Below are 60,948 nucleotides of genomic sequence, written 5' to 3' on the forward strand. Positions count from 1 at the left end.
CTGTCATACATTTCATTGAATTTCTCAAGAAAGGACATCACCACATTTAAGGTATACTGGTTCCTTGTTAGCTGAGCAACTGATATATTGGAAAATGTCCCCAAAGTCTCCCAACCTCATTCCACTGAATTTTTTCTCCAGAGAAGTTGTCAAGACAAAATTTCTTTCTATATAGCAAGTGTAATAATGGTAGGTGATATTACAAGTATGCATGTACTAGTTGCTGGTAGATGGATCTGCTGACAACAGGTTCTACGTTGCCAGCTGTTGTCATTTTCATGAAAAATGCTTATTTGAAGAGATTCTTAGGCCTGTATTTCATTTTTTTTTCAATCTTTGATGTTATACCTAAAGTGTGAATATGTAAGGCAACATCCCCAGTGTATATAAAAGATCGTAACGTTGAAGAATTATATCACAAAATGTGTGCACACTTCTTGTTTTCTCTTTAACCCAAACTTTTATCTTTAAAATAATTAAATTAAAAAAAGCTGAAGTTTTATTGCAGCATACATAAATTAATTATGCAAAGATGGTTTAACAAAGGGCAGAACCCCCCACAGATGGGTTATACAAGGTATGGTGTTCACTATTATTTGACAATGGTCTTGTCAAATCATTCTATAACAATTAACTAGTGTGATGGACCAGAATGAATAAAATTAAATGTGTTGTTCACATTATACACTGTTTAGTGAACACATCGTATGGCTAGGGAAATCTGGTAAATATTTAGAAAATTTCCAGATATCCCTGTCCACTGTTATCTTCTCTTTGAATTAATGTAATGTGAATGACATATCTATATTCACTCTGTACATTCTTGTACCCTTGCTCTGTGAACTTCTGTATCTTCCTCACCTATCATATTTAGTATAAAATCAAGTGAATAAAATGTAAAATATTTATCAACGTGAGGTGTATAGTTACAAACACTGAAGAAATGATGAAGCTTACAACAATCACAGGGGGCAAGACCAGTACAATCAATTAACTACTTAATTTTCTCTATTTAAAACCTGTTCTCACATAAATTTTAATTCCATGATTAAAGTCCAAGAACCTCAGTATTAAATTTCCACCAGATCAAGTTGTGATGGACTTCAATATAATGCAGACAAACATCAGATGACAATTTCACCTTCTGCTTAAGCTACAATAAGAAAAACACAGCCACAAACAAAGCCAACAGAATTAAAAGAGTCTAATGCTGAAAGAGATTTAACACATATGTAAGATTTGAGGTTTTCACAGCGGTGACTATGAAGAGAGAAGTCTTCTGGGATGTGGTGCCGTGCAGATATTGTGTTAACCGACGTTTCGGAGGAACGTATCGCCTCCATCTTCAGGGGAGAAGAAAAAAGAAGAAAATTCGCAAGCGAAGAACCGGCGTGAGCAGGTGTAAATAGACCAAAGTACTCAAATCTTACATCAAGGCAAGTTGCTTGTTAAAATACAAATTAATACACGATCAGAACAAAACCACTTACTTGCAGGATTATTTTGTAATTTCAGTCTACACAAAGAAATGCCAGAAAAAGTACTGTATGTTTATGAAATCAAATACATCATAGAGTAAACACACTAGTTATAAACTGCGAAGTTTCATATAAAACATATATAACTGTGAAATATAAATATACTTTAGAAACATGTGAAGAACTGGTCCAGTTACAATATTTTTTAATCTAATTATCACCAGATGACTTCATTAGCGTTAAATTCATGCTTTTCATTCAAGATGTCCTACCCTCTGCTCTGTAGTGAAGAGTCTACTAGGTCTCTTTAAACTTCGGGACACATTAATTCTAACAAGTACAGGTTTCTACCATTTTCAAAGATTTTCTTCTGTATACTCAGCTAGATTTACTTACTTTACAGATCCTATACTGATTACACACATCTCAGAATTGCGGTGACAAGTGGTTACGATTAGGAGTGGAGTGAAAGGTAAAAGGGATGTCTTCTGGGAACAAGCTGTTTCCTAGTGCATGACCTGATACTATAGTGAATTTAGAGAAAAACATTTATTTTGTATTTAATGCATATGGCAGAATTTGTAGGAATATCATAAAATAGGGGTGTAACTTAGATGTAAGTAAATATGGTGATAGCAGAGAAACTTACCGATAGGAGCCTTCCTGATGTGGGCCTTTCGTTGGGGTTCTTTTGAAGACAAGATTCAACAAAATGCCTAAACACATCAGTCCATTCAGGGGAACTCAACGAGGGCGTCTCATTCTGAGCTATGTGATAGAGGGCACTCATTGCATTCATGTTGAAATAGGGTGGCTTACGTTCAGCTGCAACAAATATAAATTATGTCTACTAAAACATTTACAGCCACTACAAATAAGACACTTTATTAATGGCTCTTTATGACAGGACATCTTCTTCCCAATTAACCCTTCAGAATAAACATACTCATATTGTCTATACTAAGACAACAGAGAGAAGTTCCATGGATGGTGGGAATAAGAGAGCCAGAGGCTTCCCCCCTTCTGCCCACTATTATATTAGTCTCCAACTACCTCTGTTCCACATCAACCACCCCAAAGCACCTATCATTGACAAAGACTATCACTATGAACATTTCTGTAAACAGAATGGCTAAACAACTATATGAAGTATGCTCAAGAGGAAAGTGTAACACACTAGTGTCAGTATAAACATAAGCTAATGTTGTTCTGAGGGGATACATTGTACCTGTAGGATGGATTATAAAAAAATAGATATTTATCAATAAAACAGAACATTGCTTTTAATCCAAGTGGTCACACAATGTAACCACACTGAGCATGCAATTAGGTTGTCAACATCACTGCCAAGTAAACAGTGCTTAAAATTCAGTCACTAAAAGTTCGCCTCACTGAATAAATATTGCATACAAGCATGGAGTCATACTAGTTCCCTAATTTTGTTAAGTTATTTACTGGAAAATTACCAAAATATTTAATAAGCATTTTTTGTTTTCTTTGACAAGTTTCACTTCCTTTCTTGAAAAGGAAAGTATTAATACATATTCTTGAGAATGGAAGGTTACTCTTCCGGGTCACACAAATTCAACTACTAGGCTGCAAGTCTGACAGCTCTGTTCTGTTGCATGCCTATGGTACAGCTTTATTAATTTTATGTTTCTTTTCTAATGAATTATTGATTTCATTCTGAACACTGTACTTCTCTGTTATTTCACTTCCCTTGACACTGAGTCTCTCTGCATGTTAGTAAATATGTAGATACAGTAAATTTCATATCTACAAAATTCTAAAATGAATCTCACCCAACTCTATACATGTGATTCCCAAAGACCATACATCCACCTTGCCATCATACTGTCCCTCATCCATGGCCAGTATTACTTCAGGTGCCATCCAGTATGGTGTTCCCACAAAGCTGTTTGCAGGACATTTGATGCTTGCTGAACCAAAATCCGCTGCAACATGAAATACATGTCAAAATATACATCAATTACAAAAATATGAATGACACATACACGTCCTGCGTGCTCAATGTGATCTTCAGAATGGTGACTTTGGTTCATATCGTATACTGAAAACAGAACCTAGTACTGTTAGTTCCTCGGAAATCTAGCTGTAGTAGAGGGGTCATACCATCTCTCAAGGGCTGGGGGAGCTGTCTTATCAGCTTACATCAGTGTGGGTACTACCAGTTTGGAATGTAGTGTCTTGGAGTGTGGTCAGGTGTATAGTACGTTGTGTTGCTTGTTAGTTAGTACCTGTCATAGCAATTGTATTATGTGGTGTTCGTGTCACTATCATGGCACACTGACAATCGCACAGAACAATTCATAGCGAGGCCAGAGAAGTTATAGCTAATGTTTTCCGCTCATGGAGTAGCTCTGAATGTCACCACAGCAAGCGTACAGCAAGCGTGCTCCACAACAGTGTTTAACTTTCCCTGCAGCTAAAGTTATGGGGCACTAACTATAATGTTCTCATGGTAGCAGAACAAGACATTTCACTATTTGACGATGACACCCCCTCAAATATGCTTCAGAAACTCTATGGCATAGAATAATTTTCCACTATACAGCCAAAATTTTTCACTAATTACACGTGTGTGTACTTGAGGTGTACTCATTCCAGAAACCAATGTCTTGAAATCTGTGTTTTAGTTTCTTCAATCCAAATGAGGTATGACTGCACCAAAACTACACTATTTTTAAAAACCCAATACCATGCAACCCAATCAATACTTTAAAAAATCCAAACCTTCTAATATGAATAAAAAAACAGTACGGTACTAGTGCAGAAATTAAATGCATAATAGATCAAGATCAAGCACCCACAGATCTAAAGTTATGTATACACAAAAATGGAAAAGTGAATATGTAAAAAGAACAATTGTTTAGAACAAATCTTTCTCCCAGACCATACATGACACTGGCATTCTACAACAAAAAAACAGGACATCTCTTTTTTACATAAACTAGCAATGATGATCTTGAAGTGGAATCACAGTATTCTACATTCGGAGACACAGCAACGCAGGACACAAAAAATTAGTGTTTAGTACTTCTGGAAGTATAAGGACTATTACAAAAATAAGTGTCTGAAGAGTTCTCTCTTACCCAGTTTGACAGTACCATTTTCTGTAAGCAGAATATTGCCTGCCTTTACATCACGGTGTATCCGCCCCAGAGCATGAAGGTAACTCAAGCCACGTAGTACACCATCACATATGGCCGCTATCTCCTCCTCTTTCAATGGCCTCTTGTGCACCTCAATGATGTCTGATGCAGATCCAAGACAATACTCCATCACAAGCTGTAGGACATGAAACATAAGTAGCTAACTCCATGGTACATGGGTCCTGCTTGGAACCTGACAGGTTTTCAAACGAAAGAAATTCCTTGCTGATATGGAACCTAAAGGTTCATCACTGTGATTACAGAAGCTTGTCACTGGATACTATCCTAAACCAGTTCATTCCAGGTCACATCTTCCAAACCCATTTCCATAAGACCTATTTTAATAAATTTATTTATATAAACTGCTTCTATCAAATTCTGTATGTAAATCCATTACAACATGAACAGTCACAGAATTTATTTCAAGATCTGTGCTGTGATATACGGTGGATGCAGTGCCTCATGAGAAGCAAGGTTTACTGAGCTATGCATGTTTTATCAGTGTTGAACCTACAGAAAAATATTTTTTCCTGTTTATACACAGGACCCTGTAACTGATACAGGGCACATTCCCTGGTTGGCAGATGGAAAATTCATGCTAAGTGCACGACACAATAAACGTAATTAAAAACCAGACCAGAAGATGGCACACATCATGTGCTGAAACACGTGTCAAAAAGCAACTCCATCTGCTGGAAACAGTGTTGTCTTGACAGGAATATAATAAATATTATCTGTATTTTATAAGTAAGCTTACACCTTCTGATAAGAAAGGAAGACCACAGAGATAGTGCATTGTTTGTCAGAGGCATGGAAAAAGGAAAGTCACTGTGTACTGGTCTAATGCACATGATGAACTATGCATGGAATGTTCTCAATCTCTAAGGTAATAAAATAAAATTTTCCTTATTTGTATAAGTTTAGTGTGCCAAAAGTAATTTTAAAACAATATGTATCAATATTTAAATTCTGTATAGTTTTCTCAAATGAGTGAAAATTGGAAATTACCATATTTTCCATATTTATTATAGTTTGAATGAAACAGTGCATATTCATGTTCTATGATTTAAATATCCTCCAGGAATTAAATTTTCTGCAGAGGTTAGGAGATAATATCACTTCAGAGGAACCTGCTACCTCTATTTTAATATTCTTCCCAAAGCAGCAAGCATCTCTGAATCACTGGTAACTGCCTACAGAAGTATGTGGGTGTCACAACCCAGAATTCCACAATCTCAAAAGCCTAACTTTCTCCCACTAACAAGAAGGGCAGTCATCTATACAGTTGCCACACTTGGCTCTATGCATAAATGAACGAACTCTTGAGTGCAGTAAGGGTATATTTAACAAGACATAAAAATACCTTTAAACAATTAAGTTAATAATAGGTTCATGAAATCTGACTTACCCATGCCGTGTGATCTCGAAGGAAGCAACCCTTATATTCAATTGTATTGGGGTGGTTCAGTTGTCTCAGGAATCGAATTTCTTTCAGGATATCTTGCCACTTCTCCAAACTCTGTTTCCCAAGGTAGGACATCTTTTTGATGGCAACAATTTCCTTGGTGACCAAGCAACGTGCATAGTACACAGCTCCAAAACTTCCATGTCCAATCTCACGCAAATCCTCAAATCTCTTCTCAGGATCATCTTTGTCAAAAAGCTCAGCTATCTCTGGGTCCTTCAAGCTACCAGGTCTGTTAACAAAGGGAATGTTAACTTCTGTGGAGATAGTTGGGGCAGTTCAGTAAAATAACTGGCTATGAGATGGAATGGGCAGGATTTCTTCTTTACATCATTATGTAAAGTAGATGAACCAAGTTACTGACCACTCACCTCAATGGCATGCTAAGGTCAAGAATGTGGAGCGATACCTCCACAACCCCATATGTTCCAGGTGCAGTGTCATTTTAAGCATAGGGACAATTTACCTTTCTAGAATCTATGATATATGATCTAAGATCGTGCCAAGTATGTGACTATGGGAGAGAAAAGTCATGGCAGTAGAAGACATACAATTACCAGTTTCTACTCCTGCCCCATCCCACAACCCCCACCCAAATCCACACACAATTTTTTGAAATAGTTGTACAAGACTGCTCTCAAAACTGAATAAAGAAAAGATTATTTCTCCATACATAGCTTACAGTAAAGAATTTGCACCTTCTGCTGCAGAACTTAATGACAGACAATTTGGTCAAAAAGGTACAAAGATGAGAAAATTATTATTTTAGCTTTCACACTGGAGGAAAAAACCTGCATCTTTTACCTTTCCATGTCATCCGATAACTTATCTATATATTGTGTTCCATTAAGGTAACAACATAGGCAAGAAGAGCAAATACTTCATTAGGGAAGCACCCAGTTTGAGTCATAAGTGATACAGCACATGCTTCTCTGGTTACCATGACTCTCTCCAGATATACGCAATTCTACACATTTGTAATAATGGTTCAGTATCATTATGACACAACTTTCTATGGATATTGTCCACTGTATGACAAATATATAGAGTGGAGAAAAAAATTTCCAAAATATTGCAAAAATGCACATCTATGATTTAAATAACACTCATACAAATTGTGTGGAACACACTAAGTATGTGTACAGAAAGATTAAATCAATTCAGCTGAACTATTACATAGAAGAATACTGTGAACTTTGAATACCAGAAATTGGCACTTATGATCATATTTCACTTACAATTTCTTTATCAGAATCAATGCTTAATTGGACCCCTCAATTTATTATGGTCTAAACCCATCTATCCCATTGGTCGGTGAATGATTCAATATTACCTTACAATGTAAGTGTGTAAGTTCATTCAAAATATGATATTAAATGGATACAAACCTAGAGAACTTGGGTCATTCTACAGATCTCATAAATTCAACAGTAGCTTCGTCAAACACTTTCAATAAGTGAATAACACAAATGTATATGCCCATTTTTAATGTTCAAAATGGAAAATACTTTTCTGTGCAACAAATCAACCAAATCAAATGCATTCTGTTACATGTACACTTCAGCTCATTCTACATAACTTTTGTGGGTTTCATTCATATCTGATGGGCAGTTCATTTTCATCATCAAAAAATCCATTATATACATCTGTATTGTAACATGGCACCCAAAGGCAGGAACAGTGAAGTCAGAGGAGATGTCCACTGCAAGGCAACTGCTCAGTAAACATATTCCCACAGCAACAAACACGCAAGCAACAATCAAATAACTTCCATTGCTATGCAACAGCGCTGTAAACATGCATTCTCAACAATAGAGAGGCTTCGTTTTCTGTGTGGTACATGCCAAGGTGTTATAAAAAGGAAAAAGATTGTTTGAGTCAGCTCACCCATGTGGAGTTGTGGTCGAATACCTCCACTGTGACCCTGCGAGTTGTAGTAGGCGACAAAAAGGGAAGTCTCGAATCTGAGACAGTAAGATATGGTCGCGAGTCCCAAAGGACTAGGACCTGAAACAGACTGTGTTGGCAAGGGCCAGCAGCATGTACAGAAGACAGACCCATCCTCTCATCAGAGAGGGGGCCCCAGAAGAACAAGACTATAACCGTCAAACAGTAATAAATATCTGGTCATGAGCCCCAGGAGGGTGCTCGACACCAAGACTCACTGACTGACTGGTAGTCAGCTGCAATTCGACTTTGACTTGAGTCAGTTAATATGTAAATTAGGCATGATCTGCTCTGTAAAGCCTGTACTGACAGAGGACTTGTGTGTAGTGCAAAATGAAGCATTTTCAATAACATGTTATATGTGCAAAATATACACTTGATGAAAGGCCTAGTGTATTCATAACAGACAAACCCATCTTCTTGTCAGAGAGGATGTTACATTAGGACTATTACCGCAAGAGTTCAGTTGGGAAAAAAAAACCTCTGGTCATGGGGTTCAAGGGGCCTGATGCCAAGACGAACTGACTGGTGGTAAACCTCCAGTCGTAAAGTGACTTTGACTTTTGAGTCACTTGAGTTTCGAGACACTGTCCTGCCAGGATATGAGCTTGGGAGCAGAACAATTGAGTTGAGTGTTTGGAGTTTGCAGTTGGCAGAATAATTGTGAAGAAATGGGAAGAAAGGAATTAGCCTGTGAAACGAACACTTAAATGTGTGATTTGAAGTGACAGACTTATGAATCTGTTGCCAAGATATGACTAGTGAAAACTGAGGACCCTAGTGGGTGTAACAGTGAACTGTACAGTGTGGAAATAGCAATAGACACAACTTTACCTTACCACATGCACCCACGCATTCACACTTTTGGATGACTGTGTAAGTTACAATCAATTTATAAAAGCGGCATTCAAAGATGTGACAAAATAGTCACAGTCCACAGCAGTAAATGAATCTTACATTCATTATGTCATGAAATGTTCATAACAAATTAATACACAGTGATATAAATTCATAACACATAACCCCAACTGTTTCTGTCATTGAAAGAAAATGTCTCTTCTGTGCAAATCAACAGATGAACAGAATTTGTAATACGTTAATTACCACTATAGTCATTAACAGTAATCACTTTTCAACTGCATAATCAATTACTGCCCACATTATACAGAAAACAAATCCCAGTCTTTTGAAATAGCAATTACCACTAAAGAATGAGGGGCAAATGTGGAGTTCAGTAATCTTCAAAATTAAAAGTGGGTGTAGACACTCAAAAAATGAAAATAAAGATTTAAAACGCCACTTAAAACCAGAATCTCACTTCACTCACCCCATAACCCCACCACCTTATATTTGCCATTTCATTCTTCATGTATAAATAACAATGGTAATTACACTAATACTATCAAAACTGGTTATTTGCCAAGGTCATTCATAAAATAATCTAATTAATATGACAAAGTCAAGAATATTTCTATGGAGCAGTATTATTATTATTAGAGGGGGTGGGTTTCCCCATGCACTGAGACCAGTTATTGGTCCATTGTGCGTCCCCCTTTAATTTCTACTGTCCCCATACCCTACCGGTACCGGTGCGTGCTATCAGCCCCGTTCAGCCAACGAGGTCGGCCGTCAGTACCTGATATTTCCCCCTTCTACCAGAGGCATTGGAAACTACTTGGGCGGGAAATTGTTGCCTAATTTAGCTCAGAGGTCTCCTAGAGACATGAGGATCTCCCTTCCCACATCACGTGCATGAGCAGTGACGAGAAGAACAGAGCCTTGTGTTAGCAGGCAGTCTAATGTAATGTTGTCATGATGTTTTCAAAACAGGAACAATGGAGTTGGATAAAGATTGAATGTGCCAGAGGCTGTACAGCATGACAGTGTTGTCAAGGTCTTCAAGATGCTCTACCTACCCTCTACCAGAAGCATTGGAAACTACTTCGGCAGGAAATTGTTGCCTAATTTAGCTCAGAGATCTCCTAGAGACATGAGGATCTCCCTTCCCACATCACGTGCATGAGCAGTAACGAGAACAGAGCCTTGTGTTAGCTGGCAGTCTAATGTAATGTTGTCATGATGTTTTCGAAACAGGAACAATGGAGTTGGATAAAGATTGAATGTGCCAGAGGCCGTACAGCACAACAGTGTCATCAAGGTCTTCAAGATGCTTGTGGGGAATCTGCATTGCCTTACAGAACAGTGGCAAGGTGGGTAAAAGCCTTCAACGAGGGACACCAAAATGTTGCAGATATGCGTCGGCCAGGTCGTCCAAGTGTCAGCGAAGAAGTGTACACTCTTTCCGCGTTACTGGACAGTGATCAACGCCATATTTTGCGTGAGCTGGCATGAGAGACAGGATCAGAGGATATGACTGTGCTTCACATTCTGGAGGAATGCCTGGACATGAGAAAAATTGCATCACAATGGGTTCCGCATGATTTGACGGAAATGCAGAAATGGCAAGCTGTGACTGATTTGTTTGATCGATGGGGCTGGGAAGTGCTGTACCATCCACCATACTCCCCGGACTTAAGCCCTTGTGACTTTGACTTGATTCCTAAGATGAAGGAACCACTTTGTGGCATTCGCTTCAGAACTGTTCCAGAGATTCTTCAGGCAGTAGACCACTCCATCTGAACTATCAACACAAGAGGCACTGCTAAGGGTATCCTACGACTCCCACATCGCTGGCAACGGGTTGTACACAATGCTGGTGACTACCCCGAAGGACAGTAAAACTTCGAAACATGCATCTATTTTGTATCACTTGTAAATAAACAGTTGCCACTATTAAAGTTCCAACTCTCGTACATTTCACTGGAAATGAATACCAGATGTCACATTCCAGTATATGTGGTCAATTCACTGTCACTATAAATAAGACTGCGAGTTCCACTGTTGAATGGGGAAGGTGTTGGAAATATATGACCAGTAGTCATCCACATCATCCACTCTAAACTCAGTTTCCTTTAAAAGTGTCCCTAGGACATATTATTTCTGTAACCACAGTTCTAATCTTACTGCTGTCGGGACATCGTTGAATGGCTTCACTTCATTACTGAAGCATTTTTGGGCCCATGTTTATACAAACTATTCTCACTAATTGGGGCCAAAATACTCACCCTCCAACTTTCTGTACTTATTTCTGGAACAACCTGTATATTCAAACTGACACCCACACAACCATCAAGTTACTTAGATGTTATTAATATAAATTATCACTGAACAAAAATGACTGAAATATTATGCACATAATTACATTCCTGCAGACCAAAACAACAGATTTTGCAACCAAACACTGCTGAGCCACTTCAACTTTCACTTACATCACACAACTTTAATGCCCACTTTATATAAACACCTATATGCATTTCTGCATATAACTCAATAAATATTTAGCACAGCAGACAATTTTTCAAACAAAGGAGAAATGTGAAACATGTTCTATATTAAATACACTTTTACATTAAGTATTAAAATTCTCAATTAAATACCCTGGATTCTATGCACAGATTTCTTGATTTATTACATTAATATTAAAGACATCTCTGTAACAGGCTGTGGAGGCCCATAGGGCTGTAAGATGTTGAGGCTCCCACATTTTCTTTTCTAGACAATCGGCTTACAGATGGCAGTGAGGTTGTCAGCCTTACGTGCTGCCCGCCCTTTATCCCCAGGAATATTCCTGGTACTCATTTCTGTTAGAGGCTGAGTCGGCCCCAGGGGCATAGTGCAGCTGGAAGGATTAGGTAAACTGAAAAATCCACCTCATTTGGGACTCAAACCCCGCCTGTAGCATAGTGCCTCAACCAACTATGCTACCGCGTACCGCCACATTAATATTATAATATTACAATACTCAATAATCACCATCATACCCTAACTGTGCCAAGAGATTACTGCTGGATTACCCATATTTTTCTATTATTAGTACATCTTTCCCCCTTCCTTAGTACAGCTAATTGAAAGTACACTGTACATTCAGTGCACACAGCAATCTCAGAGCTACACAAAAACACTTCAGCTGCTCATGAAGGGAAGAGAGATGCCCCTTACAGCAATTCAGGCCAACTAGTACCAGATTCAATAGATAAAATGCATATACAAATTACAATCTCTTCAGTATCTCCACAGTAAATAATGAAGCAAGCTTATACATTATATGTGAATTTCTAAGGGGGGGGGGGACTTCCCATAAAGTAATTAATGGGAAATCTACTGGGTCATTTCTGGATGACAATCCTGTTACAAGATGTGTGCGTACTGAAGAAATATTCAATGAAATAGAAAATAGGCAAGGACAGAATCTTTGCCTGAATTTGTCCAATGTGACTTTTATTTGTGGGGTACTCTGAGAATAAAGTGACAAAACAACCCAGCCCCCACCCACAATACAGAAGAAGTGAAGAAAATCCCCTTAAAGTACACATTACAGACTACTCATAAACTTCGTCCAATCAATCTCAATATCTTTAATTGATATAGTGCTGAATGCAGCTAAGACACACGATTTCAGTACCTTGAATGAATGATTGTATAAGGGGTGGACCTTCTTGGCCCTTGCACCATGACCACAGTGATCTATTGTGCCTATTTCAGTACCGTAATAATTTTTGTAAACTGCTTTTACAGTTCTAATGGTCAGATTCTTGACTTACATTAATTAATTGGTTGTATTTTGCCAAAGATAGGCCATCATCCAGTCGTGGGGACTAAGAACTGAGCTGAGTAAGAAAGTGCACCGCACTACAAAGGGCCAAAATTCGTTACTTTGTAATGCACATCTACAACCAACATGTATGCACATGTACTATTATCAGAGCACAATGATAATATCCTAATCAATACTACTTCTAGGGCTGTCATTCATCTATCAATAATCAAATAATAAAACTTAACACGATCTGAAATTTGAAGCAAGATTAACAAAATAATAATATACAAACATTAAGAAAATATGTAAGATTTGAGGCTTTCACGGCGGTGACTATGAAGAAAGCAGTCTTCTGGGCTTTGGCGCCGTGTATATGTGGTGTTAACCGANAGAAAATATGTTTATATTAGTAGATTCTAAAGGGTTCTGATGATGGTATAGGACGCTCGGGATTACTGGATTTTTGGGCTTTGTCCATCATCAAGTATTCTACGGAACACTGAATAACATGTTTTGGAAACTGGATGTTTCCATCCTTACATGAGAGCCATGCCATAGCGAAAGCAGTTAGTCACTGGCTTCCCACCGTGGCGGCCCAGGTTCGATCCCGGGTCTGGTCAAGTGGGATTTGTGGTGGACAAAGTGGCACTGGGGCGGGTTTTCTCTGAGTACTTCAGTTTCCCCTGCCAATCTTCTTTCCACCAAATTCTCCATCATCATCATCACACAGGGCAGGCTACAATAGGCCAATCAGTGGCCGCCGTGCCAAGTGGACCCAGTTGGACTCCACCCCCCACTAAGTGAAATCCTCACATGAGAGGGATGGGAGATACCTACTCCGTTGGGTTCATTAACACATTCAGGACTGGATGGGCCAATTGACCCTCTATGTTTCTATAGCGTTGTGGACCGGGCAGGCCAATTGGCCCTTTTCTGACGCGTTATGTTGCAACCGACTATATCTCACTGTGTGGCCACGTTGCATCATAACTACTGCGTAGTTGACCTCGGGAATGTTTGCTAGCTTAGGCAGTAACATGATCACACTCATTTCCTGTCACACTGGCGGCAGTACCTGTGTCAGACACAGACGTAGTGCAGCCAGGGCCATCTGTTCGCACACGCCAGAGACCTCATGTGGACCCCCCTGGACGACTCTCGGGTGATATGCGGAAACATACCCTCGTGAGAATTGTGAAGAGTAAACATTGCAAGAAGCAGTACCCTTCTAGGCAGTGCCGTGTGTGCGCAGTCCACAAGAAGAAGAGTAGGACTGCGTACACCTGCAACTTCTGCGTGATGCCTCTTCACAAAAGGGAATGTTTCCAGAGATATCACATGCACAAGCACTTCTAGGAGCTCTGGTAAGTGTTCTCCAAAAATTTTAGTTCATAAAATTGATTAGGAGATTTTATATTAATTTTTAAAGTGAACGGTGCACAAGTTAGGGTGCTAGGCTTAAAAACCCCGGTCCCCAGGGTGATTTAAATATTTAAACAACCGGTCTGCAATGTGTTAAAAAGAGCCAACCCCAATTACTTGATCAGTTCGGTCACCCACTCCCTCACCTGAGGACAGAAATAGAACCAGTTTCTAAAACATCACATTCTTTAGAATACCATGCGATGGACAAAGTGAAAAAATCCAGTAATCATTCATGTTTATACAAATATACTTACAATTAATTTGAAATAATGTTTTAGCACAAACTGAAAACTTTTAACTTGCATAAGTGTACTGAACTGCTTAGCCCAACTACAGCATTCAATAGTAACTACCAAACCTGGCAGAACAACCCACAGTTTACATAAAAAAAAAGAGTTTTAAGATTTTGTTAAGGCTGGGTAATCAAAGCAAAAGACAAAACAAGAAACACAGCTATTAAAATAAAATTTATATAACAGCAAAATACACTTGATGGATCATAAATGAAATCAAGACATATTAGAAGAATCAGAAATGGAATTAATATCAGACAAAATTTTGATACATAAAATGGACTGCATTCAACATGCCAAGAGAATAAACTTCTAAAACTATTAATAATTACAAACCAAATTCGGGGTTCAAGGCTCTCACAGAGGTGACTATCTTCGGATTGTAATACCATGTAGGTCAAAGAGAGTTTGATGTTTCAGAGAATGTTATCACCTCCACCTTCAAGTTCAAAAAGTAAGCCAATCAAGAAACTAGAGGTATCAGGCTGCAAGTCAAACGTTTTTCAAGCTCATCTTCCTTTCCATCTGTTTTTACTTTCCCGCCTGCCCTACACTTCGAACCTTAAGATGATGGAAGCGATAGTTCCTCCAAATCATTAGGCTCTCTTTGAACCAAACAGCATTATAACCTAGAAGACTGTACCCAAAAAACTATACGGAAAAAGGAAACAGGAGATGTGTTTGAAGAGACTACTGAACAAATAAGGCATGAATGGCATCAATAGGTAGACTAACTCCCATGATGATGATTTAAAACTGTCACAGCAATGTAACACAGTAATTCTTCCCAAGCTGTAAGCAGTGTCAGGCCAACGCCAGTCTATGAGTGAGGAAAGTTTATTTTTAATGACATAACATAGCTTACAGCTTAAGAAGTATTATTTGAATAAAGACAACTGTACACAATTCTTCTGCAAATTTTCTCAATAAATCATAGTATCAATAGAATATTTAAGAGCTGTTAAGTAAATATTAGGACTGTCATGTACAAATTGAAAAAAAAAATACATCAATAATAAATACAAATGTAGCTCCAGTTTCCAAGGTTAACATGACAATTTCTAACGCTTCCAAAAAGTTCTGAACTGAAATTCTAACCTGTTACCTAACCATCATTAATTTGTAAACCATCCAAAACTCCTTTACTAATCACATTTACACATACAACTACATGCTAATGACAGTTACTATAACATCATACTTTATTTGCAAGTTCTCAATCAACAGGAACACACTGCCACAGTAAGAAATTCATAATCAAACTTATCTAACCTATTAGTTACAATAGAGTTACTACGTGTAAGAAGGTGTAAAATTAAACCCATGTCTTCATAAGTCATATAAAGTAGAACTACTCTTATTAGTCTGTAAAACCAAATGAACTTACATTTACAAGTACAGGACATACATCTCTGTAACACAGCAAACAGCTCTTTCCTCAAAAATGTGTGTAATGGCCAGATTTTACATTACTATTATAACTGAACTAATTATATATTACCTTGTATGTCAAATTGTTAACCCACCTGGGTACAGCTGGCATAATATTCCAGTAATTTTAAAAACACCCAGAAGTTCTGCACCTGATGCTTCCCAAACGTGGGAGTTGCTTGAAGCACTCAATGGTACTAAGTACTCTTTCAACTTGCATACACTCTCACACCTGATTACATGAGGCCATGATCCACTCATATAGCGAATGACCTGAAATAATATGTCAATGGGGGCTTCGATATAGGTAAATCAAACATAACAATGACATATTGAGCATAATTCTGCAGTGTATAAAACGTACGCAGGCCTACTTAAATTTCTTATTAACAACTGTAAGCACGAAAGGAAACTGACGAGAATGAACATTTACTATTCCTAGCGACAGGGTTCTCAGAAAATACACTTGAGCAACAATAATCGTCCTGCATAAAGAAGAGGAAGAAGGGAACTGCATCGTGAACCATTTGTTAGAACACCGCACTGATAACCAACAGATCTACAAATCTGCATCACCTTTCCCACACGCAATTCGAACATTCGAGGTTAACTTTCAGAACTATTTACATAGAACTTATAAGTGAAAATTGAGATAAAAATCATCACAATTTCTGCCACTTTACCATCAAAAGTTTCACCTTCAAAATGGCGTCTTCTAGGCATGCGCAAGAGTACTTTTAACTCCGGATGATCTGGATTTTTCAGAGATTATGCTGTCTTGAGACATACTGGAATATATTTCTCCTCAGCTTGAACAGAAATCTCAGCTGAAATTAATGATACTCTCTTGTCATAAATATTATGTAAAATCCTTCGATTGTGTCAAAAATGATACCAAACCTCACCTCCAGCAAAACTAGACGTTGATTACCCAATTATTGTAGACACAGATGAAACACAACATATCTCCTACAATTATGTATAATTTTCAAATGCTCTCGTAAGATGTCACTATCATGTGACTGGGTTGACATTTGCATTGATGCATTCGTAAATCGTAAATAACGATAACACATGCAACTCAACACGCTCAACACTATTGCTGGTTGCTGGACAGCCAACAGACATCGTGTGCTAAATATGCACTAACGACAGGGAAATACCGAGTAGAGGAATTGCTTGAATTAGGTACATACGAATCATCCAAAGTATTCACAAAAGATGTCGCTGTAATAGTATAAGATGTTTGTAAGAATGTGCTGCAGAGCGCTAGGCATTTTTCGCATACACATTTATTTTAAAAAAAGTTATCGTCACCAAACGGAGCTACATGGTGCCGAGTCCTTGGGAAAGCACCAGGCATGGTATCAATCCTGAGGCAGATTAATCCAATATGTGGGAACCTCCCACATTCCAACAGACAACAGGTAACTACCATATATAAAAGGAGGAGGAGGCAATATTTATTCATCGCTTGCAGCCCGGCTCTCTGGACACCAACACAAGCGCTAAATTGCCTTCAAGGGAGTACAACAGATGTACCGCACCGATTCCGCCAGCCCACGCACTGTAGGCAGCTGACTACCACCACATGCACCGCAGCTCCGCCGGCCAGCCAGACCCACCGCCCTCACCGCCTCACGTCCATAACCTGTCGGCTCGCAATCCCGGGTAGCCGCAAAGAGCTCGCCGCGCTTGCTGGCGGTACAAGGAAGATTCAGCTAGACAAAACGGCCCTTTTAGGGCTCTTCACGCATCACCGTCATTACTAGACCGGCCTAACTGCTACGAAAGGCGTCTCCACCGGTCTTCTTCAGACACGCTCATCGCTCATTTGTAATACGCGTTATAAGTGCAACCCTGCATGCATTCCACCCTTACACTCATGTGTGCTATATGGCCTGTCTGTCTCATCCTCGACTTCGTTATTCTAATTATATTTAGCAAAGAATACAAGTTACAAAACTAGTCATTGTGCAGTTTTCTCTAACCCCTTACCATTCCATCCCTCTTTGGTAAAGATGTTCTCCTAAGCACCGTTCTCATGTACCTCCAGTCTATTCCCTTAATGTCAGAGACCAAGTTTCACATCCACACAAAACTACAGGCAAAAATACAGTTCCGTATATTTATTTTTTACATTTTTAAATAGACAAGAAGATGAATGGTTCTGAACTGAATGGAAGAAATCATTACCTGAATTCAATCTGCTCTTTTACATCCTCACGAGTCAACTTTTGATTTGTTACCACCGTCCCCAAATATTTGAACTTTGCCACAGTTTCAAAGGATCTGGTACGTGTCTGCATGTTTATTTTGTCCTGCAGTCTAGTGACAAGACATCAACATAAATTTCATTTTCTCTGTACTTCATTTAAGATCAATCTCCTGACTTGCATTAATTAGAGCTTCTGTGTTTTTCTTCATGGTATTTATATTATCTCCCAATATATTTACTTCATCAGCACAGATGAGAAGCTGATTTGTCCCACTTAATTTTGGTTCCACCAAGTTTTCTTGGACCTCCTAGTGGCATATTCTGAAACAAAGTTGAAAAAAAATGGTGATAAAGCATATCCATGCTTAGACCACTTTGAATATGTAACATAGCAGACAATTGTTTATCTTTACAGACTTGACTGCAGGTTTGTTTAAATACAGTTTATATGCCTAACTAGTTTCATGGGTACAAACTAAATGAGAATATTGCACAAGACTTCCCTCCAACTGAATCATTAGCTACTCAAAAGTCTATGAACAGCTGGATGTACTGTCTCACCCAAGTTCTCCAGTATCTGACAAATGCAAGCCATCTGATCAGCAGTTGATCTACACTGAAACATATATTAATGATACCCAATCCAATTATGAATCCAAACCCCACATATAGTAACACGTGACAGCATTATAAATTCTTGCTTTCTATACTTCTGAATGATGAATTACCTGCAAATAAAGTTAGCTTTGGTATTTGTGGGTCTAATAGGAAATTTTTCTTCAGGTTGGTGTACATTGCAAGATTCGATATAAGAGAAAATTACTAAACTCTTGAGAATGCCCATGGTTCTGGGGAACATGGTGGGATGAAATGGTTCCAAATCATGCATGAGTTTAATGTTCCAAGTTTCTATTCATTTTCTTCTTAGTGGGTTGAGACTGAGTCCACTTGGTACTGTGGCCACTATTGGTCTATTGTACCAGCACCAGATGATAGATGAGGGTGACTGTGGAGCAATTGGTGGAACAAAGCTTGGCAGAGGAAACCAAAGTACTCAGAAAACCTGCCCCAGTGCCACTTTGTCCACCACAAATCCCACATGACCAGACCCGACTTGAACCCTGGCTGCCATGGTGGGAAGCAGGCGACTAACGACCTGAGCCACAGTGCAGCCTTTTCAAACTTCTAAAAGCTGTATGAGGTTCCATATGGAGGAAGCAGACATGTTTCATACCTTCCCAATACCATCTTATCTGCTTCCCTTCTTATTCCTGGATCTCCAACTTTTGAAGCTACTCCATATTTCATCCTTAAAACTAAAAATGGCTATATTCTATGTAACTTTATAATATACTGACCAGTTACTTGCACTTGTTTTGTTCACACAGTACTCAAAAATTTGTTCATCACACTTGCACTTACTTTTGTATATCTCAAAAATCAGAAGCTGGAGAATTTGACTAGCTGAACCTTAGCTTCTCAAGACTAGTAAGCTAAAAATACAAATTTACAAGTACTCTGTCAGTACATGTAGAGATTCAAGTACAGGTCAGTGTACCGTAAAGTGCTCATCAGAAATATGTGAAGACTTAAATAAGAAATGATATGGTATAATTATCATGTACTGTATTCTCAGAAGACATTTGTACACAATACAAATGACTAGAATATTAATAATAAAATTAATAATATATTTACATGCAGATTCCCGTTTCTTTCACTGCAACATAGAAAAGAAAGTTAATTGAAAAAATCTTCTGAACAGCAGTCCATCATCACACAGTACACTGTCTTTAAATTCAAGGTTTAGAGAATCTGAACATAAAGAATATTTCATATTACTATTTATATATTCAAGCTATGCAATATATTATTTACAATTATCAAAATAAATGATAAACTTTAGTCATTATGTGCAACATGAGTCCATGAGGCTCTTACAAGTCACTGGGTTGTTTGTTCTTGGCCCTCTGCACAGGCAGGACACACAATACATACTCATTTTCAAATACCTAACATGCACCATGTTTGTCAGTTCTTCAATTCTCACATATAATAAACAACTAATAATAATAATAAAAACAACCTGCAACAGTACCATTATGGGGAAAACATTTCAAATTGTACATGCACAATTTTAGTTACATCTACAAAACCAATATGAGTATCATGTTTATTTAAACAAAGCACGTGATGGTATGCCTGATGTCCGAGAGAATAAAATGGGGATTTATATAAACTACAAGTCATTCTTTTGATGTATCATTACATTCTATTGCTTGTAAAAACAGGGTTTATGATTTGCTGTAAAGAGTGATGTGTAACAGGATTTGAATGGACAGGCAGTAGTTATGATTTAATCTACAAAGTTTGAACTCCTGTGAAAACATAAAGTCTGTAGATTTTAAATTCACAAACTTTCTGAATACAAGACGCATGTGAACTGTGGGAAGAATTACGTTCTTTCTAAGACCTGTACAACCTCCTGGAATGCTCAAGGAAAGAAATACAGTGAACTCTCGCTAATCCAGATTAATAGGTCATACAGATTAAGCAATAATCCGGACTAACGAAGCAAAAAATAGCCCTAAAAGATAACAGAAAAACCTTAGAAAAGAAATAATTGGAGATTTAATAATATACGTTGTGCTGATGAAGGAAAACATATATCACTGCAGCAATTTCTCCCTCTGTCAGAAACTGAAATCCAGGGTCTTGTTCATTCAGCTCAAGCCAGTCTTGGATATTTTCTAATCTGTCATCTCTAAATCCGGCATGTCTAAAGTATGTACAAAACTGTGAGGTGAATTTTTAATTTTTCATATTTTGATTTGATTTGTCTGTCATCTGGGTTAACTGTAACTGGATTGGCGAGGGTTTACTGTATTGTGATACACTAATCTCCTACATGAAATGCAAGTAAACTCATCAACAGATTATTGTTTTTGAGTTTTACTGTAGGAATTACTTCAGTTGAGGATGGAGAAAAGTGCATAATGATGAACTTCATAATTTGCACACGGTCAAATCAAGGGGAACGCGATAGATGGAGATGGATTAGCGAGGGTTTACTGTATTGTGATACACTAATCTCCTACATGAAATGCAAGTAAACTCATCAACAGATTATTGTTTTTGAGTTTTACTGTAGGAATTACTTCAGTTGAGGATGGAGAAAAGTGCATAATGATGAACTTCATAATTTGCACACGGTCAAATCAAGGGGAACGCGATAGATGGAGATGGATTAGCGAGGGTTTACTGTATTGTGATACACTAATCTCCTACATGAAATGCAAGTAAACTCATCAACAGATTATTGTTTTTGAGTTTTACTGTAGGAATTACTTCAGTTGAGGATGGAGAAAAGTGCATAATGATGAACTTCATAATTTGCACATGGTCAAATCAAGGGGAACGTGATAGATGGAGAACATAGGACACATGAGAGAGGCAAGAATGCATACAAACTTCGAACAAAAAATCTGAAGGCAAAATACAACTTGGAAGATATAGGCATAGATGGAAAAGGATGAGAAGGTGTAGACTGGATTCATCTGGCTGAGGACAGAGAATGGTGGCAGGCTCAGGATCTTGAATACATCAAAAGACATGAAAGTTCTTCATTCCTTGAGCACCTACCGGGTTCTCAAAAAGGATTCTGCTCCATAAATTAGTAGGATATAAAGTATATACAGAAATCATGAGACAATTACAAATTTTGGATATGACATCATTTATAGAATGAATACCGAAAAAAATGGGAAGAACATATCGACAGGATTAAGAAAATCTATTTTAAAATATTACCCGAAAGGAAAAAGTTTATGTTTTCTGAAATGATAAGAGGGATTTTTTTTATTATCCATATAAGGTTTCAATATCTAAAACTGTTTATGTACTACACAATCCATCAACAATGCAACAAAGTGTTCCTTCTTTCTTACACTTTCACTTTCGACACAACATGTTTCAGCCCTAAATGGTCATCTTCAGGTCTTACTATACTAAAACTGCTACACTCTACTAATATTATCGTGAAGATGGCCATTTAGTGCCGAAACATGTTGTGTCAAAAGTGAAAGTGTAAAAAAAAAGGAACAATTTGTTGCAATGTTGACAGACTGAGTAGTACATAAACAGTGTTAGATATAGTAATGCAACAGGATGACAGCCTCTGTGGTCTAGTGGTCAAAGTTCCTGGCTACAGATCCAGAGGTTCAGGTTCGATTCCCGGCGCTACCAGATTTTCTGAGAAGTAGTGGGCCTGGAACAGTGTCCACACAGCCTCTGGAGGATAACTGAGGAGCTATTTCAAGGATATAGCGGCTCCGGTTTAGAAAACCGAGACTAACGGTCGTGGGGATCTGTTGCGCTGACCGCACGACAACCTATATCTGCTAAAGTTGGCACTAATTTCGCCAACAAGTGGTCAGTATAGTTCACTTGCAGTCTAAAACCACGGAGATTTTTTTAATGCAACAGGATGCTTAAATACAGGATTGCAAATAGAAGTTTCAATATGCCTAATATTGGAAAGGATGATCATTATGATGGTCACTGTACTTACAAAAGATTAGCATATACAACATAGTATAATGCAAATAATTAAGTGGTATTTATGGTTTCACCATGTCACCTAAGTACACAAACCAAAATTATATTTACATGCACCGAACATGTAGGAAAATACAGAAGGTTGTGTTTTAGTACAGTAAATAGTCACCCCCTTAACAAATAACGCAGAAGAATATTTCATATCCATTAAATATTAGTCAACGGGTGGTCTGTTTGTTTCTAGTCATCATCTGATGTATGCAAGATTCTAAATTGTTAACAGTTATTTTTCAAAGATTAGCAGCTATTTAGTTCATTTGTATCAGTGATATTAAGACAGTATCAGACTGTTTCAACACTGGAATTTCATGCTTGAATCTTGCTCAGGGCATGGATACACGTTTTTAAGTTGTCCTTTGTTGCTTAGGCCTTGAGATGGTCTCCATCCAAGAAATCCCAATATTTGTCTTCAGTTATTCCGTATTAGAGGGGGTGGGTTTCCCCATGCACCGCAACTAGTAGTCTATTGTACGTCCCCCTTTAATTTCTACTGTCGCCATACCCTACCAGTACTGGTGCTTGCTATCTCCCCTTTTTGCCAGCGAGGTCGGCTCTCTTCTGGCAGTGGTACCCGATAACTTCCCCATCTACTGGAGGCATTGGAAACTACTTGGGTGGGAAACTTTTTGCCTAATTTTGCTCAGAGGTCTCCTAGAGACATGAAGATCTTTTACGTGCCATAAATCTACGACACAGGACCCATGGCTTAAAGTCCCTCCCAGAGGACTTGTTCCCTGAATTTTCCGCCCTTAAAAATTCCATGACTTCCGCCGGGTTTGAACCCACTTACCTTGAGTCATGAGGTGGGAACGTTACCCCTAGACTACAGAGGTCGCTAATATTTGTCTTAGTAAGGATTTTGAAAATCTCTATATGTAGAAGAATCCAAGACTCAACCTCTAACACCTAAACGATGCTTGTAATAAGTAAATAATTCAATCTCAAATTAATGTCAAGTAAATCATAACACAGAGAAGATCCGCTTTGTCAGAGCAATGAAAATCACATACCCAGAATATTTCAATGACATAACTGTCCGAGGCGAGGGAAGATAAAATTGTTTCTCTGTGTACTGACATACAAGGAGGATCCTTAATCACGAAATATTAATGCACCAATAGGTGATCTGTTAAGCGAAGTGCAACTCATATTTACTTTGCTGATCATTTATCAAGGGCAGAGTACATTTAACACAATAATCCCTAGCAATGGTCAGCCCTTTACTATGTGGCAGTTGTAAGCTAGTTTTAGTGAACATTTCCTCTTCAGTTCAATCTCACCACAAATGCAAGCTACTTGTGATTTGGATGTGTTTACAATATGGCACATGAGACAAATTATGAAGTAAACATTCTCCCATGTAACACTTGAGCAAGGTTTTATAACATACATGTATCCTACTTAGGTGAAAGAGCTCCACTATATAACAATGCCTGAAAAACTTGTGAAAAATAATATGCCTAGTATATGCCAGGCATCATAAAAACTAATTCCCTCTACACAGTTCCAATGGCTAGTCTGATATGTATAATATAGCATCGATTCTCAACTGGTTGAGACATCTGTCAGCTGGGTGGGTCATGAATCACAAAAATAAAATTTTTAACGATTAATATATGACTAAAATGTATATATTTGTATAAATACACTTGGAAAAGGGAAACTTCGTTTTTACTATGGCAGGCTACACATTTTCTGACAAAGGTACCAGTGAAATGCAAGATGCAGAAGGTTGAGAATCACTGCAATATAGAAGTAGGGGAAAGAAGAAAACCCTAAGCACTTATGTTAACATACTTTCATAGTTGTCTAGTGCTGATACATATTTCACACACTTTACATTTGTAATTAGATTCTTCAGTTGCATAATGCTTTGACTTCTCTTACCTTGCTTTATTTCTACACTGATATTTGTCAAAGACTATACTTTCACCTGATATGCATGTTGTTGCAATGGTTATTTACTGGCAAACAGTAAAGACCATCTTCACTGGTGGTGATCAAAATGCCTCCTGCACTGAATAAAACGTCAGTACAGTTTATGTTTAATTCTACCAAATGCTGCGTCTGTTTTATCTGACTGTATTATTGCACTGGCTGTTTATCCACACATTATTTTTCTTCATACACAAAAGAAATCACAAACTTTCACTTACGTACTTCTCAATAGCAGAGTATGAACAAGAAAGTTTACAGATAATGAAGACACTGAAAATCATGCAGAGAAGTTAAAAAATATATTTTATTGGCAAACAGCATAAATTACTAGATCAGAGTATTAAATATATTAATGAAAAAAGTAAACGCCAGTTATAAACAATGAAGATGAATCAACAAACATGGTGCTCAGGCAAGGCATAATATTACTGATGATGATGATGATAATGATAATAATAATAATAATAATAATACTGTTTCATTACACTATTCAGTGCAATCCACTTCTCAGTGGTAAATGTGTGGGCAATCGGCAAACCAGACACTCCTATGACAATGTCATCATAAATACTGGCATAGGTTACCCATAAGAACATAATAAAAATAATAAGGGTTACAAAAGCTCCTGAGGCTGAAACTTACATAGAACAAAAGCCAATGGATCAAATATGACAGTTCTGAGATGTGTGTGCATGCACAATATTATGTTTTCTTCCTATCATCAAAATTTCAACAGTCTCAATATGAACCAATAGAACCTCAGGTACTTAACTTAGTATTTGATGGAGGGTCTATATATTGTATATAACTTGTAAAAGGAAAGTTGTTCATGTGCTTAATTTAATACCATGCCGAAGTGTAGTTCCAGGCATACTTATCTTGGCGCTAGATTCAGGGGAGTGGTCAGCTTCATGCTGCCGCAGCTTTAACCCCAGAGTAAGTATATATATATGGTGGAAAAGAGAAAAATATTGCCACTGCTAGGAACTGAACTAAAATTCCTCAGTCATCTAGTCTGTAGCCTAGTCACCAAACTCTGATTCTTAAGTGTCTCACGTTCATGCCATGCTTCTAGTGATGTTATGTGACAAACACTTCCCTCCTTTCCTGATCAAATAAACATTTAATAATTTGAAAATCAGGGTCTTCTAGAATGACACTGCATGGATTGGTAGATAGGTACCAGTGTTTTGGAGGAAACTGCTGCCTCCATCATCAGGGCAGAAGACTTTTCCACTTTGAAAATGGAGGCAGAAGGTTCTTCCAAAACAGTGGTACTTATCCACCAAGCTACATGGCATCACATCCCAGAATACTGTGACTTACATATTCAATGTCATGAGAACCTCAAATCTCAAATTTAATAATTCATATGGACACTGCTGTGATGCATATTTTAAAGACACATCTTGCTAGCAGAACTAATAATAACAATAATAATAGTTTAACTTCATACAAAAGTCCTGATTCATATTGTCATACATAATGTTGTCCTACAAAATAAAGACACCTGAAAATGAATATTTTATAAAGAACTTTATTACCAGAGTGATTATAAAGTATTTTGATAAATCTTGTTATTTTTTGTTTCACTTATGCTTTATTTAACATCATCAATAACTCAAGACCACAGAGCTTCAAATGACTAAATGATAATGAAGAATGAATTAGGAAGGATGTGGTAGGTAGTCATGAACTAATTTAATGTATTATTTTGGCATTTTTCTGGAGGGTCTGAGGAGAACCTCAGTCAGGATAGTTTCTATCCTCACCGAGATTCAAACATGCAACTTACTTGAGCTAACTAGTTGAGTAATATCTTTTGCAGGGAAACCTGTTATCTAGTGCACATTTTTCCACATGCCTTTCTCTACCCTTGTCTCTGATAAAGCTAAACCCTGTGAATGTGTTGAGCAATACTGGGCTGCTATCATGATGTACATCTTCTAAATGGATGGCTATATAGTTTATCCTTGCTGCAGGCTACAATGCATGTTGTACTACTATTCAACATTTTGTTCTTGGTCTGATCTTTCAGATCTGATTTTGATTTGTGTGGTAAGTCTCTATGGTACAACTTCTTCTTGTGCTTTGTTGCCCCTGTGTCACAAATGTCACTTCTACAACATGTTTCAACCTTATGTGGTCATTATCAGGTAGATACATAATTGCTTCACTATACTGCATTTTTTAGTTAACTGTTCTAAAGGAGCAATTGTGTTGTGTTTGAGGATGAAATTGAACGTGTGCAAAGGACGACTAGTTTCACTGTTTACTTATTCAATCAATCAGATGCTGAGGCTATGTAACATAAATATGATAGTGCATCAAGGTCATCAATGATGACTGAGAAAAGGACCAAGAAAGTACAGGTCACAACCTTGTTTTAAGGTGCTGGTCCAACATTCACCTCAAGAAAGGGAGGAAAACCTCAGTCAGGATAACCAGTATTGGAACCAAGATCCAGTCCCTGCACTTCCAAATAAGAAGCAAAGTGTTAAGCACTACTTCTCAGGTTTTCTGACAGCACAAATGATTCCTGCAACTATAAAACTATGAACCTATTGGTCACAGACTAAACACATAAACAGACAATTTAAATGAAAAGTACACCAATTATTATGTAGTGATCAAAATGTCATGCAACCTATTAGAAATGTATAAATACAAACAGCTTCAAAGCAGTCCAAAGAATCTGAAACAGGGAGAGACATGCAGAATTAATTATGCTCAAAACCCTATATCCTTAGCTTGCTCCAGTTGCATGTGCACAGCTGAAGTACAAGGACATCTTTTACACAACTGAAACACATGCTTACTGTGGAAGATTATGTAATAAAATCATATTGTTCCATAGCCTGCCATCACTGTGCATGAATTCCTGATTCTCCTGTACCATATAAACCAATGCTGTTTTTAATGACATGTTTCTGAGACAAAGCAAGTGTAAATGGGAAGCACTCCAGACAATCTACATTGCTGAGTAATGAATCTGTGGAAAATGTCCACAAAGTGTCAAGAATGTTATCGCTAAAGAAAACTGTCATATAGAAGTATGCATATGTCAATAATGCCACCATATATATCTATCACACACAAACCAAATGAACCTGTGAAACCAGCCAGTTGTTTCGAAACTTAATTCAACATGGTGTCCACACCATACTTCCACATGAAGTTTATTTCTCAGCAAGGCTTAGTTCCATTAAGATATGTTTATAGACAAAACAGCTGCATATCTATGCTGGGAATCCTCATATTCTGCTTACACATGACATTAAAAGCTGGAGTATGATGTGGCATGTCACTTCAGTATGTAATTGTTCCCTTTTTCTTCAGTGAAACCATACATCTCAAACATCGGTAAAGACTGATTAGGCAGTCCATTCATGTCAAAGTTGGAGAATGAAACTGCTGATTCCATCAGGATGAAGCAACAGCTCTACCACAACATCAAGAATGGAAATGCTGCAACAGTTCTTTGGTGACAGCACAATCTTGTGAAATGCATTGCCTCTCAGATTTCTCTACTGCAATCTGCATTTATCTAAGAGATCCCACATGTGGAGGAAGGTTAGAATACCTCCACCATAGCCCTGTGAGTCACAGAAAGTGGAGAAAAGGACATCCAGTGCCTTGGGCTATAGCTGAGCCCTCCTGTCATTGGGTGACATAAGTACACAGACCTGGTCCTCCAAATTATGGGGTGGGAGCAAGGCTTACAACCTTGTTTTGTAAAAAAAAAAATTGTTGTAACCGAAAGAAATGTAAACTGGATGCAATCTGGCAGAATCTCCTAAGATTTTGCCTCAAAAAGGGCTGTTTTGCTGCTGCTGATGATGACCATGATTTCTGAAAGATGATGTGTACAAAAATAACCATCATACATTATAAGAACAAAATAAAATGCTGAGAAATGCAATAAAACACTATTCAAGCTACTCTTCAATGTTACATCATACATGCAGAAAAGAATAAATTCATACATCATCAAGAGTGGTGGTAAATTTCAAAACTTGTTATACTTGTAATTGTAGTTTCTCTATACAGATAAAACTGTATCACCACTGGGATGCATGATCTTTCTTTCACCATGCACACAGCAAGTGATTACTTGAAATTAATTTTTAATTTGGCTATTCATGACATCACAGCAGAAAGAGCAGCAGTTAGTTTTGCTCACAGGTTTTACAGGGTCAAAGAGGTGGGAAAGAAAGATTATATGTAATAAAGTTACTGGGAAGCACAATATACTATAAAGGGATACTGTCTACATGTTTATGAAATTCAACTCAGTATCTGATATGATCTCCAAAGCATGCTGCACAATGATATTGCAGGAACCTCTTTATAATTTGTGTCTGTACTATATGCTTACCAAAATATTATGTACTTTTTATTTATGTTTTTAAAGTGACAGTCCTTGCACAATTTGAAATTAATTCATTTTAGCTAGAACTCTTTTTATACCTAAAATTTCTGAAACATATGTTTATCTAGATATGCGTTCTCATATGCCTTATCAATATGCACTTCTGCAGTTTTATGAAGTATGCCCATTAATGGTGACGACTGCCCTCACATTCACAAGGGAAACACATAAAAAGTCAGTTCAGATGACTTGTGTTAAGATCTCGTGAACAGATTTCAATCCAACTCAGCATTAAGTTATTTTGATATAACACACCAAGTATGTAATGCAATAATTTGAGTTATTTTATAATCACTCTGTACATGAAACTCATATTTATATGAACACAGTCAACCGATTCACTTAACACAGTTTCAACCTCTGCAGTTTCCACATTACAACATTTCAGTATGTTGTTGGTGGGAAGAAATTAATTTAATTAAAAAGAATGAAGTTCCAAATATTCTAAAATCTAACGAGACCTTTGCGATTATGATGCAGAGAAAGGAAAATGCATAATGAATTGTGATGAGATCTTTATGGTGTGCTTATGTTCAAAACTGAACTGGCTACTGTAGTTCACCACAAGCACATGGGTTCACAAGTTCATGTACTTCTATTCAAAGTTGTGTTAAAATGAAGATGAATCAATGCACGATTCTCTTGGGCCATTGAGATTTGGACAGTAAAGCTTTGCACATTAACCCAACATCAAGAACTTTGGTTTACGGTTGTATCTCAAAAGTATGATCTAGTAGGTGGAGTTACTTTACTTTTTATCTCTGCATTTATTTTGGATATTTGTAACTATTTAATAAATACATTTGCATCATGAGATGTTAGTTTTCCATATCTTGTTCTCATCACACAAAGCTGTAAGTGTTCTCGATGGCTCTTCCAGCACCAGCAGAACTGCCTGAACCACTCTGCCTCTCTTGCAGTCGTTCCATTGATTCAGTACGTGCACGAATTGTGCCTCCATGTGTAACCACCTGAAAGAGACACACGTTTGACTCAAATCACCATTTTATACCTAATTTACTATGTGTCCAAGAATAATTATGCACAGTAAGAACCATGGGCTAATATATGTGTGTAATATCAGTTCTCGCTTACATATATTACACTTATATTATTATTATTATTATTATTATTGTGGTTGTTGTTTATATACATTTATATATTACTATGCCATTCTTACTAAAAAGAGTAAATATCCCATAATAATAATAATAATAATAATAATAATAATAATAATAATAATAGTGTTACATGATGTGAATTATACTGAAATGTAAAAATGATAAAAAATAAAACACAATAATTTTACCCATTGCTTTATCTTGGTTTGCAACCTGGTACCAATATAGATTGAGGGTGTTTGAGAACAAAATGATGAATATAATATTTGGACCGATGAGAGAGGAGTAACAGGAGGATGGAGAAAATTACATAATGAGGAGCCTCATCACTTTTATACTCTCCCCAATTCCATTTGTAACTGTGATATCTTAGGGTATCTATTGACAATCCATGTGACCTCTAGAGTACATCGTTTAATTTTTATAAGTGTGGTTGTGGTAGATTCCTTCAGTTGTGCCCCAACTGTCTTTCCTTGCCTCTGCCCAACTCGCAAAGAACGATGACTTAAGGGGGAATGTGTTGCTCCCACATAAGGTACAGAGAAACTCTGTTAACATGTGAGGCCTGCAGCTGAACATAAGCTCCAATCAGTGCCCTGAGCCTGGGGCTTCAACAGACAATACTTTGACATGTGCACAGAACACTCTGTACCAGTACTCCTTCAGAGATTAAACCAAAGGTTCCATGAATGCATATCTAGTATCCTCATCTTCAAATGATATTATGTGCAGATTCGTTTGAATTAATGTTACTGTGCTACATATAAAGAGCTGAGAGATGTGATTATCATTCTTTGTTGCAATTAAACTGAGGACAGGTACAAGACTACCCAATATTCTTATAAAGAGATAGAATAATATTAAAATATGTTCCAGTATAGCACCCAAGTAAGTACATCACAGTTCTGTCCTGGGCCTAATAATTTTAATTTAAAATAATTCAAAACCTGTGCATATTGTAATCAAATGATTCATGGTTAAAATGTATTGTAGTCATGAGATAACTCCATGGCTGATAATGAACTTACATCTGAGGAATACCATAGATGATTGTGAACCATCTTGTGAAGCACCCTGGATGATGACGAAGTACAGAAGTCTCATCACATATGCCATAATACAGATGAAATTGATTATAAAACAGTTGAAGGTGATCTAAATTTTGACGTATCCTGTAAATATTAGTCAAATGTTTGGGAATCCTGCAGATGATTTATGGAGGCAATACTGAGACATAATATTACATATCATGTTTATAAAATACAGATCAAGTACTCTGTATTCCTGAACCATTCCTACTGTGAGCATAAGCAGCACTAGGCTACATAAAATAGCAAAAACATCATTGTTATTAGAAGATTCTAAAGGGTTCTGATGATGGTGGATGACACACAGAATTACTGGGGTTTTGGACTTTTTCCATCGTCTGGAATTTTAGATAATAGAGGACACAACGTTTCGGAAACTGGATCTGTTTCCGTCTACAAGTGAGAAAGGAAGACACCTACTCAGTTGGGCTCCTTAGAAAGAGCTAATTTCAATCACTGGACGATTCCCAGTGATTGAGATTAGCTCTTTCTAGATGATTGATCCAGTGATTGAGATTAGCTTTTTCTAAGAGGCCCAACTGAGAGGTGTCTTCCTTTCTCACCTGAAGACAGAAACAGATCCAGTTTCCAAAAACGTCGTGTCCTCTATTACCTAAAATTCCGGACAATGGAAGAAGTCCAAAACCCCAGTAATTCTGTGTATCATTGTTATTAATCTTTGAGATTATCTAGAAATAAGCTGTGGCCAGTGAACTTTACAATCTGCACAAGTTAATGTTTTACCATGAATGTAATGAAAGAGTACATGGATCAGATGTAACACAAACGCAGCAGTTCTACAAATATTTTTCTTTAAGATCATTTACAGAACACTGAATATGTTAAAGAGAAATCTTTTCACCACATTAGTGGTTACTGAGTGTAACTTGTATAGATCCTGATTCAGCAAGCAACACAAAAGAGATTCATACATTTTCAGCATGTTCGCTACATCTTCTATGTACTTCCACTGAGCTGACTGATATATGAGGGTAAGTCAATAAGTAAAATACAAATGGATATAGATCTTAAACAAATAATAGTACTGATTTGAAAAATGCTTTTATTTCACAACATAATCTCCATGTACACTGAGGCACTTGTCCCATCATTTCACAAGCCCCTGAAAACCAGCAGCATAAAATTCTTTGAGCTGCTGTTGGAACCAAGTGGTGACTTCTCTTTCTATAGCTTCATCATCGGGAAAATGTTCAGCCGAAAGATGATGTTTAAGAGGGCAGAACAAATGGAAGTTGCTTGGAGCAAGGTCTGGGCTATACAGAGGATGCTCCAGGACTTCCCACTTGAAATTTCGCAGCGTCTCATTTGTCTTGTTGGCAGTATGGGGACGCATGTTATCATATGCAAGAGCAACACACCTTTGGTGAGGAGTCCTGGTTGCTTCCCTTGAATGGCCTTACAAAGTTCCCAAGTGGCTTCCATTTGTTTGGTCCTCTTAAACATCATCTTTCGGCTGAACATTTTCCCGACGATGAAGCTGTAGAAAGAGAAGTCACCACTTGGTTCCAACAGCAGCTCAAAGAATTTTATGCTGCTGGTTTTCAGGGGCTTGTGAAATGATGGGACAAGTGCCTCAGTGTACATGGAGATTATGTTGTGAAATAAAAGCATTTTTCAAATCAGTACTATTATTTGTTTAAGATCTATATCCATTTGTATTTTACTTATTGACTTACCCTCATATATCAGTCAGCTCAGTGGAAGTACATNGTGCATGGTTTTAATTTTGGTCAGGTTAAGTGTTTGGTTTTAATTTCAGTCCAGTTGCTTGCTAACCTTACTAAGGCCTTTGTTGTTTTCCTTAGTCTGTCAAAGTAAATTCTAGTATATTATCCTTAAATAAGTCACATCTCTCTTCCAAATCCTTACATACTCACATTTCATGATCAGCTTTCCATGTTATTTGATGTAATCTCTACAGTTGAAACAGCAGTTATGCAACTTAAAACTCAATCAACTGAACCTATAGTCTGTGCCACAGCCAGACAACGTGTCCTAACCACACGAGAGGAAGCACTGGAATATTTTCATATTATAGATGTCTTTGTAAGAGTTACTTTTTTTTTTTTTTACAAAAGTTTTATTTTTTCATGAAGCAGTAATTACTTTATATTTATTCCATTCCTTATGAGTTAAGAGCAATGTTAGTGTTGTAGTCATTTTCACAACTTGCTTTAGCTTTTTTCTTTGGCTTATAGCAGACATTTTTCATTCTGCCTAAGTTGTTAGGCCATGGTGTTTTAGAAACTGCTTCTGTTTATTTCTTTAGGTGACAGGATATAGGAAGGAATTCTACTCCATTGGTTTCCTCTACAGAAATGTGCTCAAACCCTGGAATATCATCTTCTGAGTAGAAAGCACTTCTACACTAAAGATGGAGGCAGCATGTTCCTCCAAAATACTGGTAACCACCTACCGAACTACATGTCACCCAGACGAGCAGAGACTAAATCTTCACCACTAGGAATTCCTCAAATCTCAACATGATCCTTACCACCCAACTGCTACCTGCTCAATTTAAAATACAGAGGGGTCCAAAAAATGTACTCACTCTTTGATAGTCAATATATTTGGAACAATATGACATGTAGTTACAATTCTTGTGCGGTATTGTAGTGTAATGTTTTCTCAACATATGGCGAAGGTCACGAGTCATGCGAGTGTCGTGCCGCATGCGCGCTGCGAGCAGAAGACAGCAGCAACAATGGCTGAAAGGTTGTTCTTTAAGCAACGCAAGGCTGTACTGAAGTGGTACTGGAAGTACGAAAACATTAAAGAGGTACAACGACAATGGCAGCATGAGTTTGGAACTCAGCCACCAACACGTAGAACAATTGCCTGTATTCGGGATAAATTTGAAGCCAACCGTACTGTTCATGATGTGCATAAGCAAAGATCTGGGCAACCATGGATAGTAACAAGTCCAGCTTCCAGTGCTGTGGTGTTGCAACACTACACGATCACATCGATTTTCCCTTCCATTCGAGAGCTGTTTGGAGATGTGAGAGATTTTACCTACAACAAGATGGTGCTTCACCTCACTATCATCCAGATGTCATTGCGTACTTGGATGACACTCTACCTGGATGATGGATAGGTCGAAGAGGTGCTACTGAGTACCCACCACGGTCTCCAGACCTAACACCTCTCGACATCTACCTATGGGGAACCTTGAAGGATGAAGTTTATCGATACTGAACGCGCTACGAAAAACCAGCGAAGCGTTGTGTGCAGCCATCACACCGGACACACTAACAGCCGTAGTTCACTCAGCAGTTCAGCAGCATCGACGCTGTTTAGCCGCCGATGGTGGTCACTTCGAACACATACAATGACTCTCTCTCTGCGCAAGAATTGTAACTACATGTCATTTTGTTCCAAAGATACTGACTATCAAAGAGTGAGTACATTTCTTTGGACCCCTCTGTACACAATGCATTTACCTATACTAGAGATATACAGGAACATTGACTAATTTGGTAATGGGCCATAAGCAGTCTGATCAATTAAAATGATCGAAGTCACTGTTAACACTGGATAAATTTGTAATTATATAAATTCAGAGTCAGTTCCATTGTTAACTGCAGAGAAAACATAACAATTCTGACTTGTACTCTGCATGTGTCCAATCTCAATCTTGACTGGGCACCAACTGTTCATACTGAGGTTTTTCATGGTTATCTCAGTCCTTTCAGCAAAATGCTGGGTCAGTGCCTGATATGCCATTAGTGGCACTGGTCGGCCACACCTAAAGATTGTCAGTGACTTGCCTGTGTGCACCAAAGAACAGCAATACCTGTAGTGAAATTTTGTGGGCAAACGTTCAAAGTAGCTGAAATTTACAAACAAGTGTCCACTCAATTTGGTGATAGGTGTAGGACACAATGGTATGTATACATCACAATGCTTAAATCAAGTATGGAACCAGGAAGTTCCAAGACTTCCATTATTACAAAATCAGAGATGATGATCTACAAGAAGAGGCAAGTTATAATCACAGACATCATAATTTAACTGGATTTCAGTTACGGAGCTAGCAGAATCAAATTCCACAGTTGATATGAGATCACAAATGACATCATTTAAATACTGCTACATAGAATCTGTCACAATATTACAAAGAAATGGATGTTGTATAGTCACTGGATGAAATAAGGTGCATCACTGGATAAGAAGAGGCAAGGAAACAAGCACTCTCAATCTCACCAAAGAATTCAAGACTCAATCACCTGTCAAAAAGCTTAGGTTGGATATTTTATGAGACTCTGGAACAGATTTTCAAGATATGTGTTTAAATCATGCGTGATGTACTGTAATATGTTATGCAAAAAATGAAACAAGTGTTAGCAGCAAATGAAGAAGCAGACTATCCAAATGTGTTCTCATGATTCATGATAATGTCTGTCATCAAATGGCTGCTGTGACAAGTGAAGGAATCAGACAGTTTGAACCTGAAGTGCATACTCCTCACCACACAGTTTGCATCTTGCACCATCTGATTAGCAGCTGTTCGAGGAGACTTTATCACGTTCGAAGTTGAAGTGAAGCAAATGACACTGGCAGGAATGGCTGCAGGAGCTACTGTGAAAGTTTACGGTTTCAAGAAGTTTCTTGTCAGCTGGTCTTGGCGCAGCTATGTTGAAAAATAAAAAGGTTTGAATACTGCTTCCTTTTAAGTTTGTTTTTATTAATAAAATGCATTTAATTCTTTATGGTTAAGTCCTCTCTCTAACACAGGCAAGTGTTATTCAAATGATTATATTAGACAGTCTAGGTCTTTGAAACTTGGTATTAATTTCAGAGTTAGAAGCCCATTCTACTTCCAGACTTTATATAATTTTTATCTGCTACCTCCTGTGCAGCAAAACTGACCGGCAGAGTTCTTGTCTTACACATCTGGTAACTAGTACTTGCAGTTTCAAGTAACCAACTTGAAATTAATTTTCTGAGAGCTGGGCCTTGAGCAGAACCAGTTTGTGAGCATGTTAAAGTGAAAATAAGAATTATTAACATGTATTAACATTATTTGTGCAGTGGATCAAGGAATCAGTAACTATGAGAACATTAGGCAAGCTGGTTATCACAGTTCTAACAACCATCTGACAAGAGCAATTTTAAAATCACATAAGCAATCTACCATACAGAGTTCACACAAATATTTCTAACAGTCAAGCCAAATATCACAAGACAGGTGGAGTTAGCAATTGCCATTAGGTGTTGGTTCCACATCCAAGAAGTGAATTTATTTGTCTGAGAGGACAAATATATTTTGGTGCAGACAGCTTCATGCAGTGTTTCACATAGCCATGATAAAATATTATAATTAAAAGTGTCTGATGTCAAAAAATATGGTGATAATATGAGTTTCAGTAAGAATTATGTTGTTTACATATTAATGTAAAGAGACTTCTTTTTTTACAGGACACATCCTACCAGTGACAACTGATACAACAGGCTACACACAATGGCCTAAGCCACAGTGTGCAAAGCTTGTAAACTCAGAAGATATTCCAAGTACAGTGCGTACAATCAAGTGCGCGCCGCGGTTGCAATTTGCCGTGAGTCATACCACCGCAGAACGGATGCAGTGGCGGGGAGGAGTTGCAACTCTCCCCGCGACTGCATCCGTTCTGCGGTGGTATGACTCACGGCAAATTGCAGCCGCGGCGCGCACTTGATTGTACGCACTGTATATGCAAGTAATACATGTTCCTAGACCAACATGTAATAAAACAAGAAATTACTCAAAGCATTTAAATTTGGACTGTTTTAGAGTGATCAGTTAAATTAGTGCAACTGTCCTCTATCGCCATTCTCAAACTATACTATGTCAGGGCATAAAACAGTATTTATTACACATCAAAAACAGTCTTGACAGAAGTTATCAAATTAAATCCCCTTTCATGTCCACATCTTATAGATTTTGATCAATTTACAGCCTATGACTTCATACTTATATAATCTTAAATAACCTCAGGGAGTCAAGACAAATGGCTTCAGGCTGCAGTATCTTAATTAAAGTCAGAAAATGAATGCTGGATTATTTCCTCAAAAGAAGGTTCATAAGATTAATTCAAATTTTTAATAATATGAAAGTTCAATTTCTTCAAATCCAGTTAGATCAACTGTTTAGTGTTTCACACACCTTTAGGAACAAAATTATTAAATTTACATAGAAAAAGCCAACAGTGCCCAGACTTATTCTTACAAAAAGTTCAATGGTCATGGAAGGAAATGCCACAAAAGCATAACAAGGTGTCTGTCCATAAATATTGCAGGTCAGTCTACATAATGTAAGTGCATCACCTGTACAACAAGCCACTTACATCGTCCGTGTTAGTACTGGGTTTAGACTAATGTTAAGGAATTTCAATTTGCGTTGCTTTAAAATTTACTCACATTATCAAGTCCAAAGTTAGACGCACCAATTGTATCGACCACTGCGAGGGCTCACACCTACGGATGGGATGCAACCATTAGCATAACACACAATGTAAGTGGCATGTCCTATGTATCACAGGTTGTATGACAGAGTTTTGTCTACACAGATCTGGCTGTACTGCAGAATCCTGTGCACAGTCCCATTACTGAGTTCAAATGAACATAACATTCCACATATTTACACTTCCCAATTTCTCCGTTTTAGTTTAAGCAATTAATAGTTCTACTGTTATTACTATTCTCTAAACATGAATAATATAAAAGCAAATTCAGAAGCACTGTCACACAGTATGGTATCTTCTCCATGATAGAAAATGTTACTGTAAGCTTTAATAACCAATAGACTGTTTAGTTTGATGGCAAGAAATAAGTGCCAAGCATTCGAACAGAAATATAAAGAATAAGTTTACTTACAAATAGCTTAGATAAAGTTAATTTCCATATGAGTATGGCATCATTAATTTTAAAATGTGACAGGATCCTTCATTACCACATTACTACATACATAGTGTTATTTCATTCAGGCAGATGACATGAGAAGTTGGTAACTCGCAATGCCATCTGTGGACTAGTCTTAATACTAATACCAACCGGTTCTGGAAACTCAATCATTTTCCTGTGGAAATGGTTTAACATGGATTCTCCAGCAGTTTATGTGCATCTCTAAACTGATTTTGGATATGTTAGATTTGTAGCAAAAAAAAAAAAGCCTTGTAGTAAAAATTGGATGTTCCCTACAATAGGCTACACAGTTTATCATTAAATCGATTTTAAGTGTGCATGGCAATTCTTGAGGGGGGGGACCTACATCCTACAACTATATGATAAATATATATTACATGAAGAATTAATATTTCTGGTAGCAGTTTGTATACCAGATATATTATGCATTAGATATTTAACATTTGGTAACATGCTAATTTGTAAAGTTGGGGATTATCAGCAGCCCAATGAACTCCCCAAGCTGAATGATCACACCATATTTGTTGTCAGCAACTGCTTATTCACTATATTCCCATGCACTCTTTTTTGTCTAGAGGCGTTTTGTTCTGTGTGGGTGTAAGGCTGGGTTAAGAATGTTTGAAAACAGGGTTCTGAGGTGAATGTGTGATCTAGGAGAGAGGAAGAGATAGAATGGAGAAAACTGCATAATGAAGAGTTTAATCATTTCTGATCTTCACAAAATACAGCTAGGGTGGAGGATGATGAAATGGGGGAGAGATGCTCAACACACTGGGGAAATTAAAAATGCATTATAAAATTTCAGTTGGAAAATGTTGAAAGATCGCTTGGGAAACCTAGGCATAGATGGGAGAATATTAAAATATACCTTACAGAAAAAGGGCATGAGGACTGGACTGGGTCCATTTGGCTCAGGACGGGGTCCAGTGGTAGAATCTAGTGAACATGCTTATGAACCTTCAGATGAAGAAAAGACAGGGGATTTCTTAATGAACTGAGAAACTAATAGCTTCTCAACAAGGACACTGTTTGATGACTGGGTTAGTTGTGGACATGTTCCTATTTGGTGGATATTCTTACTTAAAGGCTGACAGGTTTCAAAGTATCATTTTAGGTTAAAATTCCATTAAAATCTGTTGGATGAGCATGAGTGTTACGTGAGAGGTGATAGATGGCTAATAGGTGACTTTCAGCCATGGATAAATGTAAACAATCTTGATAGATGTATTGCTATGATATTTGCCAAGTGACATCAGATAACTTTTACAATGCAGCATGCTTATACCATATAAGTCAGCTGAAGTGGTAAGGCTTCTGAGTTTTATTTCGGAGGTGCTAAGTTTAAACTTTGGCCAGGACATCAACTATTCTGACTGCAGTTCATGTGGGCTTTCTCAGTCTCTCCAGGTAAATACCAAGATACCCAAAGTTAGGTCATGACTGCTCCCTTGCACATTATTTCCTATTTATTATCACTGAATCATTCAACATTATACAGTCCAACTTACTGATCATGTTATTAAATAAGCTACAAATATGATAGCACAAGCATGTATTTCAGAGTGGCAAATATTCAGAACAACTACTTAAACCTACTATACTATTTTTTCAATCAAATTTCATTGGTCATATTTAGACTGGAAAAAGAGTGAATACTTCCTCCTGTAACATAAAATACGAGGGTTGGAACATTAATGGTTGCAACTATTTATTTACAACTGATACAAAATAGATGCACGTTTTGAAGTTTTACTGTCCTTCAATGTAGTCACCAGCATTGTGTACAACCCACTGCCAGCAATGTGGAAGTCGTACGATACTTTCAGCAGCGCCTGTTGTGTTGATAGTTCAAATGGAGCAGTCTACTGCCTTAATATCTCTGGAACAGTTCTGAAGCGAATGCCACGAAGTGGTTCCTTCAACTTAGGAATCAAATCGAAGTCACAAGGGCTTAAGTCCGGGGAGTATGGTGGATGGTACAGCACGTCCCAACCCCACTGATCGAACAAATCAGACACATCTTGCGCTTCATGCGGCCGAGCATTGTCCTGCAAAATGATGGGTGGGTTCTGCAGAAAGTGTTGCCGCTTCTTTCTCAAAGCTGGTCACAGGTTGTATTCCAAAAATGAACAGTAATACTGTGTACTGACAGTCTGCTGTCGGGGAACGGTATGCGTTAGGATAACACCATCACAGTCGTACACAAGAATTATCATAACTTTCACACTGCTGGGATTCTGACAAACTTTTGAGTTTCGTGATGACCCATAATGATGTCATTTGTCCGACTGGCATTTCATTTGTGGCCCATACGACTTGGCCTATGTCTCATCCAGCGTAATGATATGGCATAAGGAAGCCTCTCCTTCACGCTTGTTCCTGTTTCGAAAACATTGTGACAACACTACAGTAGACTGCCAGCTAACATGAGGCTCTGTTTTTCTCGTCACTGCGCATGCGCGTGATGTCGGAAAGGAGAGTCCATGTGCTCTTAGGTAAGGCAGATATGTAACTAACGTGTGGTATAAGCGACATTATTTGGTTCTGTTGCATGGTGTCTCTACAGCAGTGTTGCCACTATTAAAGTTCCAACCCTCCTATTTTAAAGTTTAAACTGTATTGGCCACGCAGAATAGTGTAGCCTAAAAAACAGGATATAAATGTTGCATTTTAAGGGTTATAAAAACTGAAGCTTTCTTCTCCCCTGAATTATCAAAGGTTACCTTTCAAAGCAACTCCTTTCACAAAGCACGCAGAGTCAAGTTTCAGTACTTTCAGCATATTAGTCAAAGAAGACAATTACATGCTATCTTCAATATCTATTTCCACAGTTATGAATGACAGTGCTACAACATTATGTAGCCAGAAATAGACAGCTTGCTGAACCTGTACAGTCAGTGAAACAGAATGGGCCACAACCCAATCCTTCATTTCATTTCAAGAACATATGGCATTAGCACCACTACAGCACACACACTACCTGACAGAAGTTTCCTGCAGTTATTAATGCATGTCACATAAGCAGCTGTAAATCATGTGACATTTAAGTTAGGTTAAGCTAATGATAAGTCAGAAGAGCAGTGGACAAAACATGAAATCCAAACATGTTTGAAGTCCAGAACTGAGGACATTTTCATCTACGTATAATAAAATTCAGATAATATCATGTAATTTAACAATGCTGTATCCACTGCAAAAAAAAATTAAGTCTCAGACTATTTATAACTAACCTTAAAAAGGCATTATATTAAAGATAAGGGACGAAAATCCTTTCTATTTTTAAGACATTTCAGCATTTTTCTAGGTCTCTACCTTTTAAATAATTACGAGTAAAACCTCACATTTTCAAAGTTAGTGACACATGTTTTTAGGTTCACTGATCATATAATCTTTCCCTTAGGGCCATTCTCTTTTATCCATTTCCTTAAACATCCTGCCAACATTATTTTGTAAAGTTGGTTGAGGCACTATGCTAGAAGCCGGAAGGTCGCGGGTTCAAGTCCCGATGAGGTCATTGGATTTTTTCAATTGACCTAAACCTTCCAGCCACACTATGGCCCTAGGGTCGATTCAGCCTCTAACAGAAATGAGTAGCAGGAATTAATTAAATAATTTTCCTGGGGAGTAAAGCACGGCCGGCGCGTAAGGCTGACAACCTTACCACCACCTATGAGCTAATGGTCTAGCTAATGTGGGACCCTCAACGTCTCACAACCCTATGGGCCTTCATGGCCCTTTACAGGGATAGCTTTACTTTACTTCACTTACATCATCTACTTTGCTGGCACTTCATATCAGAACTACAACCTATAAAACACCCTCAAATTTGCAACTGTAAACTAGCTTGCTTCTTCTGTCAGCTTCATCCAGCATATATCTGTCACAGAGTTCTCAAACTCTCTGATACCATGACTCCTGGCCCATAGGGTTGTGAGAAGTTGAGGCTCTCACATTTTCTAGACAATTGGCTCACAGATGATGGTGAGGTTGTCAGCCTTATGCACTGGCCACTCTTTCCCCCTGGGGATATTCCTGGTACTCATTTCTCTTAGATTCTGAGTTGACCCCAGGGCCATAGTGTGGCTGGAAGGATTAGGTCAACTGAAAAAGAATCCAATGACCTCCTCAGGATTTGATCCCATGACCTTCCGGTTTGTAGCACAGTGCCTCAACCAACTATGCTACCGCGTACCTCCTCCAAGCAAACTGTTCAAGTAATTAAATGCAGATATGAGGTATCTAGCAGGGTCTGTACAGGTTTACACTTATGCAGTAACTTTCCAGTTCACAATGGGCTAAAGGAAGGTTAAACTTTACTCCACTGATTGTTAAATTTAATCTGGAATATGTCATTAACCGGTCCATGAGATTCAAGGAATGGATTGGACTAGAATGGCATACACCAGCTCATTTTTTATCCCAATGATATTGATTTATTAGGCTAGAATAAAAAACTATAAATATTTTGGCCATTCAAAAATGATTGAGACTAACCTGATTAAAATACAATGATGCATAGCAGAAATGTGGCAGTTTCAGGAATGGTTGACATAGTCTCCCTGTAGTTCTACGCATCGACACCATTGTTGTGGAAGTATCACGATGGCCTCCTGGAACCAGTCTTTTGGCATGGTGCGACACCACTGTTGGACAGCCCCTTGCAGGGCATCTGCATTGGTGAATGTCTTGCCTCTTAAAGGCTCCTTAACTTTGTTGAAGAGAGCATAATCTGAGGGGGCTAAATTTGGAGAGCAAGGTGGATGTGGGTGGACCGTGTACTCAAGATCATCCAGTTGAGCCCCTGTCTGTTTGGATGAGTGCGAGCAAGCATTGTTGTGCAACAAGAACACTTTCTTGGCCCGTCTGTCCTTCCTCTGCTGCTGGATTCTGCAGCAGAGGCGTGTCACAATGTCACAGTAGGTGTTGCTGTTCACTGTCGCACCTTGAGGAAGCCAGTCGATGAGCAGGATTCCTTGTGTGTCCCAAAAGACCGATGCTGTTTTCCACATGTCAGTGATGGTCAAGTCTTTTTTGGACAAGGACTGTCATAATGTCCTCAATGCATGGTCTGCTGCTTCTCCTAAGGTATGGCATAGCTGAACCATGTCTCATCACCAGTCACCAGACGAACAAAAAATTTCGCTGGATTGGCATCATTAAGTGCAAGCAGCTTCTTGCAGCTGTCAATCCAGGCCTGCTCCTGCTGCTGAGTCAGGTTGTGGGGAACCCACTGTGAACACAGCTTCCTCATTTTCAAATCATCTCCAATAATCAAACGAAGTGACGCTAGACACAAACTTGTCTCTGCCTGCAATTGCTCTGAAGTCACACACCTGCTTTGCATGATCAGATTGGAAATTTGCTGGATCATGTCTGAAGTGCGACATTCTTGGACGTCCAGTGCTTACTCGCTTCTCTGCACTTTCATTCCCATCCTTGAAGTTTTGAATCCATTGAAACATAGTTGCACAGCTAGGGGCAGCATCTTTACACACTGCTGTTAGACAACGATAAATGTCACCCAGAGGGATGCCTTCTTTCCACAAAAACAACGCCCTCCAGCATTGCCCCTGATAATCATCTCCCATTGTGTCCACACATGACTCAGCACTATTTGAAACAACTGCTTGTTATGTGGTGCTGTTTGCACTGTGCCCTGCCATCTGTTGGCATTCTGTACAATTACATATACTCTACCAATTACCATCATCAGCTAAAAAATTCTTCCCACCACTTCTGCATAACGCCCTTTGTTTCAATCATTTTGGAATGGCCAATAATGGAGAAATTCCTCTACAGATCTGTAAAGTAATTAGTCTAGAATTAGATACGGTAAAGGAAAAGCTATCTCTGTAACAGGGTGTGAAGGCCCATAGGGTTGTGAGACACTGAGGCTCCCACATTTTCTCTAGGCAATTCGCTCACAGATGGTGGTGAGGTTGTCAGCCTTACGTGCCAGCAGCCCTTTTACCCCCAGGAAGATTCCTGGTATTCATTTGTTAGAGGCTGAGTTGACCCCAGGGCCATAGTGCAGCTGCAGTCAATTGAAAAATCCAATGGCCTCATAGGGAATCAAACCTGCAACCTTCCAGCTTGGAGCACAGTGCCTCAACAAACCTCACTACTGTGTGCCCCAGTCTAGAATTAAATGACAGAACTAAATATATGACCACTATATGAAACGAAATTCAGCATCAAAGTCATAACTGCAGCACAGTAAACCATACTAAACTTTTAAGAAATGTATGTGAGAACGTCATAAATAAAGAGAAATAAAGGGCTTGATAAAACTGGGAGAATACATTTTGGAAATGCTTGTCATCATAGAGTTTAAAAGCTCCTGTAAGGTGGGACTACCTCAGGATAATGCCCATTTGTGTGCTTTAGTACTAGAAGTGTTGATCCTTCAAGTTCTGCTACTACACTATCAGTTTACTATTCTGTCTTCCTAAAAGAATGAGCTCATAAAAACGAAATATATGTAAATAGCCATTATCAAGAAGAGCAGTATGTACAGGGGATGGACAAAAATATGGAAACAGCTCGTGAATGCTTGAATTGAAGTGTTTATTTTAGTGACGTTTGTAGGTGACGCTGTAACATCTGCCCAATATCACTATCTGTACAACCTCGGCAATATGTTGCAAGCTTCATTTGTTGTGGTGACAGTGTTCTGTGCTGTTTTTAGTGCATCATGTCAGAGCTAACAGAATTCGAACATGGCCAAATTGTTGGGGCCTGTATGGTGGGTGCTTCCGTAACCAAGGTAGCTGAAGTTTTTGGTGTTTCACGAGGCACAGTACCCAAGATTATGACCGCATGCAGGAGCGCTGGAAAAACCGCATCTGATAAACACCAGTGTGGATGGAAATGTGTGCTGTGTGATTGAGACAGACGAACATTGCGTAGCATTGTGACGAAAAATAAGAAGACTACAGATGCAAAAGTGACTGCTGAACTGAATGTCACGCTCACAAACCCTGTCAGCACCAAAACAGTAAGAAGGGAACTCCACAAGCAGGGTATTTCTGGACGAGCTGCAATTCCAAAGTCACTCATCAGTGATCACAATGCCACTAAGAGGAGAATGTAGTGCCGAAGTCATAAATCCTCCACTATGGAGCAATGGAAGATGGTGATTTGGTCAGACGAGTCCACCTTTACACTGTTTCCGACTTCTGGCCGAGTTTACGTCTGGAGAACGCCATCCCAAGCTTACGATCCAGATTGTTTGCTGCCAAGAGTGAAAGATGGCGCGGGTTCGATCATGGTATGGGCAGCCATATCGTGGTATTCTGGCGGACTCATCATTACCCTGCAAGGTCACGTCACTGCCAACGACTATATGACCATTTTGGGTGACCAAGTCAATTCCATGGTGCAAACTTGTTTTGCAAAGGTGATGCCATTTACCAAGCTGACAATGCCCGTGTTCACACAGCTCACATAGTCCAGGACTGGTTTTCTGAGCACGAAGATGAAGTGTCACATCTGCCATGGCCCCCATAATCGCCAGATATCAATATTATTGAGCCTTTGTGCTCTGTTTTGGAGAGCAATCTGCATGCGTGCTATCCACCTCCATCATCGTTAACAGAACTTGCCAATGTTTTTCAGGAAGAATGGTACAAGATTCCCTTGCAAATCATACAGGACCTCTATTTATCCATTTCACGGAGACTGCAAGCAGTTCTGCAAGCCAGAGGTTGTCCTACATCATATTAGTCACAGTAATGTGTTTTTTGTTGGGTGTTTCCATATTTTTGTCCATCCCCTGCATCAGACCCCTTGTTCTTCATGCTATCATGAAGGTAGCTACTTCTTCAGCTCTATTTTAACTTGAATTTACTAAAAGAGAATAACATTACAAGATGTGTAGAATTAATTGCCTACTTTCCTTTCATTATAATTTGAGTATCTGGTAAGTAGAAAGAAAACTTTAGTATGTATGCATAACAAAGTCAACAAAACAATATGATTTGGGAGGCATCAGTCTTGGCATTACTGATGGGAGTAATTTATCAAGTACACTGTTCAGATGGCCTCACATGGCACGATATACAAACCAAGTTTCATTAAGATTGGTTTGGGCCTTCAAGTAATATGAAGGTTGAAGAGTAAGCTGAGCAAGATACTTGCTCGCCATATTAGGCCTTAGAGATGGGGGTGATATGCTCCTCCACAATGTCGGTTGACTTTTAACAGACTACATAGTGTTATATCACAGAAAATAGCACTCTTTATAACCACCGCTGTGAGGACCTCAAATTCTACAATACTGAGGTTATTACCTCCATATTCTGAGAGGCTTCAGTGTTGGTATTACTGATGGGAAGGATCTAAGATGTATGCTTTTTATATACCCTCAGGTGGCATGACACAAGTTTCATGGTATTACCTCAACAATTTGACAGGCTGTGTTGGTATTACAAAAGAGAGAGATTTATGATGTATGCTGTTGCGATGGATTCATGTGGCAAGATATACATACCAAGTTTCATGAAAACTGTTACAGGCATTCAAGCATTATTAAGGTTTTGCCTTAGCAATTTGAATGGCTGCAATGTTGGTATTACTTATGGAATGGTTTTATGAATTGCACTATTGAGATGGGTTCAAATGGTATGACATACATAGTGTTCCATGAATATTGGTACAGGCCTTCAAGCAACAGTAACATTTTGCTTCAGCATTGTGAAAGGCTGTGATGCTGATATTACTGATTGAAGGATTTTATGAATCATGCCACTGAGATGGGCTCAGGTGGCATGATATATGTACAAGTACCATGATGATCGGTCCAGGCATTCAAGTAACATTATGGTCATTACTGCAACAATCTGAGAGGCTGTAATGTTGATATTATTAATAGAAGTGATTTATAAAGTAAGCTGTTGAGCTGGCTTCATATGGCATGATACACATACCAAGTTTCATGAAGACTGGTACATGCATTCAAGCAATACTATGGTTTTGCCTCAGAAATGTGAGGGGCTGTAATGTTGGTATTACTGATGGATCGATTTTACGAATCAGGCCGTTGAGATGGGCTCAGATACCATGATATACATACACACACACACAGACAGCAAGGTCATCTCATAAGCCTAGGTTTATTTCTTTCAAAATAAGGAAAGGAAGCTAAAAGTTAAAGTAATTACAAGTAACTTCAAAGCTAAAGTTAAGGTTCTCACCTCTCGAGGTTCAGGTGGGACTGGTGGCCTTCTTGTCTCGGCACCTGTTGGCTGTCCACTTGCAGAACTTCCTCGTCCGCCCGTTGGTGGCATAACGGCTGCCACCACAAACTCAGTCAAAGTCACATCTGCAGTTCCTCCAGATTCCAGTGGAATGGGGTGCTGACGAAAGTGTTCCAACATGTCAAAAATTGTTGGAAACCACAGATGCTGCACTCTACACTGGCCCTGGTCGTTCAGTGTCATTCGAAGGTGCTGCAAGAAACATCTCATTAATAGTAGAAGTTTTAGCACTGTTCCCATGTAGGAAAATAGAAAGATAGGTCAATATTGATGGTATGGCAATATTAAAATTAAAAAGCTACGCCTTCAGCGGTAATGAACGAGTCATTCACATGTTATTTATTTATTATGTATTACTAATACAATTTTCAGTTAAAATAACCACAAGTTTACAGAATGTAAATAAATTTCAGAAATGTGAGCACAGTAATAAGCAGCTACTGAATATGAATAAGTTATGCATTGTAAAACATCACTCACTTTTGCTCTCCCTTGGAAATTAAAAGTGAGCACAAATTCGCCCTTCCGTGTCTCACTTTGCCGCACAAGGAATACACCATGGCCTGTTGCTCCTTCATGCAGGACCAGCTGAGCAGCATCTGAACGAGGCAGGGTTCCATGAAACCATGGGTACTCACGTAATGAGGTTGAGAGATCTAGTTCTGGCTCTGCAACAACTGTCGATGGAATGTGAGGTTAATTAATAACATTTCTGAATAGTGCATAGACTGTCTAGGGTTATACACATAATCGGTTCATTTTAATAATACAACATTACTAATAGATCCCAGAATGAAATGTCATTGCAATAAACATCAGCAGTTATACATTATAGTATTATTTTGTTACAGCGAGAAGTGGTGAAAGCATACATACATTGTAGTTCTGCCATGTAAATAAGAAAAAACTATAATGATGTAAATACCATATTTGTAAGAAGGAACTTCATTAAGCGCATCAATTTCAATGCAACCATGGTGTTATGATATGCTGCCCTAGCTTACTCCCCCTTGGAACAGAATACTTCAGCACATTCACCACAAAAGCACATAATTCCTTTTAAAAGACTCAAGATAGGGGGATACACCACACAAAACTATAAACATTCTATTCTAATATTATATTTGTGCATCCTGTTGCAGTCATTGGACACTAGATATATTTGAATGTATGTGACACAGTCTTGTAAATGCAACACTAAATAAATTATTGGTTAACACCATATAATCTATGTTTCATACATATTTTACACATTTTGGCCATATGAGGCCACCATCAGGAATATATGTTCATCAAACTGCTACACTGCACTGTGCATAAGATGTAAATGTAAAGTCTAACAGTTTCTTTTCATGGTCACTGCCTAGCAACAGTTCTGCATAACACAATATGAAAATACTGTCATGTGTACGAGTGTGACTATAGACGAGGTATGGATTGATAATTGGATTTACTGCACACTTATACAACTCGTTACTACACTTCAGAAATCATTATCATACACGGACTAGTGTTCTCAGTCTGTTAACAGTCCCTACTAGCCATTCATTGGTAGTGGCCCCAAACGGCAGACATTTCCCTTAGTCAGGGTACCTAAATTATCTCCGTGCCTCAGCTTCTAACAGCAACAGCTTGCAAGGACTGAATTGCAGCAGTCCTCTAACTGACTGCTCAGTCAAATCACTTCACTCCACTATACTCAACTACACTGCACTCACTCACCTGAAATTGGTGGGTCAAGTCATATAGCCTCTGTGCAGACCCACAGAGAACACCACTTGCAACCCTTCTTCTTCTTCTGTTGTGTGACATCATCACTGATATAACACATTCCCCTGTTGCATTTGTATGGGCCATTACCGAACAATGAGTGTATACGTCACAATGCACATAAACTCCGATAATTGGTCTTTAAAATGATTTTTGTTTCATAATTTTATAATAAAACGTGGTTGATACATTGTATTTTAAAGAAGGATGAAATACTTCTAAACTAAATCATAAGAATAACAAATTTAAAAGTCAGGGGATGGTTAATACTCCCCTACTGATGAGACAACAGGCAAGAACATGTGCACATAACTGATTAACAACACAAGACTTGTGGATCTATAAGTATGCTTTCTGAGTTCTGCCCAGAACTCCTTGTTAAGTTACTACGCTCATATTCAACATATGTATATGATGTAAATACAGGGTTACTTATAATGATTTGGGTGATAAGAAATTATCGTATTTTCTAGACGGTTACAGATACAAACATGAAAAAATTGAAAACAGCACGGAAACTCATACAGTTTATGTAGAGATGTTCAACATGTGCTCCATTAGTCCCTCTGCACATGTCAAAGTAATATTCGAATTGTTCCCACATATGCCACAACTGTGACTTATCAGTGATGGCTATGGACTGTGAAATTTGCTGTAATTTTAGTGCATATTAATGCAGTGTAGTAATTTTAATATTGAAATTTGCTGTGATTTTAGCACATATTAATGCAGTGTAGCAGTTTTAATACACGTAGGGCAGTCAAAAAGTTCCCAGAATTCCCTTGCAGACAGAGAATGAGCGATAAGATAGCACACACACTGTTGTGGTGGGAAGCTCAGCATGTCTGCTTGTAGGCACAACAGGTCTGGACACAGGTTTCAGTGTGCAGTGTTGTTACTGTTCCGTTTGAATTAGACATGAGTGTTGGTCATTCGGCACAATGTTGCAGTTCGAACAGTATGTGAACATCAAGTTCATGTGCAAATTGGGAAAATCTGCATCAGAGACGCTATCAGCCCTGCAGCAAGTTTACAGTGACACTGCACGAAAGAAATCCGCAGTTTACGGCTGGTTTTCCAGGGTTAAGAATGGGCAGGAGACGTTAGAGGATGACCAGCACAGCGGGAGACCTTCGACAGCCAGAACCTAAGAAATGATTGGAAAAGTGAGACAACTGATTCGATGTGATCAAAGAATGACCATCGCGGTGTTGGAGCAAGAAGTTGGTACTGTTACCGGCCATTTCTACGTGCAAGTTTTGCAGAGGTTGCGCGATGTGGTTCGGAGGAAGCGGCGCAACAAGTGGCAGGGACAGTGGTTTCTGCATCACCGTAACGCACCGAGCCACACATCGCTTGTTGTGCAGCAATTCCTCACTGAGAAACACATTCCTGTCATCACTCAACCACCATACTCTTCGGATCTCACTCTGAGTGACTTCTGGTTGTTCCCTACTCTGAAAATGGGCCTCAAGGGGACATGTTTTGCAACCATGAAGGACATCAAATCAAATGCGATGGATGAGCTCCAGAAGATTCCAAGAGAGGCCTTCCACCGCTGCTTCCAACAATGGCAGGATCGATAGAGCAAGTGTGTGCGCGTGCAAGGGCCCTACTTTGAAGGTGATTAGGTAAGCATTGCCGTATGTCCTACCATTAGAGTGCTATACTACCATTCCGGGTACTTTTTGACTACCCCTCGCATTAAGACACCCGAAGATGGCCATCTAGGGCCTAAACATGAGTTAAAAGTGTAAGTGGAAGAAAAACGAGCAATTTGTTGCATTACTGACAGAATGTGTAATACACAGATGTCAGAAATGATCTGTCTAGGACATGAGACATAACTTCTAACCTTGTTCCAATTCAGGATGGGATGTGCACAGCTCAAAATTGCTGTTGCTTGATAACCTGAGCCCTGGTGTGTCACTGCCAGCAGCTCGAGATCCTGCAGTTCCCTGCAGTCTTGGTGGAAGTTCTGGCGGATGTTCCAGGCCTACAGCACCTACTTCACTACCTGCCTCTGAGGATTTGTTTGCCCCTCGTTCTACAGGGCCTCGCAGCCTATCACCCTCACTTCCTCCTGCCAGTAAACTCCTACTGCAACAGTAACATTAGCACAAAGCACTTCTTACAGGTGCAGCCTCACAAGCAGACATGCCTACACCATAACTACTGCTATATTGCAGGTAAATATCTTAGAATAATGTGTTTGATCAAACACTTTCCAACATGCTTTGTAAATAAAGTGCTCTGTCATTTATAAAACATTGCTAAAATATTCAGTCCTCAAAATATAACATGGAGACAGCTTCGCTTCAGACAGACAATTACCAAGGCTTTATTTATTTTTGCATATCAGTTCACCAAAAGCTTAAACCTCTGTCTCCAATCTATATTCAAGTGAAATGTTATGAAATTTATATACAAACTAGATGTTCTGGAAAGAACTGGTTCCTACTTTCCTTTGAAAAGACATGGACTTCATATAAAACAACACATCCAAGAATTCTTTGTTGCCACAGGAATGTATTTACTAAACCACTGCCTAGTACCGATAGGAAGATACAGAGACAGACTGACAGACTCTCCTTTGACAGTATAGAAAAGGGCACCTCCAACAATTCTTCTGTTGTTGCATGTATTTGTTGCCATGGGAACCTGTCTACTGAGCCACTGCCTACCAACAATAAGCAGGGATCCAAATACAGACACACAAACTGATGAGAGTGATTTATGAAGTACACCACTGAGATGGGTTCAGGTACCAAGGAATACATATCTAGTTTCATAAAGATTGGTTCAGGTAATCAAAAATTAACAGGGGGGGGGGAGAACATTCGCAGACACACCGACAGCTTGGAGATTACCTAAACTTACTTTAGGAAAATACGCTAAAACGGCTCATGATAGATCTGTATATTACAAAAAAACATATCCATGGCCACAAATTCAATATCAAGGATACTTACTTTTGATTATATTTAATAAATACAGAAACATTTGACCTTATGTACAGCAGCATTTGCAATGGACCAATATGGAAATCATAATCACATGACTACTTGCAGTAATTTACTCACATCCATACAGTAGTTTCAAAGAACAAATGCGAATGCAGAATCCTTTACAAGGATTTGTTCCTTTTACACACATGCACAGAGAATATCTGTATATTCATAGTAAATTCAGTTTATTATTGCCTACATCTGGACCACATTTATCAGAGTTTACCACTGAACAAGTTACTTCACAAAGACAATTTACAGAATGTTCATAAAGCAAGTAATTATAATACGTGGGTTACTTCAAAAGTCATGGCAACATAATTTTGCTGAAATTTCGAAAGCTCCGCCTGGAATTTCCAAATTTGCCACTGAGAGACAGCAACGTCTGATTTCTAATGATGCCGCTAGATGATGTGGAAGTCCAAGGACAATGAAGTGAGTCCAGTGCGAAGTCAGTGTGATCATAACCTTCATCGAAAATGAACGCTAGCCGGCTGAAACAGTGCTGTTACATGAAAATAGCAGTGCTTCTCGGCAGAAATGCGACTGAATGTCACTCAGAGCATGTGGAAGCTCTGGGTGATCCGTGTTCTACCATACAGAACTGCTGCAAGGTGGATGGAAGCATTCGAACGTGGAAGAGAAGCAAGTGCTGACTTACAACATAGTGGACGCCCTGTGTCCGTTCGTACCAATGTTTCTCGTGCCGTGATCATCCAATGCATGGAGGAAGATAGGGGCTGGTCTCTGAAGGAGTTAGAGACACATACAGGGATTCACCAGGCAACTGTGCATTGAATTTTTTATTCCTTAATCACAATTTAATTTTCGAGGATTAAAGAATGAAAAAGCAGTCATTCTGTAATGTGCAATTTTTCTTGCCTACTATACCTATGCCCCTTCACGTCTACCTGATCTGGAAAAGCCAATTGGAGGGGTACATCATGCCCTTTCATAAGTATGAGGGTCGTACTGAAAGTCATGAGCAACAATTTTTTGTAAAATAACATGCTTTATTACTGACAAACCAAATACACCACCTCAATCTACAGACCTTTCATTATTTTTCCATATAATCGCCACTTCTTTGTACACATTTCTCTCAGCGTTCTGGGAGTTTGAAAATTCCCCTTCTGTAAAATTCTGTTCCAGCCATCCGAAGACACTGACGCACTGCTTTCTGAATTGCCTCCCTTGTCTCAAAACGTTGTCCACGCAGCTGATCCTTCACAAATCAGAAGAGATGGTAGTCGGAGGGTGCCAGGTCAGGGCTATAGGAGGGGTGTGGAAGAACTTCCCACCCCATCTTTGCAATTGCTTCCAATGTGAGGCGAGCGGTGTGGGGGCGAGCATTGTCATGCAGGATGATGATGATCGCGCAATGCACGATGGAGCTTGTGCGTCTGGACATAACGAGCAGCACTGATGGTGTGCCCAGGTTCCAGGAATTCGGCCAGAATAAACCCCTCTGCATCCCAGAAGACTGTGCCCATCACCTTTGCAGCTGATGGCACTGTCTTTGCCTTCTTTTTTGATGGAGAATGCAAATGGTGCCATTCCATACTCTGCCGTTTCATTTCAGACTTGAAATGGTGAAACCAGCTTTCGTCACCTGTCACAATACAGAGCAAAAAATCATCGCCTTGATGTTGATATCTCTGCAGCAGTTCTGAGGTGATGGCTTTTNGACAGCACGCTGGCGAAACGACATATCATTGTTGGCCATTTTGTTAGGAGTGATACTGGTCACGTGATGCAAGCTACTGACGTCAGAAGACACTCAAGGTTAACACAACAGCTGCTTCCACCTACCACTGTACTCTCTTTCATCTGCTGTTCCCAGGTTGCATGCAAAAAAAAAGTTGCTCATGACTTTCAGTTTGACCTACGTATATTTTGAACTTTCTTCACTGTAACGTGTTTGCCCCTCCCAAAAATTAGTTGCCATTACCTTTGAAGTAACCCACATATAAGCTATCCTTGTAACAGGCCGTAGAGGCCCACAGGGTTGTGAGACATTGAGACTCCCACATTTTCTAGTCTATGGCTCACAGATTGCAGTGAGGTTGTCAGCCTTACATGCCAGCTGCCCTTAACTCCCCAGGAAGATTCCTGGTACTCATTTGTGTTAGATGATAAGTAGACCCCAGGGCCACAGTGTGGTTGGAATGATTAGGTCAATTGAAAAATCCAACGACATCAGGAATCGAACCCAAGATCTTCCAGTTTGAAGTATAGTGCCTCAACCAACTATGCTATCGCGTGGCCCCCCATAGAGTAAACATGTAATTTTAAAGTTTAAACTATAGCCCTCATATGATAGAAGCAAACTGTAAATGACACGTGCAAGCACAATTCATCAAGTCTTTATTTAACATAGTAAAAATCAAATTTCTGAGCTTCAACGTAACTGTCATCTTTTGCAACAGATTGGTCAGTCCAATTTTCTGACTTGCTAGCATCTTTTTTCTACTTACTTCATAGTAATTTTATGAACTGCATTTCAGATCCTGGCCCTATGTTCACTCAAAGAATGTGGTTTTGGTGAGTAACTAACAACACCAAGGATACAGGTCAGGTGACTGAGGTGGCCAAGAAATTGGTTCACTTCAGTTGATTCACTTTCTGGGAATACATTAGTCAAGAACAGTTGCATATCTGCAAAGTTATGATAGGAAGCACCGCCTTGATGCAAGGTGTTACAGATCATGTGAACAACAATGCCAAGCAACTGGTCCACGTCTATAAATCCACTCTCTAAGAAGACATTACTCAAGAACTGTTACACATTTGTAGCATAACAGCAGGAAGCATCAATGCGTTGGATGAAGGCATTATAGGTCAGGTAGACAAGGTGGCCAAGCAACTGGTCCACATCTACAGATCCATTTTATACAATGATGTTTTTTCAAGAATTACTGCAAATTGTAATGTAAGGGCAAGGAGCACCATTTCTTGGAAGACGTTCTTCAAAATATTTCATCATTACATTTCTGGGTTATAGAAAGTTTGCAATAATGCAAGGTAATGTTTCTCAGTGACTACTGGTTCTTAAAGAAAAAGCCCTGAAGGCACCCAACATTTAATTTTGAGGAATCTCTTCCATGCTGTCAGCCTTCCTATGATATTCCTCCACTTCTCAAGCACAGCTGTTATGACAGCTGACTTTACCACTAATGCAGAATGTTGCCATATCAGAAACAATAAAATCTGTATGAATTATGCTTTCATATACCACTAAATTTTCATGAATTTTCCTTCTATATGCTTGCATCATGTGTGATTCTGAGTTACTAAAATTGAAAGGTGTGACATGACTTCATAAATCACATGATCTACAACCCTGCAAGTGTATTTATGTACAGTTTCTCTGTCCTATACATGTAACATTTCTGATAACACAATATGACATCTGTTGCAACTCACCTCCCATCCTGAATTGGATGTATGGTTCTCATGCAGTACTTGATGGTTGCCAGCCATGATCGCATATCATCTGTGTCATGAGCTTCTATTACGTACTCCATGTTGTTCTCAGCCTGTAAACACAATGTATATGTAACATTTTACATAATTCCATGAGCTATAATGTTGTTAACTTGTCACAATAATAGTGCTCACTTTCAGAACAAAGGTATTTTCATGGTCTGGCATTTCCAAGGCTGTAGTTTCCCTTGCTTCTGTGATCAGGAAGCAAAACACACCACTTTTTGGTTTCACTGCCTGAAAAAAGAAAATAAATTAATTTACAAGCAAGATCCTAGTTTATAACTGTGATGATATATTGCATGTGACCAAGAACTGTGCTACAGTATAAATCCAAATCCATCCAAATAACAGAAGTAGTGCAAGACCAACTATTTGTACCATATGGTGAATATGAGGACTATGACACTTATATCATCACTGTTAGGAGATCTAGGTTGAGTCTCTGGTTAATATAACAAAAAGTTTTCATTTTAACCTAAATAAATTTTCATGTCAGGTGAGTAAAAATGTCTCAAGCAACATGAGTTATGTAAGAGAGCTAATAAGCACATTCTTGGTTCTTATAAATAGTATCTAAAATTACCTTGACAAGTCCTATTAACTAACTAAAAATATATAAATAATCATCTACTTTAGATCTGCATACATACCAACTATGATTTTTATTTATTTTAACATACAATCTCTTGTTGTTTTATGAATTTATTTATGAATGTATGTATGCTGTGCTTCTTTCTGGACTATACAGCATTACAACCCAAAACATTATATTCTTCAAGACAAACCTATCAGAACAGTTACTTCAAAAAAGCTCAGTAATTGTGTATCATCATAACATAATATTTAACACTGTTTTCTATTATGCAGAAACAAGTGTAAATTACCATTGATCCCCACAAGTCAGGTTCAAAGAATGCCACCATTGACATACCAAATTTCTCAAATTAAATAACAGGATTCCTGTTTCATATTCATATTCATATTTTTATTGGTTCCAGAAATCCACATTTTGCAATACAGCCTCCAGATATAGAACAAGTCAAATTATTTGTATAAAAGTCAACAATACTATAATATTTAACTACATACACAAATTGTGTACATGTCCAACATACCATATAAAACTATATTAAAAATTTAAGACAACATAAATTCCCCAACAGAGTAACCAGTTCAATCCATTGCACATCAATCAACCAATCCATTCTTCCTTCCTCATCAAATCACTGTCATAAGAAAATGTTCCATACACATTAAACATACACTAGTTCAATTTCTATAATTAAAACTAAATACTCCCCTTTCACAAACATACCATCTTTAATTTAACATATATTCCTCTACAGAATAAAATGTATGTTGTACCAAATTTGACTTCATTACTTTTTTAAACTTTCTCATTTTTTCTATCTCCCTAATTTTATTTGGTATTTTATTGTATAATTTTATTCCCATGTTCAGTACTCCTTTCTTATAGGCATTTGTTCTGCAAAAACTGAGTATGGAGATTTAACTTCTGGCGTGTATTGTGATTAAGAACGTTATTTTGTTCTAACTTTTGACTTTCATGTCAACCATTTCATTACAACAAAAGCAGTAAATGATTTAAGGGAGAAGGATAATATTTTGAGCACATGAAACTTAATTATAAGATTAATGAATTCTAATTGTACCTGTACTGTCAAAGTCTAAGTTCTGCCTCTAATGTAAGCTGAATATATGGGAATACAGAGCATCATGACATGGATATTACCAACTTCTAAATGGTCTACTACTTAGAGTGTAATCAAATTTAGCACTCACCTTTGGAGGGGAGTAAAACTCCAACATATAACCACCAACAGTTTTTACCAAGGCTAGCCGACACTTCTCCCACTTTTGTGTGCCATCTATATTCTCACCCATCAAGTAATTAACAATTCCCTCTTTCCTACATTCTACAACAATCTTTGCCAATTTTGTTTTGGAATGTTTGTCATGTTTTGAATGCTTGTCATGATGTGATGACAATTCCATTTCATCTGAATGCTGTTTGTGGAAAAAGACTTTTCCTTTCTTTAGTCCTTTGAATGAAAGTCTACGGAAGAATGGTTTATGATGAGTTTTGGGGGATGGGGAATCTGCTTCATGCTCTGAATAATCACTGAATTCTTCATGACTGTTTGCTCGGAGAGCAGATGGGTTCGTGGTGCCTGCAGTGACATTATTCCCATTCACAATCTTTTCCTTGTGATGATTTGCGAGGTTCTTTTTTGTAAATTCTGCCTCAAAATGATCTACAAAATAGTCAACAAATTTACGGACGAAATCACGATGCGACACCGTGCTCCTGGCATTTTCTGGGAGGTTAGAACTGACATAGGTACAAAATGCTTTAGCAAAGTCAGTAGCTGCAGTTTTTGCATGTCTGTCACAAAACTCTATCCAGTTCAATCGCTCTTCGTTTTCTGGATGAACTCCAGCCATTGTTAAACAGTGTTTCTATTTATTCTTCATTCCACTATGACTACATGACAGCAACGAATACTAAAAACATCTTTAATCAGCTCCTCCCAACTCGTTTTGTTGTCGTGATGCCATTTTCTGCAGTAGAGTCCATTAGAAGGCATTAAGTTAACCAAACTGTAGCTTAAAATATTCAACTGGTTTTTACATAGCAAATATAACTTCTTCGTCATAACAGTCTCCAAAAACAAACTACTTGTTCTATGATGTACACAATTATTGTACAACTAAAACATTGAAAGTCAAACAACCCACTAAAGTATGTTGTAATAAGATTTCACCAATAAGTATTAATTTCATTATTTCCTTGGAGTATATAAATTGTGAAGAGAGGCGTCTCATTTACATAAATAAACTGAGTTTGAGTCATTCGATAGCGTATAAACATCTTCTTTGACTAAATTAGTTCAGTCCTGCCCGGCAAGTTTCTGACGTCATTGCGAATTATTTAGGGGAGCCAACAGCAGGGACGAATTCATGAATATTTGTAGCAATACTTTATATTTTTTTAGTAATGGCTTTACTTCTCCGAGTAAAATGGGAAGGATTCTATCCAGAAGAATTTTATGTTACATACAGGATCTCTTCTAACCTTATATTAACCATAACTGTCTTATTAAGTTCTATGGAAATGTTGGTTATCCTGAATATCCGTTAGCCGCCACACTCAGATTACTTACTTCAAAACGATGGTGCTAAATAACAAAGCAAATCGGAGACATCCTTCGAAGGAAGAGATATTTTATATGGCAAGTTATCCCCGTGGTAAGGGCCCTTTTTGATAGTATAGCTGCTCGTAGAACCTTCTATGGTACCTGAAGTTACATATTGCTTTCACATGAGCGGGAATTCTGAAACCTACCATGGGCTAAGAAATCCAATTGACAAATTCACATCCAATTTCTTTAGGATCTATTGTAATAGTATTCTCATGCGTAGGTCTCCAAAGTGTCACATTTCCTTCAGCTTACATTCTATTATGACAAGTTAACTATTCTGCTCTATTTCCATTGCCATTTATAATTCCATCGAGATTCTTGGATTGTACAAAAGCAACCCAATTCAAACTCCAGCCCTTAGTGTGTCTAAGTCAACCAGAAAGTATCACAGTCTTTGTTCTCAGCTTGTGCTTCACTTTGTGCCTTGCACTTATATAAAATTAAAATAAGTTCTGGTTTAATTATTTTCGAGTGATGTCAAAAGCGGGAATGTTTGACTGCATTTGAAGATGCTAAATGACCATGTAATATTTTAACTTTAAAACAGGAAAAATGTAAAGCTGTCCCTGTTCTTAACTAATTAAACACTACACCATGAAGACATATGGGGGAGCTGATGTGTAGATCCAGGTTTTCCTTACTTCGGCACTGGTTGGCGGTGAGTAATCAGCTTCATGTCCTGACAGCCTGACTACCTCAGAAAGAGCCTCTGGTACCCATTGGATTGGAGGTTGTATGGATCCAAGAGCCGGTCTGGATGACTTGGAGATGAGAAAATTCTTGACCCTGCAGGGACTTGATCTTCGACCCTTCCATCTTCCAGCCTGTAGCCAGCCACTATATTGACTACACTATACCGGCTCCTACCTAGAGCTTATACAGCAGCAAAATTCTATATACACTTGTAACACTGAGGTTAGCTCACAATACTGTCGTTTCAATCCAGGTTAAGTAGTGATTGTGACAGTGAAATGGTCTAAAAATTTAATAGCCCCTCATGAAATCGGTATCCATGAACAAACTCATAAGAGTCTGAGATAGCTGGAGTAACTTTTACAGGCTGCTGCTTGCAAATCAATTGATATTAAACTGGCATGTGTTACTGAGATTTCATATCTTGTTGGTTTGGCAGGATTGAAGGTTAACCTCAGGGAGTAATGCTTGAGAAAGAATTTCTTAAAAATGATCCTCAGGTAATTTCAGATCCAGATTATAGTCTCCAGCAAGTATTTTGACTTGTGGGAAAAGACTAGCCCATTCAGTGTTTTGCATGCCACACTCCACACCCACTGCAAAGCTCATGTGAGTGTACTGGGTTATGACACCTTCCTACTGGATAGTACCACGCTCCACACACTTCACCCTTACTCCCCCTGTGAGACCAATATATTGCTCCACATCATCCATTCTGAAGCAGCAACGACAGATGGAGACTGCAATGAGTGCCGCAACCTTGGAACAGTTTGAACATACAACACATCTAAACCTCTACCGCCAAAACTACACAATAATACTGAGTATCAAAATGTACAATATTTTCAAATTCTATTTCAGAGTTCTGTATCATTTCTCATGGGAAGTTCTGAAACATACTACATTCAGTTACCAAAATTTACTAAACTGTGGTCATGCCTTGTCATCATATGATATTTATATATAGGGATAATTACACTTTTCACATTAAGAAACTTTCATTTGCAAAAAATATGCTGGATATCATGCAGTTATTATTTGATTAGTATTCATCTCTCAATAATTTCTGTATGTAGCATATTGACAACTGACTCAAAGTATGAAGGGTAGCCCTACCACAACAAAACACAAATTCAGGAATCACACAAAATAACCAAGTTACTGCAGAAATATTTTATTACAATACCAATAATTTAAGTTCATCTAAATATACAAACATAATCTAGCTTACTTACTTACTTACTTACTTACTTACTCATGGAGATGAGCCCTTTTTGAGGAACCGCCAATTCAGCAGTTA

The 60,948-nt window shown here is 38.4% G+C and overlaps 2 protein-coding genes across 10 annotated transcripts in view; both read right to left on the reverse strand.

Annotated features, from left to right (window-relative positions):
• The window catches only part of LOC111874428 (serine/threonine-protein kinase Tao), a 43,141-nt gene extending 26,287 nt beyond the window's left edge, over positions 1-16,854 (reverse strand). Inside the window, exons 1-7 of one of the 5 annotated variants that reach the window (XM_023869928.2) lie at positions 16,775-16,854; positions 16,553-16,696; positions 15,965-16,142; positions 6,060-6,348; positions 4,592-4,787; positions 3,281-3,433; positions 2,128-2,303 (exon numbers count right to left, since the gene is read on the reverse strand). In XM_023869928.2, coding sequence (XP_023725696.1) covers positions 2,128-2,303; positions 3,281-3,433; positions 4,592-4,787; positions 6,060-6,348; positions 15,965-15,981 — 831 coding nt within the window. In that variant the 5' untranslated portion in view covers positions 15,982-16,142; positions 16,553-16,696; positions 16,775-16,854. The other 4 variants (XM_023869929.1, XM_033755448.1, XM_023869930.1 and 1 more) reach the window with 4 other exon arrangements.
• A 9,967-nt stretch (positions 16,855-26,821) lies between these two features.
• Positions 26,822-58,632, reverse strand: LOC111874434 (SH2B adapter protein 1). Of its 5 annotated transcripts, none has more exons than XR_002844562.2 (8): positions 57,535-58,632; positions 55,864-55,965; positions 55,669-55,781; positions 51,090-51,334; positions 47,945-48,141; positions 47,402-47,656; positions 37,704-37,760; positions 29,959-30,045 (listed from the first exon to the last, which is right to left on the reverse strand). XR_002844562.2 is itself a non-coding variant. In XM_023869945.2 (7 exons), exons 1-7 carry the CDS (start codon positions 58,195-58,197, stop codon positions 29,917-29,919), a joined length of 1,701 nt encoding a protein of 566 aa, XP_023725713.1. In that variant the 5' UTR covers positions 58,198-58,632; the 3' UTR covers positions 26,822-29,916. The 5 variants fall into 5 exon arrangements, 3 of the variants coding, with proteins under 3 accessions (XP_023725713.1, XP_023725712.1, XP_033611340.1); XR_004514109.1 differs by lacking the exon at positions 29,959-30,045 and adding an exon at positions 35,926-35,937; XM_023869945.2 differs by lacking the exon at positions 37,704-37,760 and having other exon boundaries at positions 26,822-30,045; positions 51,090-51,331.
• Positions 58,633-60,948: the final 2,316 nt, after the last annotated feature.

The sequence above is a fragment of the Cryptotermes secundus genome, unplaced genomic scaffold (assembly GCF_002891405.2).
Source record: "Cryptotermes secundus unplaced genomic scaffold, Csec_1.0 scaffold273, whole genome shotgun sequence".
Classification (NCBI taxonomy): Eukaryota; Metazoa; Arthropoda; class Insecta; order Blattodea; family Kalotermitidae; genus Cryptotermes; species Cryptotermes secundus.

Bases quoted from the DNA above. Each gene is read 5' to 3' on its own strand.
- LOC111874434 (XM_023869944.2), bottom strand. From the start codon at position 58,197: ATGGCTGGAGTTCATCCAGAAAACGAAGAGCGATTGAACTGGATAGAG. The intron at 55,782-55,863 runs GTGAGCACTATT...TTGTGTTTACAG, and splicing joins AAAATACCTTTGTTCTGAAA to GCTGAGAACAACATGGAGTA. The intron at 51,335-55,668 runs GTGAGTTGCAAC...TTACTGTTGCAG, and splicing joins CATCCAATTCAGGATGGGAG to TAGGAGTTTACTGGCAGGAG.